Source organism: Melopsittacus undulatus, chromosome 4 (assembly GCF_012275295.1).
Source record: "Melopsittacus undulatus isolate bMelUnd1 chromosome 4, bMelUnd1.mat.Z, whole genome shotgun sequence".
NCBI classification, from domain to species: domain Eukaryota; kingdom Metazoa; phylum Chordata; class Aves; order Psittaciformes; family Psittaculidae; genus Melopsittacus; species Melopsittacus undulatus.
The window spans coordinates 82,608,768-82,667,472 of NC_047530.1; the positions used below are offsets into that span (position 1 = coordinate 82,608,768).

General features: G+C 45.6%; 1 protein-coding gene across 1 annotated transcript; it reads left to right on the forward strand.

The window, feature by feature from the left end:
- The first annotated feature begins 1,357 nt into the window (after positions 1–1,357).
- Positions 1,358–50,442, forward strand: SLC12A8 (solute carrier family 12 member 8). Its single transcript, XM_031053465.2, has 13 exons — positions 1,358–1,566; positions 2,354–2,500; positions 5,318–5,509; positions 7,738–7,969; positions 24,431–24,544; positions 31,842–31,929; positions 33,389–33,476; positions 36,606–36,752; positions 39,459–40,134; positions 40,943–41,040; positions 43,669–43,786; positions 45,946–46,006; positions 49,066–50,442. Exons 1-13 carry the CDS (start codon positions 1,498–1,500, stop codon positions 49,229–49,231), a joined length of 2,196 nt encoding a protein of 731 aa, XP_030909325.2. The 5' UTR covers positions 1,358–1,497; the 3' UTR covers positions 49,232–50,442.
- The last annotated feature ends 8,263 nt before the right edge of the window (positions 50,443–58,705 follow it).

Sequence of the window (58,705 nt, forward strand, 5' to 3'; positions counted from 1 at the left end):
AAAGTGGTTTCTGTATGTCTCTGTCCCTGAGCAATAGCAAAAGCACATTTTGGTTGGTCATCTTGTCTCTGTAGCTTGCAGACTTGAGGAATCAGAGATTTCTACATTATGCCCATGGTAAATTGTATGTCTGGTCTCAGGTAAGGTGTCCAGCCATTGGTACAAACCTTGTGTGATCATGGTTGGTTCTGGTAAGCATGGGGGCTCCACTGCCAGGAAACTACTGGCCCCAGGAGAGCCAATGATCCAGACAGTCCGCCCTCTCCACATCCATGGAGTGTGCCTTGTTCCCTGCTGGCTGTGGCGTCTTTGTCTTACCTAGGCATGATGTAGCCTAGGGATGGCCAGAAAGGCTCTGTTGGCAATTGGTGTGGGAGAGTGTGGGTAACTGGTTGGTGGCCATCACAAGAACATCTGGGGGAAGTTAAGACTTGCAGCCGGCTGGAGGGGGTAGGAGAACTTCATATAAAACCCACCCCAACAGGGAGAGAAACCATCAGTTTTGGGCAATGCAATGCTTGTGCAAGCTTTCCCTTTCTGTGAAGGTGTGCCAGTTTATCTTTGAAATCTAGCCTGTTGCTGGTTTCTTGGTACTTACATGGTGTTGAATTAAGCCTGACCCACTGCCAGAATCTGCCTATGGCAGGTATAAATCTGAAGTTGGACCACTGCAGAGAGGAGAACTGTACCTCCAAGAATGGGTAGGATGTGAGGAAAGACTCCTCCTGTACATTGGTGCAGGGGATGTAGCTGGGAGCATCAGAAATGCAGAGTGTGGGTCTATGGTGGTGGACACCTACAGCTACTCCAGTTCCGTCTCTGCATCATGCTGAGTGGGGCAGAGTGGGGTAAGTAGGTTGCTCATTGGGAGAGGTTACATTGGCAGGACTTTAGCCTGTAAAGGTACAGCTGAAGGGGATGTGATCAAGGCTGCAGAGAGACTGTTGGTGCTGGGAAGTAAATAGTCCACGTGTCCTGTGTCACTGGAGCACAGGGGCATGCAGTGAAATTACCAGGCACCAGAAACCAGTGAAACGGAAATGCATTTCCCAGACGCACACAATGGAGCTGTGGAGGTAGTGCTGCAGGATGCTGGGGACAACAGGGGTGTGGATGGATTCAGAAGAGGCCACCAAGGGCTGTTAAATGTAGGGCTGATGATGGAGCCTGTGCTGCAGGCAGTCCCTGGAAGGGTGCTGGGGAACTATTGCTTTCTGCTTGCTGGGGTGTCACTCTGCAGTTCAGCATTTGCTAAGAGCTGCTCTTGGCTCTGTCTGGGTAATTGCCTTGTGCTTCTGCAGACTAAGAAAGCAACAGTCATGTTTTCTGTCTTTTCTGCTTCCACAGTAAAGTGCAATAAACCCATGAATCTTCTACAGTGGTGGATCCAGCACTGCAAGAATTTGCCTGAGGAGAATAGCTGACCTTCTCCTTGGACCAGCTTCTCCTAGTCTCAGAGCTGTGAGTTGGGCAGGCCAAGGCAAAGCAAAGGATACAATGTTCAGCCTGAATGGTGCCAGAAGTGAGGGATATGTCCAAGAGTTGTTCCATGAGGAAGCACAGCAGGTATGTCAGAGAGCCATTTCCTTTCATAGCCCGTGTTTCTATCTCCATGGTCTCTGCACCTCTTGGTCACCTTTGTGGCTGGTGTTTACCAAAAGTAAGAAAACTGCCCTTTTGTTTGCTGTGTAAACCAGAGGTGTATTATGTAGAAAAGGAGAGAGGAGACTTGGTTCCAGAAGGCAGGAGGGAGCGGCTGCAATGGGAGAATTGTAGTTTTGCTGGAGTTTCAGGTCTCAGTTCCAGCAGCTCTGAAGTTCACTGTGTGCCCCTAGTGTACCATGTCTCCTCCAGACATGTCATGTCCTGATCTGAGATGACTGTGTGATGGGAAGACCACCTTAACCTACTCTGTCAGTCCCAGTTGGATCAGCCTCATTTGTCATCTCATCTAAGAGACTTCTCCAGTGAACTGAGGACCCATTTGTCTTGGTGGGGTGCTTGGCAGGGACATAGGGAGAAGCACCATGTATAGCTGTAGGCTCTGTAGAGGACCTCTTGAATGGTCTTTTTCGTTCATATAATATTATCAATGGGGTTAAATTTGTTGAAGCTGAGTAGGATTCTGTTGCTGCTTATCCTACAGGAATATAAATAGGGTATTACAGGGAACCCTCTCTTCCAGGTTTCCCAGCAGCTCTGCTGCCCCTTCACCTTAGAGGCAACTTGCAGCAAAGTAGTGCCTTAGCAGCTGTTGGTGGCCATCCCACTGCTGATGTCTGGCTCTGGCACCTCTTGTGCAGCCTGCCTACAAAATGCAAGAGGTAAAAACAAAGGCTTTGCTTTTCTCTAGGTATCTCAAACACAGACCAAGCCCTGGTGGAAGATCCAGCTCTTTGTGTGGGAGCCAGTGCTTTTTGGAACATGGGATGGCGTCTTCACCTCCTGCATGATCAACATTTTTGGAGTGGTTCTTTTCCTGAGGACAGGATGGCTTGTGGTGAGTGCTGACTTGGCTGAATGTATGAATAAGCATTTTCCTCCCCATCTCCTAACCTTGTAACTCCATCACCACCGAAGTGCTTTGGATTCTGTGCTGTTCACTGTAGGCATTGCTTACATCCCCTGGTGTTTTGTAGCATTTCAGGAAGTTCCACTAAAATGTAAAGCTGAAGTGATTTGTAAGTGGTTTCCTTTTTTAGCTTTAGGAAAGAAGAAAAACACAATTAGCAACCTTGACAATGAACAGGGGCACCCTTGTGTTGTATTGCTGAGACAAAATAGCTGCTTTTTGGGTGAAGTGTAGTGCTATAATTACAGCTACTCAGTCTCTTCCCAACACCACTGAAGCAGGTCTCTTCCAAACCTGTCAGTGTTGGAGTCCCTGATGGAGTGGAGACTCCTCAGTTGGTGAAACTGACATTGCTATCAAAGCGATTCCATTTACGCATCTCACTGAAGACCAGAGCCTGGAAGAGTGTCTCTGCTCCAACTCCTGATGCAAAATGTTGAAAGTTCCCCTAGGGACATGTGGGATTTGAGTTCCAGGCAGGGTTCATGTCACAGGCACGAGTTCGTGTGACAGACGTGGTGAACATCTTCTAAAAGGAGCAGGAAGACACTTGCACTCTGTATTGAAAATAGCTTTGCTGGAGGCTTTGAGGGGAGCTGCAGTCATGGTGGTGGTGAAGTTGGGGTGATTTTCCTAGCTCCCTTTTCCTCCTGATCTTACTTCCTCCATGCCTCCTTTGAAAGTGAGTTACTGCTGGAGCAAACACAGATACAAATAAAGCCAGTAAATAAAAGAAAAACTGAAACAGCTGGAAGACAGCATAAAAGGAAGGGAGGAGAAGCTGGGGTTGGCAGAGGGCTCCCCTGGCAGAGGACAGGCATAAGTGAAGCCATTCACAGAGTCAGACTTTTGCTATAAATTTCCAGACAAGGGCTGGTGAAGCTTTGCAGTTCCAGAGCACCCTAATCTGGTCGAAATATTCAGCAACTATTGTGACTCTGCACTAACCCCTTCCAGCACGCATGCATAAGTAAGCATCAGTGTTTAATGGGGGCTCTTTCTTCCCACTTTCTATTTGCTATTGTTGCTGTGAGTCCAGCTTTCCTCCCTGGTTTTTGTGTTAACCCTTTCTTCTGTGGAAAGCATGGAATTGCCCATTACCTAGCTGCTGCCATAGCCTGGTGACACCAGCAAATTTGGGAAGAGCCCAAGGCTGTGTATGTTTGTGTATATGTGCTTTGCTTTTTCATTTCCTTTTCTGACGCATGCCAGATTTATTAACCCTTTTAACCTGAGGGTAAGCTGTTGAAGAAAAAGAACAATTGCTCTTTTAAAGAGTAGTATTGGGTTGTAGCAGGCTGTGGTGCTGACCCAGCCAGCAGCTGCGTTTATAACAAACCTTGGCTCTGTTCCCTACTGACCAGATAACGCCCCTGTCAAAGGCAGCGGGATGCTGAACCAAAATAGGATCTTCTGATGATAGCAACATCCTGGATATGTTTTCTATTGTTTCACAAAAAAGAGAAAAGAGAAAAAACGCTGGGATTTCAACCCACCCCAAAGCTGGGAAGCAGCCTTTTAGTGCTGGTGATAAACAAACCCTGTCAAGGCTACCACAACCTCAGAAACGAGCACTGCTGGAGCAAGGTTGGAAAGGAGGATGAGGACATGGCCTGTAATATGAGTAAAGGCAGGGGAGGGGAGGCCAGGCGTTAATGAAGCGCTGGGCACCAGAGGAGATTTCTGTTGGTACAGTTGGAATGACTGTTCTGGGCTGAGGGGTTTGTCAGCAGGGGAAGGTGGGCTGCAGTGTGAGGGATGGAAAACCTCTGACTCTGGGAAATAAATTACAGCTGTGTGCAGGAGGGATGGAAGGTCCCGAGCTCCAAAGAGGTGCTTAAGTGCTTTTGGAGGCACTGAACGCGTTCTCTTCCTGAAAATCTGACCTAAATGGCAAACTGAACCCCCAAAATAAGGGCTATGCTGGTGCTTAAAGCTGCCAGCAGGGACCTGTGGCTGGGTTTGTTCAGAGGCTTTTGCTGTTCACTCCATGGTGAGCCCGTGTCTGGTGCAGCAGCTCCTGCTGGAGCCTTCCCTCTGCCCAAGCAGGAAGCACTGGGGTTTTATTCAGTGGGGCTGGATCCTCTGCAGGAAACTGCCCCGAGTACAGGGTGAGCAAGAGCCACCTGCCGCTCGGTGTATGTCCTGTAGATAAGGACCAGCGTGTGCTGGTTTGCGAGAGGGTTATTTATCTTCCACGCTGTGTTGCCTCTGGGCTGTTGTTCTTTGGTATCTCATTGTTTGGGAGGATCAGAGCTTTTGAAGGTAAGTGTTCCAAAAAATTAAAATGTGAGCTTGGTGCTGTTAATAAATCAGCTTCACAAACCACGGGGGTTCAATTTTTGAAACTACTTTTTGTCATGAAAGTGTTCTGATTTTTTCAAGCATGTCACTCTAAAGCATGCGAATAGGTGGTGATCCCCTGCCCATGGTGGCTGAATTGTTTGACCTGCTCTTTTTAGACCAGAGCACAAACCCACTGATTCGTGCAGGAGCCTGGTCATGGAGCAGGAGCTTATGCAAAGGTCAGGCAGCCCCAGGACAAGACAGATCTTCTTCAAAAGAGTGCCAATAGGAACTGTGAATTTGGCATTCTTTAGATAAGTGGGAGTGTGTGTGTGTGCGTGTGATCTTTTTACTCTGTATGACTCCAGAGTCAAAGACTAGAGGTGGGCAGGTCCTTTTTCTATCTCAACAGAGTTGATGTTAGTTGATCTTCATTTGATTTTTTCCCCCCCATTCCAGGGAAACACTGGCATTGTAATGGGCATGTTTCTGGTGTCCTTTGTCATCCTGGTTGCCCTGGTGACGGTCTTATCTGGAATTGGGGTGTGTGAGAAGTGCAGCGTTGGAAGTGGAGGGGTCTACTCCATGATTTCTACTGTCCTTGGAGGTCAAGTAGGGGGCACCATTGGCCTCCTTTATATTTTCGGGCAGGTAATTAAAATAAATTATTTAAAGAAGATTTGGAGACTTTGCAATGCAGGTATTGATCATGTGCTCTCCTGCTGCAGGAATCAGTGCTCCAAGTGAAATCTGAGTAATGCTCCACAGTGCTGGACAGCATGGGAGAGCACCTTGCGGTGCATCCAGCCCCACTGTGCTCCCCAAGAGCAAGCCTGCACATGGCAGTATGCAGCCTGGCATGGGTCACAGCAGCGGAGGAACTGGCTGTCTGAGCACGCAAACTGTGTGGAATATGCCCTCCCGTCCCAAATTACCTCCATTGCCAGGACATGCCCTTGCTGGTGGGAGACTGAAATTAAGCTGAGGTGGGAGAGGCCAGGGTGGCCACCTAAAGCACAGTGAGCAGCTGTGGGCTGGCAGGTTGGCCTTGACATGCTCCCCATGCCCTTAGGGACCAGTACACCTTGGCTGCTTCCCTGTGGGAGTCAGGAGCAGTGGAGCTGGTATGGGAGGAGGTCAGGGCAGCAGTAAGAGCCACAGCTAATTGACTTCTTGAGGTCCAAAAGTCACAGTCCTGGCTTTTCTGAAAGGCCCCAGGGAGCTGTCATGGGGGTGAAGCACTGAAATACACAAGTAGTAAACATAAAGAATGGAACGTAATCTCTTAAAACTGTGGTAACTTAACCCTCTCCCCCCATAAAGATGTTATGAACAGTATAAAATGTGATGAGCAGAAAAGCATTTTTATTGAGGCTTGTTTTTAACTGACTGGCTTACACCAATCTCCAAAACCCCCTAACAACGCCCAAGCCAAAACCAATCCCCTCTTCTCCTTTTGCTCCATGTTAAAAGAAAGGGTCCATAAAGCACAAACTGAACACAGTTACAAGCCAAGATATGGAAATGGGCCACACATGAGAATCCTTCCTGTCATATTTTCCGCTCTTGCTCTCCGAGCGGACCCTGTCTGTGAAAGCAATCAGGTTGCAGCCTGTCCTGAGGGTTGTAAAAGCTGTGCTGAGCAGTCCCAGCCCCTGCCTAGGCATCCCGTGTGGATGGGGGCTGCGAGTGGGAGCTGGCAGCTTGCTTGGAACACTTTGCCTGCTCCTGAAAGCTGATGCCTTTCCCTTCTCTTTGGCCTTGCTTTCTGCCCCAAAGTGCTTTGCACCAGCTGCAGGCTGCTTCCCCACTACAAGATGCACATGGAGCACTGTAACCTCAGACACAAGGCAAGTCCAGGCAGAAATGGGATATTCCCCATTCCTTGGTCTGACTGTGGCAATTGGGGAATGACTGGCCACATTTCCTGGGAGGTGAGTGGTGGTTCAGTGCCCTGGGGCTCCTGCAGGAATGAGCTCCTGCTGCAATAGCCAAGGTGAGCTGAGACCTGGTTGGGCTTTGCTGTCCTCCTGGGATGTGGAGCTGTGCTGTATACCTCTCACCTGTGGACAGGCATAATGGGGTTGCAGGACCCAAGGTCACACCACCCATGCCAGCGTGCAGCTGTGTGCCCCAAGCAGGCTTGCCAGGGATGCCATGCACTGAAAAGGGTTGTTGCTGAAATGTCAGCTAATGGGAGCTCTGGAGGGAAATGTCCTGGTATTTAGGATTGCTGCCCTGCAGTGGGGTTTGAGGCCTGACCCTGAGCTGCGCGTGTCCTGTCCTGCAGCAAGACAAACAAGCAGCTTTCCCTGGAGCTCAGGGGGCATGGCTTGCATAATGCAACATCCTCAAAAGTACAGGCTCCATTCCAGCAGTGAGATGGGGAGCCGGTGAAACATCAGACTTTATATCCAAATTAAACACTGAGTTAAAAATAACTCTGGGAGGCGATGAAGGGGGAAGCAAACTGCCATTCTTCAGGCAGGTGTTGGACTGGGACCCTTTCCTTCAGGGAAACAGAAGAAGGGAAGAGACTTAGAGATTGACTCATCCTTTTCTGCCTTGAAGAATCCAGTGTGGTTTCTCCTGGAACATTAATGGGGGGTAACTTTTAAAGCCAGTGGGAAGTTGGTGGGCTGCTGGCCCTAGTGTCCAGCCTTCTCTGTTAACCTGGGCAGAAGGTATGCTGCTCTAGCAGTGTGCTGTCTTACTGCAGTAAGGTTCAGTCCCTGTAGACCAGAATAACATTGAAGATTGTATTGTGACAGCACATGTCTATCTATCTGTCTGAACAGAGACCCCTCAGCCCAGCATGGGAGCTGTGGATGGGGATCCCTTGTTCTCCCACAGTGCATTCACAGAACTCTGTTCCTCAGTGTGTTGCAGGTGCCATGTACATCACTGGCTTTGCAGAGTCCATTGCAGATGTCCTGAGCCTCAGCAACATCTGGGCAGTGCGTGGGATCTCCCTGGCTGTCCTGCTGGGACTGCTGGGCATCAACCTGACTGGGGTGAAGTGGATCATTAGGCTCCAGCTCCTGCTGCTCTTCCTACTGGCTGTCTCAACACTAGACTTTGTCATCGGGTCCTTTACACACCTTGATCCAGGTAAAATGGAGGGGTCATCACATTGTCATCAGGGGGTGTTAGTCCCCCAGGTTTTCTCCTTTGGTGTCTTTGTGAAATTACACATCTGGGCAGAGGCAGAGTTCAGTGATTCCAGATGTTCCCCCTGTCCTTTGGTACTGAACTTTTAAAGGCAACTTGTAATTTTGCAAGGAGTAAGTATTTCAGGGCATGACTGAAGATGCTTTGTTAATTAGAGTGTTTAATCTCAAGAATTAAACTCCCAGTGAGTGCTGTTGTTACACTTGTATTGCACTCAGAGGTTTGCTAACAACAGAGACTGAATGGGTTTGCAGTCACCCTTTGTAGCCTGCTGCTAACTCTTGTGTTAAGCGTAGTGCTCATGAAAACAGAGGATTGTGACTTTGCATTAAGGAGATCTTCTCCCCAGAGATCCTTGAGGTTACTTAGACTGTGCTGGCCTGCACACCGCTGCATTCACTGCCCAGGACCATGCTGGGGAGCACAGGAGGGAGCTAGGTGGGCTGGGAAGGTGACTCCCAGGATTTCAAGGAGGTGCAGGTTTCCCCCCTTTAACCTTCCCCAGCCTGACTTCAGCCTGCGGTGGCAGCTTCAGCTTGGGCAAGGTGGAGACTCAGGGCTCCCACCTGCAGCCCTGCTTGCACCCCGAGACCCGTTCCCCTCCCTCCATTCTCATGCCCGAGAGGTGTTCACTGCAAAACACATCTCCAAGCGAGGTGACTTGAAGTAGAAGGGCCCATGAGTGCCCACAGTGGCCACTCCAGTAACAACGAAATGCAATTAGCTGAGTAAACGGAAGGTGTCACCTTTTTCTTGGCTTCCCCTGTGTCCATCAGCACCTTGGGGGGTTGTGAGCAACTTGCTAAAGTTGATTTAAAGGAAAGATTTTCAGTTTGGAGTTACAGTTGGGATTGAGGTGCTGAGCCGGTGGCAAGAGGGGGGTCATGTAGGTGTTCACAGCAGCAATGGCTCGGCTGTCTTACGCTCCTGTGTGCCGGTCCAGGGTGCGAGGCCAGTGGGGTGAGGACAGGCACTGCTGCACTCCTCTTGGAGAGAGCCTTGTGGAAAGGTGTTTGCATTTTACATTTAGCATGTGAGAAATGGAAGCTGGTGAAAGTCTCAGCAGACACTTGCAAAGGAGAATGAAGGGAGGACGGCTGAGCTCGGTGTGGTGTGTTTTGCGGAGAAAGCCACTGACCTGCTCCAAACAGCTGTGCTTCATAGGAAGTTGTTTTCTAAAGGAAACAGGGGAGTTTGCGTTTCAGTTGTGCTCAGAGGAGACCTTTAATGTGGACCTAGAAACCTTTCTATTAGTAGAGAGAAAATGAACACTCGGCATGAGACCTGATGGTAGAAGGGTGAATATGGGATCAGGAGGAGAGAAATAGAGTACAGATGTCATCAGGAAACATGCCCAAGTTGAGGTCGATGTAGTCATCTTTGATTTCCTCTGCTACTGAGCACCATGCCATTTTCTTCTGAGAGAAAATAGAGAAAAGACGTGAAACAAGGTGAATGAGCATTGCAGATGCTGCAGCTTAGCTGTGGCTGCTTAAAGAAACGAGGATTTCAAGTGCATGGAAGAACATCGGGCTGATGGTGGCCAGATCGTAGCCTCAAACAGCAGAACCCCAGAGCAGCCCTACTCGTATGGTAGGACCTGCAGCCATAAGGCTGTTTGGGTAGATCTGCGGATTTCTGTTTCTATAAACTGCCTCTGTGTGAGAGAACTGTTCCGAGTTGGTTACTCCCAAGTCCTGCATTTCCCCAGAAGGCCTCTGAGTGGTGTGTCAGCATCAACGGTGAGCGCTGGGCTCCAGGAAGCCTCTTCACTCTGCCTTGCATGCTTTCTGCAGGGCATGGATGGATGCTTGTCTCTTGGGTGTGATTGTACTCAGCAAAGCATCCCTCCTGCGAGGAGCCTGCGGTAGGTGCCGGTGAAGCTCCACCCTCGAGAGTCGGCTGATGGTAACATTGGGGTGCACTGCACCTGAGCCCAGCACCTGGGGAAGCATTTGAGACCCCTGTGGGGTGGGCAGTCGAGTGATCAGCTCTCTGCAGCCCTCATGTGTGTGCAGGTGCTTTGGGTTTGGTTCTTCAGCTGCAGCAGTGACAGATGTGAGGGGCAGTGTGCAGGGAGATGTCAGTTCCGAGGACAGACCTGTGAGCTAGAAAGATTTCAGCTGACATCTCCTCTGGGTTGCCTCCTTGTTTTATGACAGATTCATGGGGTTTCAGTTCACAGCCTCAGGTCTTGGTCTCTGAACCTGTAAACTGGGCCTCGTGCCGTCATCCTGACTTTCCTTCTCCTGCCATGGCAGCCTTTTCCCTCACTTACATTTCCAAGTGCTGTGCACATACCAAAGGACTGAGCATCTGCCAAGCAGCAGTTATTTGGATTTAAGTAATCTCTAGGAATGCCTGTCCATCTTGAAGGTCTTAAACGGCTGCCTTTGTGTGGTTGCACTGGGTGGAGTCCCCTGCTCTTCTCCCCATTCCCTCAGCTCACACCCAGGCACACACCAAATCGGATATTGTCCAAGCACTCACTCCCTTCCTGTGGTTTGCCTTTATTTTTAGTCTGAGGACAGAGCATGTTTACACAAAAGGGGGCTTCTCAGCAGGGCTTCCCGCTGCTTTCTCTCCTTGTTTTAATTTTCTTTCTCCCTATTGCTGTGGCTTGCTCCTGCTCTGAGAACCAGCCGGGCTTCTGGAGCCCAGAGCTGGGGCTGGGGGAGCTGAGCGGCTCCAGCTACACTGGAGCTCCAGGAGTTCTGTGGTTCTGTCGACCCCAGTGAGACTGCAGGCAGGCCTGCCTGCTCCCTGCCAGGCTGTAGAGTCCCTCTGCCTGGCTCTGAGGGCTTTTGCTCTTTTCTGCAGGCAGTCTGCAGGGTGGGGTGGGACTGGCCGATTTTATGGAGTTAATCCTAAATCCTCCTCTTGGCTGCGGCCAGCGCTTTCCCTCAGGACAAGTCACGGTCCCAGGCTGGGATCTTGGCTAGGGGTGGGTAGTAGGGAGAGGCGCTCCTTGTGCTGTCTGGAAACCAGCTTCCTTGAGCCATCTTTGGCTACTCACCTTAAAATTCTGTCCCCCCTCCAGAAACGGAGACCCCCATGCTCCTTCCATGGGCCAGAAAACATCTGTATTCCCCTTCTCCTTAGGCACAGCTTCCTGATTTTACCAAATCTAACACAGGTGACTTGAAATCAGGCAGCACTTGACTTCCTAGCCCATAACCAAGACCCAGCACTTGCTCTAAAATTGCACAACAGCAATGCAGGGTTTTCTTGGCTTATGTGCATTTGCATTTTAATTCTGGACATCTGTACCAAAAAAATCAGCCTGAGTTATTTTGGAGGGAGCAGTGAACATGAAGGAGAGGATGCTCCTCTCTGTGACCAGCTCCTCAGAACAGTATGTGAAACTTTTCAGCCTCTTCACATCCTGAACATTAGAGTCACGGAAAAAGAAGATAAGCCCACTGTTAATGCCCACTCTTGTATTTTCCTAGCATATCTCTGCTAATTTTTGCGCAGGGTGACTCCCAAATACTCCCTTTCAATTAGGCGCCTGCTTTCCTGTTTGGCAGTGGCTCTCAGGTGCCCTGTTACAGCAGAGTGGCTGGGGGAGCACATGGAGGGGGGTGAATGCTGGGAGGAGGGCTGGTGTTAATTTGATGGTGCTTTGTTGGAGAGATGAAAGGAATCGAAACATGAGCAGAAGGGGCCCATCAACAGCCTCTTAAATGCCTGGTGGGAAAAAAGAAATAAATTATTTTGCTGGGAATTCAGTAATTGGGTCCCCTTGGGCTGGGACCCCCCTTGTCCTGCAACACATACCATGTGGCTGGGGCAAGCATGGAGCCTGGCTGCATGGGGCTGAGCCGCTTTCCTCCGGGCTGGGAAAATTGGGTAATTTGTTTCTCAGGGTTGCAGGGAGGTTTGAAAGGCACATTGCTGTCAGGATGCTTCTGCTTGGGATTATTTTCCATGCAAACCGCATCCTTCATGTCACCAGCTTGGGGTTTAGCTTCCTGAGGATGCTCACACAGAGCCCAGGAAACTTATCAATTTATCATCCTCACTTCTTCCTCTGAGGGTGAATCCTTTGGAGGATTCACTCTCCTTGGCAAGCCGGGGCAGCTGATGCTCTCCTGTAGGTACCCCTGCTGAGGAGCTGGGGGAGATGGGCTTCACCTGGGGCTGCTCTTGCAGACAGGGAACCTGCAGCTGGTAAAGTGGTATATGTACATAAACACTGGTGATGTAAAGATCCCTCCAACAGTGCCTTGGGGGCTTTGATAGATTGAATTAATTAAACGTATTCCCACACATTTAACATTAAACTGATCAAAGCATCCTAATCAGGGGCTTTTGCTTGGCTCTGGGTTGTTTTATTTTATTTTTGGGCACAAGGGGTGTGCCCCAATTTCATAGGAGAGGGTGCAGGAAGGATGTGTGTGTCAGAAGATGATCTGTAGCTAATCCCAGAGGCTTTATCCAGGCTGATTGCTGGCTTCCTGGCCTGAGACACATCTGGAAACTGGCATTAAATTCCGAGTAGAAATCACCGAGTGAGCGGCAGTATAAAAAAATCCCACTTTGCTACCGATCAAGGTAGACACGGTGGTGAATAAAAGCAGAGGGCTGCTAATGCAGTCTTTATTTATTAAAAAACACAGGATTGCTTTCCCCAGGTTTTTCCAATTATAGTGCATTGAATGGCCCTGACATCACTCTTGAGCCAGGGCCAGCCTATTCAACAGTCTGGCGAAGACATTTATTAACTGGTTACCTGCCAATTGTCTGGGCTAGGAGCTGCGGGACAGATGTGTTTTGAAAAGTGATAACATTGTTAGGGGCCTTATTTAGATAGTGAGAGGAAAGCTGCACCACTCTGCCCAGGCACTCTGAAGTAGGCATTTAAAGTGGTTTATTAAAAAATAAATAATAATTAAGTTGAGCTATAACTTTCCCTTGTGGTTCCACTCTGCTGCCCTGTTCATAGGCAGGTTTTCATGGTGTTTCCTCTTTGGAGGACAGCTGTTGTTGGACTTTGTTGAGGAGCAGTGGTCTTGCCTGTTGGCAGATGCTCAGGGTGTCAGTACAGCTGCTGCTCATCAGGGCCTGGGTCTGGCATCCCTGTGCCCAGCTCCACTGAGGCCAGGCAGGATGTCTGAGCGCACTGCCCTGAAGCATCTCCCAGGAGGTGAGTAAGGAGGAGGGGAGGACAGCTCAGGGCCTGCAGGTTCCTGCCCTCTTGCAGTTCCTGAGCTGTGCTATGGATGCCATTTGCATTTAACCTGCCCTTAAAAGTGTGCAGTGATAGATTCTCCACTATGTCCTTGGGGATTCTGCTGTAGTTGCTCTATCTCAGTCTAACCTCTCCTTCTTGCAGCCAAAGCCTTTGGGCCTCCTGAACACTTGGGGACCAGCTGATATCTTTCTGCATTAAACCACCTTGCTTGGAAGACTTCTTGTGCTCCTCCTCAGTCTTCTCCAGGCTGTGCTGTCTCACCAGCCACATGGGGCACAGGAGTGAGCTGCCCTCAGCCACATGCTGCTGAGGATGAGGAGGGTCCTGGCCCCATGTGACACCCTGAAGCATGCTACTGCACAGTGCCATCAGGGGTGAGCCAGGCTGGGTCCATCCCTGGAGCAGGAGAGGGTTTGCTGAGGTTGTCACAGGTTTAAACTTGCTCAGTAGGTAACACTGCTCCTCATTTATACAGAAGATTTTGTACCTTTAATTTCTTTGCTGTTTCCCTGTGAGGCAATGCTAAACTCCTCTTCCTAGAGCCTGTAAATAAACCCTGAAATTCCTCGCTCACTTCATCCCCTGCTAGATGCTACCTTCACATGAGCTTTCCCCACCTGCTCCACCCATAAAACCTCCTGTGTAGGGCCTCTGTTCAGCAGCAACTTGTTTAATGCTCGAGACCTAATAAAACCAGCTGTCTTGAAGAAGATATATATAATCCCATAATCTCTCCATCTCTCCCTGTTGCTGTGTTTAAATGGGATAGCTTTATTTAATTGCATTGATTTTTTTTTCTCTCTTTTGTTTTTTTTGGTGCCACTACATAAGTCTTTTCAAATGATGGCGATATTTTACCTCCTCTTTTTTCATTCCACTGGTGTTTAATTCTAGTCACAGTTCAGCTGTGCCCTGAATCATCTTTCCTTATGTAGGGATTTAGTTTATGAAGATAATTTCTAGGTATTAGATTCTTTCTCCAGCCAATTCGCTTCTAGTTTGCATTCCTCTCCTAGGCTAAAAACTTTGAGACATGGGTCCTTATCTACTGCTCATCCTCTTCTCTGCTGACTTGTGTTAACAATTTTTGGCCTCTTTTGGCTGTGGGTAAGAGATTTTTAGCCTCATTGTACCTTCATTGACCTGAATGATGGCCCAGTGGTTCTTGCTGGTTTTCTTTTCTGCTCCAAGGGAAATGCATTCACTGAAAAATGTGATTTTGGTAGGGAAAATGTATTCTCTGATTTCAGCTGAATTCAAGTAATAATTTCAAACAACAACAGCAACAAAGGAATTCTTTCAAGTCACAACATTTCACTCAACCTTTCCAAAATCAAACACTGGTTTTCAGCTTGATTTGCAGTCTGAGACTAGACTTAAAGTTGTAGCTTTATGTGTTATATAGAGGATAATGAAAACCTCCCAGAAGTAAAATCAAACTATTGCTTTAAACACAGAATCAAAAGATTAACACACAGAGTAGTTTTCTTTTGAAATACCATTGTCATCTGGGTAATATATCCATAACTCGGAAGTACGGGATGCTCTAGTCACATATGGCAGAAGACTCTGTAGAACATGACGGGATCTGTTGCATTATGTTACATTTTGGTTAACTGATTTCTTTTGAAAGGCGGGATTTGATCCACATGGACTGGACTTTGTCCCAATCAGTACACGGCGTAGCCTGAGTTAGAAAGGAGGTCACCCCAATGTGTCCAAAGGATGTGTGTCATTGCTGCTGCCATTTAACTGCCATTCATCTTCCTCCAATTGTTGTGACTTGACTCAGCCTAAATTCTGGTTAATCAGGGCTGGGGTTTTCATCAGACAAGTCTGCAGAGCCTCCCACAACCAGGGACTCTGGGCATGACTTCCAAGAAATACCACTCTGTAATTAATAATATCCCATTGATGCAAACTGTATTCCTATAAAAGGATGAAGCAAGAGATGTTTTACTTCTCATCCTCTTTGTAGCGAATAAACCGTTTCTGCTGGCTGGTTTGAAGACTGCCGAACAAACCAGGTAGTGGATGTGACATCAGAAAATGAAAGAGTAATGGAAGGATTTTATATATTATGGCAAGCCTGGTACTTAGATAATATAAAACATAAGTAGACTTTATAAAGTTGAAATACCCATGTTAAAATCTTTCTTTTTTTTCTCCTGACCAAAATCTCAGATTATCTACCTGCAGAAAAGATAAATATTTTGGCTTTTTTTTTCTCCCAAGAATAATTAAACCCCACCAACCTGCAGAGACAGAGTAAGTGCCAAACAGCTCCACGAGCTAATTCCACAGGCACATTCCTAAGTTTTCCTTTACTTAAGCAGTGCTGAGGCACTGGGCTTCCATGATGAGGAGCTGCCTGTGTCGGCATTTTCGGGCTCTGCATATGTCCGTTGTTTTTCCACTTCTCCATCCTGTCAAGAAGCTGAGGTGGAGATAACACATGCACATGGGGAGATGGGCAGAAATTAGTATTTCCTCCCAGCAAGTCTGGTCCCACAGCAGATGTGATGTGGCTGAGGAGAGCTCGGGGTGAGCATAGGCTCCTTCATGATCTGAGAGGTTATGGTATCCTGCAAGTGAAAATTGCCCCATTAGCTGAATATGAATGTCAGAGACATTCATACAAGCAGCTCCCTTTGTTTATTCTGCCTTTTGTGCTATTTTTAGCTGTTGGCCAGCATCCTTTATTGCAGGTCCATTGGCTTTAGGAAGAGGAGGGTGCTTGTGACCTGATAGCTCTTGTGGTTGGAGTGCTCCATGAGGAAAATCAGGGATGGACTGTGAATGCATTTACTGAGGGTGCATTTACCAGACAGGGAGGATGTGAATACTTGGGTTTGTCACACATGCAAAGGCCTGATGGTTGCTGAGTGGGGTTTTTGCAGGTTTTTTTGCAGGTTTCTTCAAAGAGATCACCCCCCCCCCCCCCCCCCCCCCCCGAGCTTCTGCTCTAGGCTTTCCTGCTCACTTGGGGTTTTCAGTGAACAAATCCCATGCTCCTCCATGCCTTCTGAAACATGGCAGACCATTGCACTGGCTGGTGTTAAACCTCTTCCCAAGTCAGTCTGCAGGGTGCACTGCCAAAACCCTGAGCAATTGGAGAAGAGGATGCCAGCTGCCTTCAGAGGCTTTGGAGAAGAGCAAGACAGGAAAGCAGTGAGTCCGTCCCCTCGACAGTGTCTGTCAGTGTGACACGCTTGATAATGTGTCAGCTCAGCTAGACATATTTATGCATGGGGTGATTCCCTGCCCTACAGCAAGGCTGCTGGCAGCCACTGGTGCAATGCCTGTCTCCATGTCAGTGCTCTAACCATGATCTAAATAACTCTGTTTTCTTCGGCACCACTGGTGGCTGGGACAGGCAGGTGCAGTAGAGGGTGGTTTTTTGGGAGAGAGTTAATGGTGGGATCCCTTGGAGCCCATGGCAGCAGGAAGCTGTATTGTGTGTTGACTTTAAACAAGAGGTTTGGGAGATCAGCTCTGGAGCAGAAAACAGGGACTTGGGAGGAACAAACACTCGCTGCTTCAGAAGGGCGGCGATTTCCTTTTGGGTAAACACGTCATTAATCTCAGGGAGCACATTCTTTTCCATCAAAAGATAAGGGATTTGAGTTGCCTTTCACAGGGCTTGGCCTTTTTAGATTGTTTTAACTGTGGCTTTCACTCCTTCAATTACAGACTTTACATAATCTCTCATTTTGGGTTTGCCAGGCTTATGGGTGCAGAGAATGTCTTGGGCAAGGGAACTTCTTTTCTTCTTTCTTTAAAATTGCTCGGATCCCTTTCTTGCTACCCCCTTACCATTTTTTTCCCCACTAAAACCTGTCTGTTTTTTTTCTACTTGCAGCTCTGATGAATTTGAAATGTGTGCTGTTTGTCCTCATTTATGAAACCATCTCACTAGGGCTAGTGATACAATAGGAGCTTATTTGTTTGCCATAAGTGGAAAAAGAGCAATGGTCTCCTCTTCCTGCCCCAGGCTGCGTGTTGCTGCTCAGCTTTGGTTTGGCATTTTTGAGGATACCACTTGCTGTGGCCAGCAAGCCATGGTGAGGTGCTGGCCAAGACACCAGCACTTAAATGTTCAGCTGGCACCATCCTGCCATGTGTAAAAACAGCAGCAGACGAGCTGCTGCTTTCACTCCTGCTGTCTGTGGCTTAGGGTCTCTGATTGCTCTGTGCTGTTTTGATTGTAAATGTATTTATCTGGGATTTAGGGGTGAAACTACAGAGTTCCTGTTCTTACCTCCTCTTCTTTCCAGTATTTTGTGTTTAGGGCTGCCCACTATGGCATGGGTCAGAGTAGGGTAGAGCAGAAGGTGGGGAGCTCCTGCATTTCCCATCTATCAGTGCCCTGACAGCTTAAGCAGATGCTCTGCCATCTTTCTGCACTGATCCATCAGTGTGGCCACGTTCTATCACTGTAATTGCCTTTCTGTCACTGCATAATCATTGACCTGCATGCATCTAACACAGACATTCTTCTCTGAGTTTTCCTTTGCCTAGTTTAAGACTCCCAAAGCAGAAATACTGAGGCTGTGGGAGCTGTCAGTAGGTAGGATGTGGCCAGGAGGACTGAGGCAAACCCAAGGAATAAAGTCATTTGTGACATACAGAGAGTGAATCTGTAAAGTCAGGTATCAAAAGTCTTGTGTTTGCTCTTCTCTATCTGGGCTGGGCTGCACATACCCCATCTCCAGCTATGGAGCTGTGCTGCTGCCCAAAAGTCCAGCATGGAGGAGATAGGCTCCTGGCTCATAGGAAATGCGTGCTGATCTGTTCTGACTCACATGGCACATGTGTTGCATGGGAGCTGCAGGAAAGGACAACTGGGTTTGGTGAATGTGGTCCCCTTGGTAAATGAGTCCAGTGGTGAGTGTCATGATACAGACATTGATCTCTCCATTCTCCTCCATCTCTGCTCCCCTGTAGCTCTTCTCTTTTCTTTCTGTTTCTTCCCAGTCTTCCAGCCAAAACTTGTATATCCAAAGGTGAAACAGGAGATGTCCTGGGGGCAAAGGTCATGTTTATTCTCTGGCCTGCCAGTGCAGCTCTGCCTCTTAACGTGCTTTATTTTCATGACTCACCAGTTCCCTGTCTCTGAGAAGACTGGGACTTTCTGGTGAAAGCCTGTTCACTCATTTCACAGCAAGCTGAGCAGTGGACTGGTAGCACAGAAAACCCACCACACTGTCTTCTGTCCACCTCCAACCCTGCTTCTCTTCACTCTTTTCCTTCCCAACCTTTCCACGTTTTTCACAGATCTCTGCCTCCACTTGCCTTATACGAGGCTGGTGGCAGTGAGGCAGCACCTGGGAATAGCAGTGGTAGTGTTGGACTTGCCTGGGAAAAAATGCTGGTGGGACCTCAGGAGCTCCATCTGGGAGGGTGTAAAGGCCTGGCTGCAGAAGTGGCCTGGCCTTGGAAGTGCGTTGGAAATGTGATTGTTAATGTCAGTGTTAAACAAGCCCAACATAGGAAGCCAAACGTGTGCATGGAGGGATGCAGAGGCACGGGGCTTGTGACTGTGCTGCTTTGATTGATTTTTTTATTCTATTGGGAAAGGAGATTCAAGGGTTATTCATGACCCTGGTGCTCTTTTCACACCTCTTTGATGATGCCAATTTGCTGGAGAGGTGCTCTGGTTTTGGTGGCTTTCGCTGGCTGTGTTTCATGATATTGCTGGGCTGTGGTTGTGGTCAGCTGGACCCACATCGTTCTCTGGCATTTGTGAGTACCCCCTTCTGCAGAGGCATCTGGAGCATAGCTGTGTTGGTGCAGAGCAGCATTCAGAGCTGTTACGTCAGAAGACCCTGCGCTGCTTGTTACCTCAAATTAGATACCAGCATTTGCATAGTGTGTGGGGAACACAAAAAGATCGTGGGGTTTGTACAATATTCATGTCTTTGCTTCCAGATGTTCACAGGAGGAAGTGAAACTTTATCTTACTGTAGAGGTGTGTGTTTGGGTGAGGTAGCAGTGGGACCAGGCTGTGAGGGCCATTCCAGTTTCCTCTACACTGTTGTGTCCAGGTATCTCTAGCACCTGCACCAGGACCCCGCTCTGAATATGCTCTTGGACTGGTGTCCAAATGAGATGACTGGATTTTGGAGCTTGTGCCAGGGGGGTTTAGAGGTGGAAGAAGAAGTGGTAAAGAGAGAGATAATTATGCCAGCAATATATAATTGCTCTTTGGCTCTCTATGTCTTACATCACACAGGATTTTGAAAATGCTGGGGTCAGACCTGGGAAATGTGCTGCAAAACAAACACTTCCAGCTGTTCCTCTGAAAGCAAGTCTCAGCAAGTACCTTCTAGGCAGGAATGTGTGGCCTTACTTATTTAGGAAAAGGAAAAAATCTCACCATTTTAAGCCTTCAGCATTCACCTTCATAATTAAAATCTCTAATCACAAGCAGAGTGCAATACGTGACCATCTTCAGGGAGCTGTTTCTTAAGGTGCTTTTCCATTTTTGCATTATTTAGCCCCTGCTTCAGTGCCAGGGTTTACTTAACCTTAAGCTTGTGAACAGGCTTATTGAATTTGGCCAAGACTTGACTAATCTGTAATGAGCTCCAGGTTGCCTGGAACTTGGCAGCACCATCATCCTCTGTGCTGTTGCATAATGGCCTGACCCCGCATAACCACGACTTCGCCTCCTGCCCCTTCTTCAACCTCCTTGAGCCTGTTCTGAAACCCTGGTGGCTCCATGGAGGGGCCACCCTGCTAAGGGCTGTCCTGAGTGCTGAAAACCTCCTCAGCTGCTTTCATCCTCTTCCATGGGGCGAGACGTGGCAGAAAGTGCAGGAAAACCTCAAAGATGGAAACCAGCTGGGGTGAATGGGGAATGCACTGGTGGCAACCAGGTGAAGGCAATTACCTCCTCCCAAGCACCTGTGGTGGCTGGGGAATGTGAGAATCCTGGACACCCTCCTCCTCCTCTCCCTCCGCCTGCATCAGGCTGATCTGCAGCCCTTTGGTGACCCCTGTGCTTGTGAATGGAGGATGCTCATCCTGGAAGCTCTTCCATTTGAAACTTGCTAGGTGTTTTTTATTGTTAATTTCATCATTTTAATAAGGGCAACTGGAAGGACTTATTTTGTCAGAGATCACAGGAATAATTTAGATGTTGCTCTAAGTCAATTTTTCCCCCTCTTGTTTATTTACTTCAGCTCCACCACTTGAGAAACCCATTATTTGTCTACTCTTTATTGAGTATCCAATGATGAAAATAAATTGATACCATCTTTACTGTGCATTTCCCACAAGGTTGGTATGGCACAGAGAAGAAACTGGTTTATTTTCCTTCTAGCATGAACCTGGGAAGACTGTTCTATAGCCCTTCAACTCCAGCCCTCTGCAAGCCAGCCAAGAGCAGGATCATTAAAGGCAGGATTTAGAGGCTGTGGGCTTGCATATATATTAAATGGGAGCAAAGTTTGTCAGACAAACCCTTTGTAATGAGCGAGGAGGAAGGCATCTGGCCTGGATCTCAGGTACCCAGCAGTAAGCTGGAGGAAAAGATCCTCTTACAAAAAAATAAGAAGAATTAAAAAAATTAATAAAGTGATCTTGCCTTGTTTGGAGATCAGAGTGCCAAATATAGACCCTATCACATTTCCTTCCCTCCTCCTTCCGAAGCTCGTCCTTTTGAAGTGCACTTTCAATGGGATGTGGATAATTGACTCTGTGAACAACTGGCCGACTGCTCTGTTGGTTTAACCAATTGGTCTCAGTTGCTGATTCCTGTTTTGTTTTGGATGATTTTCAGCTCAATTGCCCCGTCAGCTACAATTAGTCCCACTAATACGACAGCTGGAAGGTCACAGATGAGTCGCTCTGGTCACAGGCATGGGGGCAGCCAGGAGATACTTACAGCATGGTGTTCTCGGCTCCATGGCTGTGTGCCGATAGCTTGCTTAAATCAATGGCAGTTGCAAATCCTGGTGTAAAACGGATCAAAAGGGATGGAGATTTGTTTCTCACACAGGTAGGGTGACTGACTGAGGAATAAGGTTGCAACAGCTTTTGGATGGTTGCAAGTAACTTTTGGATGAATTTCTCCTTAATGAGACAAGAAAACTCCTGGTTCTGTATAAAAGGGAAATGTGGAGTGCCTGGGCTTCCTCTCACACACCAGAGCAGCAAGGAAAGGAAGCAGAAGTGGGATAGACTCGTAGGTACATCCTGTGGCTCTTTCAACAAATCCACACTGTTGTTTTCTGTGGTTCCCGTGACATCTGCTATTGTTTCAGGCTTTGTTTCTTCCATGCACAATTTACGTTTGGGGGACTAAAGTGGGAAAGGCAGCAGCAGACAAATGGATGGAGGACAAGGGATCATTTGGCTTCTTAAGATCAAAAGGGGATAGATGCATGGAGGTGCAGGTTAGATGTTGGACTCTTGGGCTTCACATTCTCTTTGGCCATGGTATGGCCAAAATGATATCACAGAAAATGTAGTCTGATTGTATACTTGGCCTTTTGTATAAGAAAGGAGACTTGAGGTACCCAAAGTGCCTGGGTCAGCCCATTGTTGAATTTATGTAGTCCCAAAAGCCAGTTGGAAGACCAGAGTTGGAGATCACTCGTGAAGCAAGACGGTGTGTCTGACGAGGTTCAGCAAGGGTCTGGTTTGGTTATTTGGCACTTCCTTTAACTGCTGGCGTGATGGAAAACATGCAGATTCAATGTGCAGGGACCCCCACCTGGGAAGGCCTCACAGCAGTCTCACCAAGGGAGTCAGACTTCCAGATGACCTCACACAAGCTGCAGAAGGTGGTGTGAAAAGGGTGATTTGCGGTCTGATGGAGACAAAGTCCTACAGCCTGTCAGAAACTATCAGCTATGCCAATGCAGGATGGGACTGTTTCCAGTAGGTGAAAAGATGGTGTCAAAAAATGCAAGTAGCTTATGGATCAGGCAAGAAACAACATCATGAACTTCAGAGAGGGTGATTTGGGTTAGACAGTAGGGGAAACTGAAATGAGAGAGATGGGGAAAATATGAGAGTAAATCATCAAGAGAGGCTAGAGTCCACTCCATAGGAGACTTAAGAATTGTTGGGGCAAACGTTCGTCAAGAGTGACATAGATATGTTTGTTCTGGCTGCTACTGAGCACAGGTTGGAGAAGATCCGCAGATCTCCTTGGAGTGAGATGAGTATTTTTCCCACTCCTTTTGTTTCATTAATGAAACATTAGCCTTTCTATAAGGAGCACATACTTTCTGAAAAAACTCTTGGCCAGGGACCAAACTTCTTCTCAAGCAGCTTGGTGGGAGCTTTGCAGGCAGCCCATGTGCCGTGCCACTGTATGCATGAATTCCAGTTGAAGGAGCTCGGGTCTGGTCTAATGGGAGCATACAGCCTACACAAATCTCCCCTATATTTCTCCAGAAGCTGTGCTTTCTGTGGACATCTGTGAGGACCAGAGATCAGTGTGTTGTGCTGAGCTTATTCCCTTTAAATCTCATATGGGACTTGTTTCTAATGAAGGTAGCTGGTGCTTTTATAAAGCCTAGCAGCAGGTGACCTCTTCTATCAGTGTGTTTCCATCCATGTTTGGGCAACACAATGAATGCAGATGTAGTAGGAAACTTTTGATTATCTATAGGTTTTTTTTCTGTGGCAACTTCAAAGCTCTGTGGTTAGTTATATTCTGAGACTTTAAATGGATATGTCTTGTGTTCAGAGCTCTGATTTAGTTTTCCGGTTTAATCTATTGTCCAAACATCATTAATGTTGTCTTTGAGGCATGGGACAGCTTTGATGGAGTCTTTTTTTAATTTGTGACCATCACCCTCTGCAGCCATAAACAACATCCTGCCTGCTAATGAGAAAATTCAAGTTATTGCAGTCACATGTCTTGTGGAAATAGACTGGAGAGGCAGGAGAGAAAAATGAACTGACTTTGCTCACCTTCCACCCCCAGTTGGCACGAATATTTGGATGACTGACAGGCAGGAGATGCTTCCACAGATTGAGATGCACCATTAAAAAGCAGGGTCATCTGTTGAAAATGAAATAATTATTTTCATAGACGTATCATGAATTCCTTAATTCCTGCTTTTATGAGTTACCTTTTCTGCCTATAAGCATCTATAGCCATTCCTGACTAATGCCCAGTTAGCATGTCAGGTGTTGGGCTCAGCTACTCCTAACAAATGAAGGTTTGTGGAAGAATCTGGCTTGCCTTTTAAATGTGAAGTGAGGGGTCAGGATCCTCCATTACATACCCAGTAAACCAGTTTCAAGATGTTGACAGCACACGTATTGCTTTCCCCATCTTCTGTAAAACTTTTTGTTTGGAAAGTGAAGCTTGTGTGTGCGTGTGACCTTGGAAACACCTGGCAGAAGTTGGTCCAAGGTCTTGGCATTTATTCCTTGTTGCACAATGACAAAAGTTGGCCAAAGATTTGGGAGGGGGGCAGCTGGTCGTGATGCACAGCCCCATGTTGAGTAGAGTCCTGGTTTGGGGATAATAATGCAGCAACAAGAGAGCAGTATCAGGAGAGTAAGTGCACAATGTGGCAGTGGGAAGTTTTAGAGCACCTTATTCCTTCTTCATTGGGAAACCCATCTTGTTGGGGAGAGCCTGCCCTACAACAAACTGGCTCTGGCCTCATTGACAACCAGTGTATAAGCTGGGTGTGTTGGCAGCAGCTTCACAGCATGGGCCCATCTCAGGTCTTGTCTGTACAGGAGCTTGACTGGCAGAAACACAGGATTGGGATATGGTGTGAGGGCTCGCCCAGGAATGCAGTTGTCTTATGGCTGCATAATTTTGCTCTGTTTGGAAAGAGGATTAAAGTGGCATGAATAAATGAGTATAAATACTAGCTGATCACCACAATAGACAGGTTTTACAAGAAGCTGTCCTGCTTGCTTGCAGCCAGGACTTGGTGTGATCCATGTTCCGGCTTGGTGAGAGCTGCCCAGCCTGATGGTGCCTCTTGAAGTGCTGGCCTGCACTGCTGCACCTTTCCATGGCATTTGCACCCTTGTAACCACACTGACTTCTTGTCTGCCTTCTCCCTCCACCAAATAAGTCTACATTCATCCTCTCAATCTGTCCCAGGAAACAGCCGCTGGTGTTACATATGTGTAGAGGGTGGGTGGCTGCCAAGAGCAGGCTGGAGGATCTCCTGCACTCCCTGTGGTTTCTCCTCTCACCCTGTGTGTCTCTGCAGAACATGGCTTCGTTGGCTACTCTGAAGAGCTTATGTTCAACAACACACTGCCAGACTACAGCCAAGGGGAGTCCTTCTTCACCGTTTTTGGAGTGTTTTTCCCAGCTGCCACAGGTATGGTTGTTTTATCCTCCCCCTCTTTCCCTCCAGTCACACCCTGGAGATGAGCAGAAGCAAAGGCAAGGTGAGCAGGACAGTACTTGGCCATAGCAGACTCATGTGGTTGGTAAAAAATGCTCAGGCTTTCCTCCAGCACCTCAAATTTTACCCAGTCTTGTTCTGGTCACTTGAATGTGCTCTTCTGTCTCTCTGTGGTCAGAAACTGCTGGACAACACTATGGGTTGATGGAGTGGTATAAATCGTTCCCTGCCAAGGAAAAGGCTCGGGCATTGGTCTGACCCAATGCTATCAGGTCACAGGGTTATCCAGCCTTTGTAAAAAGACTGATTTATCTTATCAGATAAGCTTATGACTTGATTGCACTGGGAGGGTAGGAAGAACACAGGAGGGCTTTCCTTATCACAGGCAGATGGCCAGGCTGGGCTGATGCCATTGCTCACGGTACTGACCACCACTCTGCACACTGTCACAGATGCATCTTTGCATGGTAGCAGAGCTCACCTTTATCATCTTAATTGAATACCTTAATATTATTAATTCCCTTAAATTACTGGGAAGATCCATGTCCACTTTCCAAAGCTTCGACTCTCCAGTGGGAATAAAATAACTATTAACTGAAGTTACAATACCTTTTGTTGATGCTGTTTTTAAGCTATAAAAAGTACCGATTATAAGCAGTTTCCATAGCAATGAATCATTGGATTACAGAATGAATTTTCAGAGGATTAGCTCTAATTGACTCAGTGGAAGTTGTCCATAGAATTGTGGTACAGAGAGACAAAATAAAGGGTTTTGTGAAGCAGATGGGACTGGAGGAAGACTGATGGCAGAAGTTGTCGTCAGGTGCATCCAGTGCAGGACTTCAAATTTTCCTTTGAAATCCTCTCTCCCAGCTTATGAGGCTGGCTATTGCCTTGCTGTAGACATCCTCCTGGAAAACTTACCTGCTTGAACTATTGGCACCATGGAGAAGCTGCTTTGTTCTTTCTACCTGGCCCAAGCGAGGCCCCCAGCCAAAGAAAGAGACCTTTCTCATGAGCCCTGCCTGTGATGCAGGAAAGCATTTTTTTCCAGCTCCCTGGTTATAGAAGAGGAATAGTTACAACAAAGCTGTGCAGAAAATTGCAATGATTAGCCATGTTAAATGGTTCTTCATCACTGCTAATGCTTGGCTGTTAGGGAAGAATGCCAAAGCTAATAGATATAATTTATTTAAAGCCCTGGCCGCCTGTTGCTTTGTTAGTTAGCAGTAGTAATACCAGTAGTAATGTTAAACATTCTCTGAAAATAAAGTTTGGGCTAATGTGTAATTACTTTGGTTGCTGCACAGCTTTTTCATGTGTACTTTTTAATTGCTTGGTTATTTACAGGATTTAAGTTATTCCTTTGGCATAGCAGTGCCAGTGGTACCATATAACATTGCTATTGCTCTTGTTATTGCTGTTTGTAGCACTGTGGAGTTCAGGAGCCTCATAAAACACAGGGCTGTGTTCAGTGCTCTATCTGGAAGAACTTGTGGTGTGCTTAAGAAATATTTATGGTGAGCATCAAGGCTTCTGTGCTGCAGATCACAACTGGGGAGCCCAGTGAAATTTCAGCAGCTCTGGGAATAAAGCTCACAACTCCCAGGACTGGGACAGTGGCTGAGGGCTGATTCCCCCATGTCCCACCTGACCCATGCTGGCTTAATTTGCCTTCTTCTCCACTATGGGGGTGTGATGCTAGGGCTGAAGAGGGGACTCTGAGTTTCTCAATGTCCCATATACTGAAGCAGAGCTGCTTCCCACTGCATTCCAGGTGCTGCTTGGGTGCAGCTTGAGCCCGCCAGCAGGACAGGCGGTCCACAAGATTGAAGATGACACTTCAGGGATGCATTTGGCAGCAGAATTAATAGCAGGCTGGAGAGATGCGATAGGATTGCCAGTGCCTCTGGTGCAGGGCAAGCAGTGTGATGCAGATTGTGAGTAAGCGGCTGTGTCAGACTCCAGCAACTCCACATGAAAGGGAGTGGCAGGGACATGTGAACATCACTCCCAGGTTATCACCTCAAGCCTGTGTTCCTGCTCCTGCCCAGCATCATCCCCAAGTGGTACCTATCTCTGCTGGAATCCCCACAGTGACCCAGCTGGAGCACTGGAAGTGAAATCCTTTGTGTTAACAGAAATCTGGGGAGGGTTTCAGCAAAACAATGTTTAGTTTTGAGGGGTTACTTCAAGACAGTTTGAAACATTTCTTTGACCCCCAAAAAAACATTCTGTTTATCTTTAATAAATAAATGTTCTGTTTGCTCTTCTTAATTTTTAGCATATGCTAGTTTACAATCTAAGATAATGTTTTGATAACAAAGGTTTTTTAAAAAAGTGTTTAGGAAATTGTGAAACAAGATGTTTGGGCCTTTTTGGTATGAAATGTTCCTCTTTGAAGTGAAACTGTTTTGATCTCTTTGGGATAAGCTCTTTCCTCTCTCTGAAATGGTTATCTGAATGCAACTGATGTAAGTTTGGTCTCTGGGATGTACTGAAAAGTGGGTTTAAGTTGCCCTTTTCCACCAGAAATAGCAGTGAAAGGGAAACTACGGAAATACTGTCTAGTAGCTGTAAAACCAAAGAGTGGCAGCCACTTCAGGAAAAGGTAACAGGACCTGAGGGAGACCCTTGACAGACTGAATGGGCAGGAGGAGCAGCTGAGTGTGCTTCAGCTGCAGGGGATGGGATGGTCGTGCCAGCCTTTCAAAGACCGGTAGCAACATGCAACTTCTTATGAGCATCCTTCTTGGACTGCTTTGCTCCAGGTCAGGTTGCTTTCTCTGTTTCTCTGTATTTTATTGATACAATTCTAGTAGTGCAAGTGAAGTTATCCCAGTTTTATGGTTGAGCAGTAGTAAGCAGAGGTTGGTCTGTTTGCTTCCTGGGTAATAGCTGTTTAAGCCATTTCAGCTGCATATGCAGTGTAGCTGGCTTTATTCCATCAAGTTTGTAATTTAATAATCAAGAAGTAGCTGAGCATTCCAAAACATACCTCTAGAGCTGGTTTAAATGGGAGTGAATGGGCATGGAAGACTTGTATTTGCTGTCTTCAATCAGAAAGACTAACTTTTTGATGTGAACATAAGCCCTATAGAGATTCTGTGCATTAACCAGATGTTTTCCTTTGTCTTTGTAGACACCTTCTTGATGCACATACTTTGCTGCTGCACTGTGATATGCAAACACCCAGCCGCTTGTCTAGCCAGGGCTTTGCACGGGGAAGGAGTCTTGGGAGCTGCCTGCCCATGTTCACCTCCTGGCAGCAGCCATGCAACTATCAATGCACTTTTAAAATGAAGTTACATGTTGTTTCTGTTGTGCAGAGAATGTTTTTCCACTAAATCCCTGAGGTTTCCTGTCTAATGAAAGGAGTGTGTTGTCATGTGATACAAGAAAGTAAGATGATGTTTGAAGTGGTGTTAGTGGAAAATATCAGTGTACTGAAACCAGTTCTGAAATAAACAGTATTTGGCATTTGCAAAATGACAGCAAATGGATTTAGAAGTTTTGGGCTAAGCTATTAGATGATGTAAACTGGCACAACTCCATTGAAGTCAATGGAAAGATGCCAGTTTACATCAGTGGAGAATGTGGCCCTTTAAAAAAGTCAGCTACAATTCTTATCTAAGATTTTCCATTCTTCATGTCTTGGGTGAATTAAAAAAAGAAAACAAACCCAAAACTTTTACATTTTATAGCAAATTCACTGGAAAATGCATTGGGTGTTTGTAGGTAGTCATATGTACAGTTGTAAACCATGGCTGGTGGAGTTAGAAGCCAGAGCTGGTGGTGATGGTTGTGCCTAATGTACAGTGTAGGTGGTCCCCTTGTGCAGATATCCAGCCCCTGGATGATGCCCAGGACTGGATTATGCTGGGAATAGCAGCAATGTAGAGACTGTCTCAGCTATAATTTCCTGGCTGAGTTGACGTTTTTTCATGCTTCCTTGTCCAGAAGCTTTGTCATTATCTGCTGCTGTCTGAGATAATAGACAGTGTGGAAAATCCAGCCTGCTATCTCATTGAAACAGAGAGGTGGATAATTTTCTCTGTGGACAACCTGCAGATATGACTGCTTGAGTTCAGAATAGATTGGCCATTTCCCTAGGGACAGGTCTGTATCTGGAGGAAGGAACGTCCCAACTTCTCTGTGTCACTGAATTTTACATGCAAGTGGAGGGTTTTTCTTCTGTTGAGTAGCTAGAGTCTCTGGAAAGGCTGTTTGTGGCTGCTCACAAGTCAGACCGGTTCTTTGGCAGTCGGTGGCAGAGGCTATGGGTGGTGAAGGTTGCTTGTTTTGTTTGAAAACTAACCAGGTTGTCCTTTCATTGCAAAGTGGGGTGGACAGTGTGCTGCTCACAAAAGACCTTGTCAGTACAGCTCTTTGGCAGCTCTCATCTTGTTCGGAGAATTACTTTTGGGGAGGTGGTGGACAGGTGGCTTTGGCATTGTCCATGCATCTGTACTATGAGATTGTCCATATTTTTGCACTGATCAGTTTAGAGATGAACTTGCAACACAGAGAAGATGGCTTTGGCCTGAGTGGCTGAGAAATCTGTGTTGGTTCCCTCTGTGGTGGCTTTGGCCTTTGGCAGTGGAAGCCATGAGACTCTGGTGATCTCTTGGAGATGCTGACAGAAGCTAATGGTGTGCACTGGCCTGGGTCTGACCCCTAGCTGCTGCCAAGCAGGAGGTCAGGCACTGGTGTCAAGATCCTGTTTATGTGGGCTCTGGCAGGTCATCTCCTGGCTGCTCCTGAGTACATGTGGGTCTGTGGAGGGAGGCAGTGAGGCAGCCTGGGCTGTGCAGTCATCGCTGTGCTGATGACTCACGTCTTTAGCTTTTTTCATATGCAGTCCAGCAAACCCCATTTTGGTGTTTCCCCAGTGCTTTGCTGAGGCAGGAGTTTGGATGAGGAAGAGGTGAGTCAAGCTCAAGCTGGAAGATTCAGAGGTGGTGCTAGATGTTTGGGAAACTTGACCAAGAGGCACATGAGATTAACAGCTGTCCTGACAGTAGTTTGCACCCTTTGAAAGAAAAATTCAGAGTATTCTTAACTTTCTGCTTTGCCCCTGAATTGCAAAGTAGCGTGCCACCTAAGAGTGCTTCTGAGAGACTTCATGTAGCATGATGTTTGTGGCCATTTCCACCAACTTCTGCCTTCCTGACTTTTCTCACCTCCAGCTAAGTTTATTGCGTAGCTGTTTAAAAGAAGCAGTGCTTGGAAGCTTTATCTGGGGGAAAGCATACCAATTGACAGGCTTTTAGCAGGGCTGTTCAGAAGTACATCCATACAATAATCTTCCAGGAGAAAATTAAGGACTCATTTTGATTTGCAATGTTTTCTATATGATGTCAAGGATTTAAATCTGCTCTGAATCTGGAAAACAGCTCTTCCAGGAGCTGAAGAATGCCAGGGGCCCATGGGGACCGGGGAGTGGCTGTTGGAGCTCTGGCTATGTGGTGGAGAGGAGGACAGAAGAAAGTATCTGCTGAATGGAATGATCAAGGGGGAAAAGAAAAGAAGATCAAGGAAAAATATTAATAATGAATAAATAAAGACCTGGATGCTTAGCCAATGTGTTTGGCAACATGTGAGTGCCTTGTGCTCATTAGCTTGATCTTCTTATGGCAGCACAGTGAGGAGAAGAAGTGTTAAAATTACCATCAAGCAGACAGGGAGATGGAGCTGTAAAGATGCACAGCAACACCTGGGACAGAGCAGGGAGATGAGCCCCTGTTCCTTGATTAGCAACCCAGCTGTTGCTCCCTATTGTCAGTCTATCAGTAGCGATGGTCTGTAGGGAAGGCATCCATCTGGCTGGGCTGGGTTTGCCCCCTTTATTCTGGGATTTATCCCATGGCTCCTTTCTACCCTTTGTCAAGGGAGAAAACCCTTCCAAGCAGCAATCAATGAGCTTTAAAATGCAGTGGGATGTTGCTGCTTTAGAGATGTTGTCACTCAGATGTGCCGCCTGGGAGCCCTCATCAGTCTTGTGCCCTCGGAAAATGAGGGATGACTGCTGGACTTGGCAGCTGAGTGGCAGAACGATGTGCGGTTGGTTCCCTGCTGCCATGGCTGGCAGATGCTGCAAGTGCTGTCATGCTGGCATCTTTCCTCTCATTGTTGTTCTGTGGTGATCTCACCCCAGCTCCCAGGGACCATCCCATGAGCACTGCTGGCTGCCACCTGGCCCATACGCCTTTATGAAGATGTTAGTCTGATATCTGAGGGGTGGGCAGAAGTTAATGTCTTAAAAAGACTATTCTGTCCTGACTTCAAATTGTCCGGATTCTCACCAAATCACAGATTTTTATTTTTATTTTACTTTATTTTATTTTATTTTATTTTATTGTTCATTTATAGCAGATATCTGAAGTCTTCTAGGAAAAGTTTTCAGATAATGTGACAAGAAAAGTTGTGTTTTCTTGGCAAATCTGGTATGACTCCTCCTTTAAGTATGGGCAAAGCCTCACAACCAGTTTGTACCTTAGGTTCCTAGCCTCAACATGCAGACTGTAATCCATTGCTTCATCCTGTCTCCCTTTTTTGCATCTTAGATGGCAATTCTTTAGTTTAAGGACCGTTCCTGATTGTACAATACCCTGTACTCTGGACTAAAATAACAGTTCAGTACTTTATTCTTAGTCCTACCACATGTTTTCTACATGCTGCTGAGACAATCACTCGTCCTCTCAGCGCTTCTTTTTCCTATCTGCAGAGGAGAGATAATGCCTACTTCCAAAGCAGATCCCTTGGCTGGAAGGTGCCAGCTACGTGCTGAGCACTGTTATTCCCTCTGCTAAATGCACATGTGATTGTCATTAAGCACAGACAGGACAGGCCATTTTGTAATGGTGGTTGTCCCCATGAATGCAGGGAACTGTGAAGGATCTGGTCTGGGGGGGTGGTACCACTTGCTGAATGCACTGCTGTGATGAACGGTAGCATTTATCTTTTCAACAATTGGACAGCACTGTCTTCTGTGAGGTTTGCACTAAGATAAAATGGGGTTTGTTCTGTTTCCCCCCCACCATTGTTCAAATTGGACAAAGGGTTCTTTGTAGATGTGATATTGGTGGCTTGCTTCAAAGACATGAACAGTTTATTCCCAAGCATCCATGGAAACCAATATTTGTGTGTTTGGCAGTGCAATGAAGTGATATTGTTACTGGTTAATCAGTTAACTGATTGATTAAATTATATTACATATTGTAATACCTATTATATATGCTATAACTTAGATTAAATTACATCTATACAGGTGTGATGGCTGGGTTCAATATGAGTGGAGATCTCCAGAAGCCTGCTACAAACATCCCCCTGGGGTCTCTGGCTGCTATTGGCACCTCGTAAGTCATTAACTGGGAAAAATTTACTCTTTGGAGACTGCCCTGGATGTGACCAATCTATTTGATATTCCCATCAGCCTTTTATTACTAAACCATCTGGAAAATTAAAGGCTGGCTGTCATTCAAACTATTATCCATTACAACCACCTACTCTGGGTGGGTTAGAGAAGAGGTTTGTTAATGCGGATGTAATCAGTCTTTCCTTTGCTGGGTGGGATCTGTGTTGGTGCTAGAGCAGTTGTGCTGCTGCAGCCTGGCTGTCCCAGAGCAGGATCAAAGTTCTCAAAGGCCTGGGGTGTGTGATTTTGTCACTTACTACTGTTGATTTTGAAGTGCTTTATTTTTCTATATAAATAGAAAATATTAAAAAAAAAATAAAAAATACTATTTTTAATGGGAAAATGGAGCCAAGACAGGTGAGATGACCCTACAAGGCCAGGGGAGTGCAGGAGCCCTTCATCCCCAAGCAGTTATCTCCCCAGGAAATTCTGCTTTCCAGGAGTAAAATAGTTACATATTAAAAAACCCCATAAACCTCAGTAGGTTTTCCTGACAGTTTTCGTTGCCACGTACACTGCTTTTGAAATTATTATTTTTAATCGTGTACCAAGGTTCAGACAGAAAGGATCTTCACAATGTAGAGGGATTCCTGACAAAATTGGTGCTTGTTTGAAGTGAGGGGATTCTGTAGGATACATAAGTATCACAGATGGATGGCCTGTGACCATTTACATCTGTGCTGTCTGGGCTTTGCAGACAGACGGGATTATCCCTTCACCTGAGTACTGGAAAGGCTAGGGATACCAGAAGAGGATCATGACCCGGGTTGTAGAGCAGGCTGGCTGTGGTGTTTAATGTTACTGCCAGATGAGGGGATCTCTGTACCTGCACAATCATAGAATGGTTTGGGTTGGAAAGGAGCTTTCAGGGTCATCTAGCCCAACCCCCCTGCAATGAACGGGAACATCTTCAACTAGATGGGGTTGCTCAGAGCCCTGTCCAGCCTGACCCTGAATGTCTCCAGGAATGGGGCATCTACTGCCTGTCTGGGCAACCTGTGCCAGTGTTTCACCACCCGCATCCTAAAAAAATTATTTCTTATGTCTAGTCCGAATCTACCCTCTTACAGTTTAAAAACATTACTCCTACAGGCCCTATCAAAAAAGTCTGACCCCAGGACTGGGTTATTCTCCCCTGCACACATCAATAGTGGAGGTAGCTTCCCCTCAGGGGTACTGTAAGCTCATGCTGCAACTGTTCCTGGTACATAGTAGTGGGTAAGACACATGGACTAGTGTTAAATTAATTCCTGAGGCTAAATAGTGCAGGAACAGGCCATGCAGAGTGATTGAAGACCCAGCCTCCTGATACTTGACTGTCTTCTGTCTCTCCTGATGAGCAGAAATACCAATGGTTTTATCTTACTGGGAAAAAAAGACTGTATTTTTATTGTTTGCAGGTGGTTTCTGTACATGGTCTTTGTTTTTTTGCTGGGAGCCATTTGTACCCGTCAGTCGCTTCGCTATGACTTCATGATAGCAGAGAAGGTAACTTCTTCAAATAACCCAGTGTAGTTTTATATAATGGTGCTTTCAAGTGGCCATCTGCCTCCCTGAACAATTGAACTTTCCAAAGCCTAAGGAATTTGAGTACACATCCCTCATAGAAATTCAAGGGATTTTCCCATTGCAAATCTCAGTGTACAATTATTTGTATAATTTTGCATTCACCAGCATGTCCACTAATGCTGAATCTTGGCATAATCACCCAGCAATAGCTTTAAGAGCTAAAATATGTTAATAGGGTCTAATGATAAATGCTGTATTTTATTCAGTGTTTCCTTTCTCTTTGGTGAAAGCTTAGATCAAATTGAAATCTCCAAAGAACCCTGCTGCCTATCTTTACTAAGTCAAGCGAAGCTTACATTTCCGCATCTAATGGGCTATAATTGCAGGGCCAGCAGTAGGATTATTAAACTTGAGACATTCCACATAGGTTTATATACATGAGGGAGGTTTGCAGTGTTACAAGCAATGAACCTTACCATTTCAGGCCTTGAGAAAGAGAGCAAAAGATTTTGCTGTGTGCTGTTGTCTTACCTTAGATGGGATATGGAAGGCCTAAGTTTCTGTTATGCAGCATTATCTGGAATCACGGGTTCACCATGTTTGACACTATTTCTTGTGATTCATTTAAAATGGAGATGTTTGTCATTCATTTAATTTGTAGCATGGTTTTAACCTAAAATGTAAATTTGAAAATCTGCCATTGTTTTCTTTCTAAGTAATTGTAGCTCTAGAAGTCCTCCAGCCCCCCAAATAAGCTCCATATTATTGGTGGGACTCCTGCTAAAGTAAAAAATCATCTCTGTTTCAGGGAAAAAAAAGAATTAGCCTACCTTCTTTAAGGCAATGTCTTTGTATGTTAATGACCTAGTAGGTGAAAAGTACAGTAACTAAAAGAATCAGCTTTAAATGAATCCACTGAAGAGACTGTTAAAGCTGTGGTTTAACTTCAGAACCCATGGGGTTGCGGAATGGATGAAAAATCTCACACTAAAGAATGTGAAGATATTAAATATAAAAAACATCCAACCCAAGCCCCCAAAGAGCAAATTCAGTTTCCTTTTTCCCTGAAATGGAACAAAACAGTGGTGCAATCCCAATATTCATGTTGCTTCTTTGAGTTTTTCCAAGCTGCTTTAGATTTTAATGACTTTGTTTGAAGAGAGAGAGGCGGGGAGAGATTATTACACATCCAAATGCTCCCTTTCTATCACTCACAGGTGAGCGAGAGCTTGGCTGCTTTTCTCCCTTACAATACTTGTTTGGCTTTTGAAACATAAAAATGAGATTCAGTAATTTCACTTCTAATGAGCTCCAAGTGCCAATTTCTTACAAAGTATTCACGCTCTCCATGCTCAAACCCCCCAGCAAATCCTTTCATCAGCCTCGGTGAAAAGGACTCTTCCCCTCTTCCCCTGATTTGAATGCCAAGTAGTACATTTAAATGCAAGCATTTTTTTTGGCAGCTAAAATAATATGTGGTATCTAGCACAACTGTTTGTGTCTTCCAAGTATTTCTCAAGGCAGGGCATGATTAAAGGAGAGGGAAGATTCCCCATCGAGTCTCTGTCTGTTGGTCTAGTGAAAACTGATAATTGCTTATCTTTGCCTCAAGTTTCTTCTGTCCCTCAAGATAAAGTTCACAAGGCCAAGAGGACTTCATGGGGAAAATAAATGTCGTGGTAGGAAGTTTGTGCTATTCTGGACCACAACATTAATTTTATGTGCCTTTACCAAAGAACAAGCATTTTATGGCTTTTTATCCGATCTCCTCTTTGCTGTGTGCAGATTGTATATATGAGGAAAAGGCAAATATAGCTTGAATCATCTTTAGCCATGTACATTTTTGTAATTCTTTCTAACACAGCATGTGCCACCTGACTTCAACAGGGGCAGAAGCTGGGAGGGGCCATGTTTGTTTAGACCTCATTTTCCATGAGAGGAGGGCTGGGAGCAAACAACATGTGCAATGCAGCGGACCTGCATTCAGTGATGTCCTCTGCCACAGATGTCTGTCTGGATCTCCAGCAGCTTGCTGCAGTGGAGTATAGGCAGGATGGGTCTGGACTGAAATTTGGGGGTATTATCCCTGCCTGGTGTTTCTGTTGGTGTTACTCCTCACAGCCTTGCCTTTCTCCGGCTGGCTGCTGGTTGTCAGACATGTATGGTCTTGCAGGACTTGGGGATAGCTCAGGCGACCCCAGACCTTAGTCTGCTTGGCTCTACCTGCTCATGTCCTTACACCATGGCACCAGGAGCACTTCCATTTCAAGGCTTTCTTGAACATTGTTCATATTGTGGGGTTTTGTGTATTTGGGTGGGGTTTTTTTAGATATGCTCCCTGTGTTTGCAGCACTGAGGACCTGTGCAGAGGGACCCCAGTCCTCATTCTGTGTGATAGTCCATGAGCTACCTTACTTTCCCTCCACGCCTATAGGAGATGCTCCCAATTTGAAAGGGGGCTCAATAGAAACCAATAATAAAATCAGCCTTGTTAGCACTGTGGCTTTAAAGATTTAAGTTTTGTGTTGGCCAAAGGAAATTCTTTTCTCATTGAAGACAGGAAAATAAGGTCATTGTATTATATCCTTCAGAACGTATTTTTTGAGATGCCATTTGTTTAAGTGGCAATTTTGATTTGGTTTTACTGTGGTTTCTTTCAGGATTGGTTTTCCCCTCTGGGACCCAGGGGTTTGTCTTCCTGTTTTGGATGGTTGGAAGCCTGGGCAGCTTTTCCTGTATGATGAGCTCTGTATATAAGTGATCTCTCCTGAAATAAACTCACTTCCAGTTACTTAAGGGGAATCTAATAGCTGCTGCTTTGATGCAATTGCTCCAAGTGGCAAAGAATTTCTTGGATATGAGCTTGTCAAATGGCTCTGTCAGTACAGGATGTTCAGTATTAAATTACTTTTATGGGATAATTTTCCTGTATTAATTGCTTGCACTTTATACCACGGACCAGATAAATTGCTGCTTTCCCAAGGCTCACTCTGTTCATTTAGCAATGTTATAAAATACATGTGATCTTTTAAAATACGTGCATTTAAGACTGCTCGGGGGTCTTTAAATAACAACATAATCAACTTCTCTTCTCTCTGCTTCCTCTAGGTATCCTTGGTGGGTTTCTTGTTTCTGCTAGGGTTGTACATCTCATCATTGGCCTCCTGTATGGGAGGGCTATATGGAGCCCCCAGGATCCTGCAGTGCATTGCCCAGGAGAATGTGATCCCCAGGCTTGCTTTCCTTGGACATGGGGTTAGTCACCCTTTCTCTGAGATTGCTGTCAAACCTTCATCTGAAGCAAAACTGCTGACTTGAGAAGCCAGGATGACTATGTGTTTATAGGGTGAGATGGGGGATGCATGCAATGCAAGGAGGGGAAGGCTTAGGTCCTGGTACCTTATGCATCTGCAGAAAAGCCAGGGAATGGATGGTTTTATTGTAAAACCAAGAGGCCAGCTGCCTGCAGTCCTTTCCCTGCCTGTCCCCTGTGCTGCACTGCCTCTGTCCCAAGCTCTCCCATGGGGCTCCCTTGCAGGAACAACCCTGCTTCACTTTCAACGTCTCATTCACTCACCTCTGTGCTCCAGCCCAGGGCTGTCTGTCCTACCTCTGTGCATGGATAGCCCTTCCTGGGCTGCTGTCAGTCCCCTCCCTCCTTCAGACCCACTTCTGTGAGATGTCCCCAGTATAACAGCTACTTATGAAATAGCTTTGCCCATGGGGATTTTTGCCAGTGCATTATTTATGCTGCTTCTGACCCTAACCTTGACTGAGGCAGGTTCCTAGCTCTTCTCTGCCCCCCTGTCTGGGGAAGAAGCCTGAAGATTTTGTCCAAGCATGTAATGAAATGGTTAGTAACTACCTCTATCATTTTTTCCCTTTTTCTTCTTCCATGCACATTTTCCTTGAGCTGTTCTTACCCTCTTTGGTAAGCTCATAGCTGAGTATGTGACTAGTTGTGGCGCTGTGGTTTCAGCCTGCATGCAGTGGAGAAGAGGACACTTCTTTGTAAGATAAGGTGCCTTTTGAACACTATAAAATAAAACCAAACAATAGATTTGAAAAGTTAAGTTAGAGGGCTGCTAAGCTTGAGATATGCTTTGAAACAGTCTTGTTTTGAATATGACAAGATGCTTTCCATGTCCTCACAAATAATCCTCATTCACGTGAGATGTTCTACTGAGATCAACCAAAGTACCAGTCACTAAGGACTCTGTGGTCTTGGACTGTACATTCAGCACAAACTACTTTTTATGTTCTTCCTTCTTCTAAAAAGAAAGTAATTCCATCGCTCTCAATAACCTGCAGTACCTTGCCGCTGTCTCTCAGTGGCTGGGAAACCTTACAATGTTTTACTCCTTCAGAGCAGCTTGCAAACCAGAAATAAAATATTTTACTATATTGGTATTTCTGAATGTTTTAATATAGTTAAATGTTTTATAATAATTTTCTATCTTTTTTATGTTTCTCAAAGTAATTTTCTAAAATTAAAGTCATAATAGAAGCAATAATAATAATAAATAGTAAAAATTGTAGGAGAAGCAGTAATGACAGCAAAAACTTCCAGTTCCTGAAGGCAGTTGTCAGGTGATCCCAGAACAGGCTGTTCTCCACTTGGCAACCCTTGTGAAATTCTCAGGGATTTAGTAAATCTGACTACAAAGTTTATTTCCTCTCTTTCTGTCTTTATGTCAGATTATCTGCTCTGAACTTTGTCCAGGCAGAGGGCCATGATGGGCAGGGCTCAAAAAGAGGTGAGAAATCAAAGGCAGATCACTCTTGCTCCTTCCTTCTTTCTGCCACATTGAAGGTTGTCTAGATTGGTTTATGGATAGTTAACAAGTTTAGTTTGCCTTTACCTATCTGTTCTACATCAGTTCTTTTCTGTGGTTCAAGAAAGCATTGTAATCATCAGGTGATGGGAAGGACAGGAGTGTTTTCTGTGCAGTTGAACCTAAGCTTAACTTAGAGCAGAAGAAAAAGGAGCAATTTCCATTTGAGTTTTGTGTTTATTAAAGAATCACATGAAGTAAGAGAAAACCTAAGATGTTTTGTAAGGTCCCTTGTAAGATGTTTTCAGCGAGGTCTTTATGCACAAGCTTCTTGGGCACTGAAATGTCAAGAGTGCTTGGCCCAACATAGGGCATGTTATACTTAGGTGAAGGCTCAAGTCTTTTCATCCCTGATGCCCTTTGCTTTGTTTCCCTTTTTCTTCTGCTTTCCCTGCCTTCACCCCACCCCAAGGAGGAGAACAGGCAGTGTTTCTTCTGCCTTCTGATGCATTCCCAGCATCACTGGGGGCTGACTCCTGCCTTCTAGCATCCTCAGCTGCCTAACCTCTCTGCTGCTTTCCTCCTGCCACTGGGCTGAATGCAACTCGGGTGGATGAAAAGAGGGAAACCCCAAGTGCAGAGGATCAGCAGACCATGAGTTTAGGTCAGCCTCATGTCAGGGCAGGGCCAGAAGCTGCTGATGTGAAGATGGCGCTGCTCAATAGAGGCAGAGCTTCTTTGAATGTGTCTGGCAGTCAAAGCCTTGTAGGTAGGCAATGATAGAGTCCTGAAGAGAAATTACAGACAAGCAGTTAACTCTCATTAATGCGTTTTATTGCCAGACGTCTCATAAGCCTCGCAAATCTTTCTGAAGGTTTATTGCTGCTTTAATGACATTATTTTACCATGGAGATACGGAGTGAGAGTGGATGAATTTTCCAAAGACAAAGCTTGACTAAGGCTCAGAGGTGAGGTGGAAGCTCAGCAGCTTTTGGCTTCCACTCTGTTCTTTTATTTATTAAGCTGGTGAGCCTCTGCTTGCACACACATGCATGAATTTCATGACTAAGGGAGTGCTGCAGACCACCCAGGTAACCACCCGTGGCAGCTAAGCAAGTGGGGAATCCTCAAAGCAAGGCTTATGGTTACTAGCTTTAAATGTAAGTTTGTTTTCTTTATGAACTAGAAAGGACCCAACAAGACTCCAGTGGCTGCGATTTGCTTGACGAGTCTCATCACCATGGCTTTTGTCTTCATTGGGCAAGTGAACGTTCTTGCTCCCATAGTCACCATCAACTTCATGTTGACATATATTGCTGTAGACTATTCCTATTTCTCAGTCTCCTTGAGCTACAACATTCAGCAGAAACCTGACAAGACCCAAGTGGAAAATGCTAGACCTGCTCACCCTTCACAGCCTTTAATTTTCAACAAGCCCTCTAGCCATGCAGCAGATGGAATAATTCAAAGCAGATCAAATGGCACCTTGCTGGAATTCTCAAAAGACATGGACCAGCTTTTTAAACCATTTTGTAGTGAGCCAGGTGCTTGCAAAAATGAAGCAGCCAAGAATTTAACCCAAAAGGTCAAACAAAAGAAGGCAAAGAAGCCAGCCAAGCAGACATTACAAGACAGCTTTCTGCTGGATCTCCATCATGATACTCCCTCAGCTCAGTACGGCTGGGATGAGACCATAGAGTCCCACAATGACACGTGTGAGGACCTGGCTAAGCAGGGCTGTCGGTATGATGCAGGTCCATGCTCATCATCCCCTGTGGATGCCCAGCGGACAACCAGGCTGCTGGAGCAGGGAGAGCAGCTCTGCAGTGAAGTGCCAGTGCTCTCCAGCCAGAGAGGAGCAGGTAAGGGCTGTAGCAGATAAGACATCTCTGTGTTCACAGGAGAACAGCTTATAACCTTAGCCCTCCTGATGCTTTTCTGAAGGCAGGTGTGAAACTAGCTTTATACAGGGCTGTCATTCAGTGATTCATAGCAGTAATATCATTTATTCCAGGTGAGGGTAGAGTTCATCGCAGTGCATCACAGAAGTTCCAATGCAATTTCCTATGGAAGATTAATCACAGGAAAGCAGGCAGGACTATATTTAGTGTAGAGTTGTTTACTCTGTGCTCATTATTATACATATGCATGCTTAACACTGCACATTAAAAGGTTTTGAGTATATCTTGGGACTTACTTCATCCTGGTGGGGGGTAGGAGGGAGCTGTGTGAGTCTAAAATTGAGGCTGTCAAAGTGCAGTGGATCCTGGTCCACAGGAGGAATCTGTAATTCAACATCCACAGCTAAGAGTCTGAATTTGCTTTGTTGGTGATCTGGGTGTTTGATAACTTTGCATTTGCTTCAAGTTTGTTATCTCAGTGCTGTAGAGGTTTATCAGCAAGTTTTCTGTCCTGTTTTATGGCTTTTATTTTCTAGCATTTCTTACTTCATTTTGGAGGTTTCAATTTTACTCTGTCATATCTAACTGTGCTCTCTTTATCTGGAATCTGATAATGAAAGTCAGAGAAAAAAAAACACATTTTAGGTCCATTCTAAGTTTTTTTGCTGTTTTTGTTTGGTTTTTTTGTTGGTTTTGGGTTTTTTTCATCTTTTTTCTTCTTTCTTTCTCTCCCCCCCCCCCCCCCCCCCCCCCCCCTTATCTTCTGTAGAATCATCTATAAAGCAACAAAATCCAGAGCTGGGAATTCAACAGTTACCAGAATCTTTGTACTCCAGATTCTGCAATCACTGGGTTTCCTTTGCTGGTGTAAGTAGTTGTCTTTTATTTTGAGCACTGATTTGTGATTGTAGAAAACAGAAGGAAATTCATCCCTTACTGCAGTGTAATACACTCTAGTACTTTAAAATGGCTTTTGATTCTAACATCCCAGATCACTTGGATTAAGTACTCAAGGTACCATGCATCTAGCAGTTCTAATTCAGAGAAGGTGAGATGGTGTATTAATTAGAACCACTGCAACAACAGTAAAAAAACCCAACCCACCCAACCCCAAAAGAACCACATTCCAAGACTGGCATCTTAGGACTTCAGAGATGCATGGCTGGCTGGGAAAAAAAACAGTGTTCCTTTTTTCACTGTGTGCCAGCCTGCTTTTTCTTGCTGTGGGATGGAGTGAGACATCAGCTTCAGTGCTGTGTTGTTTTTATTTATGAGCCAGTTTCTGCAGGCTCAGGGTGGGGTTTCATTAGTGCTGACCTCCTAATACCAGCAGCCCAGCTGTGAAATTCCATCTTTTGAGGGAGGAAAGTGTAGCATTCTTCCAGCATGTTACTTTAAAGAATAAATAACTTCTAAATAACTTCTGTCTCAAGCTGCTGTGGAGTTTAAGACATTTAAATTTAACTTGGAAAGATGGATTATTGGGCAGATGAGAGGAAAAGGGTCAGATATGCATAATGAATGAACCATATGGCCTTACTGCATGAATGGGGATTTCCTGGCAGTGTGTAAAATATAACAAACCCATTCAAATGACACACTGAACCCTTTAAGTTTAATTCTCAGATGGAGTTTTACACTTTCTTTTCAAATTTGCTGCTGCTTCCAGCAGCCAACTCCTGGTGAGGGGTCCCACTGGACTGCAGCACTGGAGTGGGATGGATGTAGAGGCTCCTCTCTAGCGATGACATCTTTAGAAGGCTGCACATGGATGCTGTCTCTGGCCTTGGTAACTAAGGGAGTTCCCAGGCATATGTCATTGAGGAGCGGTCAGCTCTCTGCCTTTGCAGGGGAACTTACTTATGGAGATGACTGACATGTTCATTAAAGCAGATTTGATTTTCTTTCAACTGGGAGGAGGTTGCATCAGAGCTGAGGAAGGATCAAAGGTGCAAAATGAAATCAAAGAAGCAAAAATCAGATGCATTTATTCATCCTGGCTCCTTTTCCCTCTGCTCTCTCTCTTGAAGTTTCACCAGTTGTGTCAATCTGGACTCATTCAGAATCACAGAATCCTAGAATAGTTAGGATTGGAAAGGACCTTAAGATCATCTAGTTCCAACCCCCTGCCATGGGCAGGGACACCTCACACTAAAGCATGTCACCCAAGGCTTTGTCCAACCTGGCCTTGAACATTGCCAGGGATGGAGCATTTACCCCTTCTTTGGGCAGCCCATTCCAGTGCCTCCCCACCCTCACAGTAAAGAACTTCTTCCTTATATCTAACCTGCGCACACTGCTGGCTCATGTTCAATTTCTCGTAGACAAACACCCCCAAGTCCTTCTCTGCAGGGCTCAGAGCTTTTTTAGCTCTTTCTTTGCATGCTGCCCTTTCCTCTTCCTAAGCTTGCCAATGAAGATGTTACCCCTGCCCCCATAATTATGCCCCTTCAGCCAAACCTACTACCTGAATTGGTAAGTGTCTGGATACTCCTCTTAGAGTAGTCCAAGCAGAGACTCTTACTGCCTCTAGGACTCAGGGTAGCTCAGTGAAAGCTACCTCCATGCTGCTGAAGATGACACTGTAAACCTGTGCTGTCTCTCCTTTTAACAGTGAGCCCAAATGAGGCTTCTTACCACACAAGAACCTCATTACCAAGAAACCTCAGCCATGCCATACCAAGTCTTTTCAGATAACACTGGATAGAAATGCTCTGCATGTGGCCAAAAGCCACACACTGTGGAGTGTTTTGCAGTCAGGAGATGACCTGGTTCCCCAGGGGTCCTGCTGCATCACCAGCCTCAGCCACCAATACCGAAGAACATCCAACTGCCCACATAGTTGCAGCTGGCATTGTTGTGCAAAGAGAGTCCCTGTTGTGTCCCATCCTGGGACATTACGAGGGAGATGCCTAAAAGGAAACACTCATAAGGATAATTCCATGTGGCAGCATCCTGGGTCCTGACTGTGTATGTCTCTTACACAACACTGCCAAGAAGTCCGAGAAAGATGGAGATGCAGAGATGCCATTCAAGTACTTGTCTTGTATGCATTTAAAACCAAGATTCAGCATTTCTGGAAAACCAAACCAAACAAAAACACAACAAACCCAGCATTTATTTATACTCTCATAAGAACTTGAAAGATCCAGCCCTGCCTCAGTTCTTAAAGAATTTCTGCTAGAGTGGCAATGCAAGCTCCTCTTGCCAGGTTGAGGAACAAAGTGCCCTCATGGCAGGGGGGTTGGAACTAGATGATCTTAAGGACCTCTCCAACCCTAACTATTCTATGATCTATGAAACTGCTGACCCAGTGTCAGGCTGTTTCTGAAGGTTCATGGTGATACCCAGGCACCTGTACTGCCAGCTCTCCTGTAGGGCCAGAGCAGGAGGTCAGAGGAGCCCCTGGGCTGTGCAGGAAAAGAACTGTCAGGCTATCATTACCACGTGAGCTTACAGACTCTGAGATAACCCCAAAGCATGTCTTCCCAATAGGTGATCGTGTCCCTCATCATAATGTTTGTGATTCAGTGGATCTACACCCTTGTCAGCCTGGGTGCAGCAGTTATTGTGTATTTCTACATTGGCCAAGTGAGCCCAGGACTCCCCCTTGGTGAGTATTATTTTTTCCTGTATTATTAAATCTGCTTAAAAATTCATTAAGCTTTAATTTAACTTAATGAGGGATTGAGACTCTGGTGTTTAATATGCAGGCGACATGGTGAATGATGAAGTTTTGTTTCTTTGCTAGTTTCAATAAATTTTTTCTCTATTTTTATATTGGATTCTAACTGTAACTAACATTGGCTTGATAGTTTGAACATTGTGCTTATTGCGTCATTATAATGTACTTGGAATGGCAAAACAAGATACTAATACTGAGATTTAACAAAGGTGGCAGATTGTAAATGTGTCAAAGCAATGAGAAAAATCTGCTGTAAATACGTTTTAATAAACTTAATCTAAACCCCCCTGAGAAAAAATGGGAATTATGACAAGTATCTCATTAAATCTCAGCATTCCTAACTGTAGAACAAGAGAGCCTTTTAATTCCAGAACTAAACAGGTTGACTATGTTGGGAATGTAATCTGGGAAAATACTTTAAGGCAGAGGGTATTAAAAAGGTCTGTTCATGTGATCGGCTTAAACAAGTTCAAAATTAAACAGTGAAGCACATTCAGAAGGAAGCTCATGAGAGCCTACAGCTCCTTAGCACAGCCATGGGAGGGGTTTGTGTTGGTCTGTGTCTCTGAAGGGTGAAGGTGATATGCACACAGTGTGCACATACTCATGTACTTATGCATACATACACATGTAGGTGCATGCATCTGTAAGTACCTGCATGTGTGGATGTGCAATTTTTTGTCCAAGACGAGAAAAGTCAAAAGAGCCTAAGTTCATGTGCCTTTTAGGCAGTGCAGAAATAGCTGCCCAGGTTTATTTAGGTGAAAGATTATTAGGCACCAGGTAAGTAGGCACTAGATTTCAGAAACCGAGATGATGAGAAACAAAAAACTAGTTGTCACTCAGTAACCATCAAAACACAGCTCAACCATTCTTCTCCTTCTACTCTTACGTGACTTATTTTCTATGTATTTATGTGGAATAGTAGTAAAGAGCTGAGATTATGGATAGTACTTGCTAATTTGTATCTTTTGAGATACAGCTAGTTTTTAACAGTGTTTTACAGGCCCACATATTAAACAAAACACAAATTACATTTTCAGACTTTGGACTTTGCCTTTGTGTATTCATAGTATTATATCTCTGTTATCTGCTTTTGAAATATGTACCAAAAATGACTTTAAAAAGAATTTCTCAGTCAGTATGTAGAGGATTTTGGAAGGTGATCTGAGAAATAGCAACATGATTAGATATTTTTTCTTGGTTTATTTTGTACATGCATTCCCATGCATGCAGTAAAACAATGCACAGCAAAGAAAAAGTAGAAATGAACCCTCAAAGTTCAGCCTGATGTTTATTTGGCTGTGAGTGAACGTTGCTTTGTGGTCACGTGGCATCCAACAGTCTGTGAGCATGTTCTCCAGAGGACTGAATGACCCTTCTGTCTGTAAAGGGTGGGAGACACTAGCTAGAGAGATGCTTTGGATTAAGGATTAGATGAAGACCTCTGGAGCAGAAATACTTTTCCTCTTCTCTTTCTCCTCAGCAGTCTAAGCCAGCAGGAGCTGCTGGGTCTCTAATCTCCTCCCTGTCCCTCAGCACAAACTTCTGCTGCTTTTAATGCCAGCTCTAGCACTTCCCTGCCCCTGCAGTGAGCCAATGCAGGAAAATAGCTACAATGGGATCAGAAGAAATCAGTGTTGATATAATAAGCTAAGATAGCTCTCCAAGGGGTCAAACACGAAGGAATGGATGGTGAGACCACAGCCACTCTGGCTGAGATCATCTGAATGGCTCCTCTCTTCTGCCTATCCCTGCAGTGTGAATGATATTTGCAGTCTGAGGAGGAAAAGGTACTGCAGTGGGTGTCCATGCTGTGTGTATGGCTTTATGGGAGTTTAACAAGCCATTGGTCTGGGAAGGGATAGCTGTTCTCCATGGGGAATTTGAGTTCATTTCTTGACAGTGGCTTAAAAGCCACAATATGTGGGAAGACTGCAAGAGTGTTCTTACCATCATGAAATCTTTGGATACTGAAGGCTTATAACAAGCATGTTGGTTTGAGATTTTATGCAAAAAAATCAGTGGTGTAATGCTATTACGAGAGAATTATCAATGTACTGACTTCTTGTGCCTTTTCTCTGTAGGAGCAGCAGCGAATTTCAGCTTCTTTGGCTGGATTAAGTCAGTTTTGATCACCTTGTGCAGGTCAGTACCAGTCACTTGGCAGTGAGAAAGGTGATGATTGTTGTTCCAGTGGCCCACTAATGTGCACAGAGAGGGGTAGAAGAATTGACTTGCCTATTACCTTAATCAGTCTGTCTGGCTCTGCTTGCATACTCATTCTCACTTAATGGTAAAAATTACTCCTTGCTTTCATAAGCCTTGCATATGGCTGGCCACATAAGTGAGTGAGAGTCTCCTCTGTCTTGTGTGTGGACACGTCCGCTGATGTCAGGTATCTTGGTGCCTGAAGGTTGGTGCCTGAGCACAGACCCTTTTGAGGTCTGTGCTCAACCTCTATGGCTCAGATTGAACAGGAAAATCTGGTAGGAAATGAGAAATGGGAGACTGCATCTCTTCCACCACCATTTCTTGAAAGTAAATTACTGTGGTAGTGGTGAAACATGCACTCACAGCAGCTGTGCTCAAGTTTCAGTGAGGGAATTTGGGAGGAAGTTGCAATAGCTACAGGGCAAAAACCGTAAACAAAATCTTCAGTGAAGGAACCATTCAGTATTGAGTTTTCATGGGACTGCAGTAGCATTGTCTTGGAGTTTTACTTCCCAGAACCTTAAGATTTTTGTTTGGTTGGATATTAACTAGATTTGTTAATCTGTTTTGATGCTATTAATTATTAATTCCATTATGTTTGTGTTTCCCATAGCAGGGCACGACCATCTCTGCCTCTGCAATGCAATGGAGTTTGAGGTTCTCAGTGTATTGGGTTGGGTTTTTTGTTGCAGTGTGTGATCACTGTAATTATCATCTTCATCATGGCTTGACTTTGCAAATGAAGATTTGGGAAGGGTTTTACCCATGCTTACTACAAGTGCGCTGATGGCTAAAAAGGCCAGTGAGGGATAGGCAAATCTGGTTGCAGAAAGCACAATGAAAGGTCTCCTTGGGTGGTATAGCTGGGGCACGATTCTTTCTACATTGCCTTTTCTCCTCAAGACTAAATTTGCCTGTGTTCTCAAAGGAGACAATGGCATTATGTATAGTGTGTCTCCAAGTCTCCCGATTGAGGGTCAGGGTGGACCACTGATGGTAATCAATATGGCCAAGGCTAAGGTGTTGTTTCAGGGAGTCCTTACATGTCTTCTTTGGGGCTCTTCTTTTGTGGCAACTGGTGGCAAGCTCACCTGCACCATAAGGAGATTATCACCATCCTCACATTACCATTGGCGAGTCAGAGCTTAAGTTCAGCAGTTCAGCTATCTGGGAAGCATTATTTCCTCAGATGCCACGATCAACAAAGAGATAGACAACAGAATAGCAAAGGACTATAGAGCCTTCAGAATTATACAATTATACACCATACAAGAGTCTGGTGCGATAAACGCCTGAAGAAAAGTACAAAGATTAGTGTCTATAGAGCCATTGTACTGCCTACTCTTTTATATGGGTCTGAATCATGGGTTATCTACCGCCATCACCTGCAACTCCTTGAACGCTTTCATCAGCGCTGCCTGCATACAATTCTAAACATCCATTGGCCTGACTATGTGTCAAACATTACTGTCCTTGAGCAGGCAGGGGTCACCACTATCGAGGCCATATTGCTGAATTGCAGCTGTGCTGGACAGGGCACGTCTCTAGGATGAAGGATCATCGCCTCCCTAAGATTGTGCTTTACAGTGAGCTTGCCACGGGTTCACTGTAATAAGAACTACACAAGATGAGATGCCAGTCATTGTATGTGCAAATTTAATGGCTCCTTTAAAATAAATGAAAGTCCAGGCACTTAAGTACATTGGCATATGCACGTTGGCACATGCCTGTCTTGCCAGCTTCTGCCTTTGCCCACAGTCTCTATAACATGGTCACATGGCTTTGGAAGCAGAGGTGGTTTGGGAGAAAAGCTGGGGCTGGTGGGACCTCTCTTAGGTCTCTATGGCAGGTCATTTTAGCTTGGTGCACCTCCTGATTGTCTGTTGGCATGCCTCAGCCCTGTCTCCTGCCCGTTTTGAGAGGTTCCCCACAGAAGGCTGGTTGAGATGTGAGGCTTCGTGGACAATTACTGTGTATGGAAAAGACAAACTGTTCCTTTTGGAGAGGCAGCCCTGCTTCTTGTGGGTAGAGGTGCAGTTGTCGCAGGGCGATTTATCTTATGGGTTACCAGACTGACACAGTCCTCAGAGCTTCATTCAGTGCAATCAATGAGGAACGATCCTGGCAAGGGGGGCTGAGTGGGGAGCTGGTGAGTGCCCAAGGCAGAAACGGACCCTATTTGTCTCTCCCCAAGTGCAATCTCTGGGTCATCCAGCCAGCTTGTTTGCCTTATCTTAATGCTCCTGCTCATGCTGGTACAAAGACAATTTTGGCTCTGTTTGGGAGTCAGGTGTGTCATTTTGAAGCTCACCTTTGCTACACTGCAAGAAAGTGCATTGCAGTAATTTACAGGTTTTTGTTCTGATCTTTTTTCTTGAAATCCAGGCAAAGTATTTTAATGAATTGGAGGTAAAGGAATCCCATTAGATTGCAAGAGAATTGGAGGCAACCAAGGATCCTTGACACCTCTAAGGCTCTTAGGTGCTCAGTGAGGTCTGAATTGGTGCTACTAGCTCTTACAGTTTTGATTTGCAGATGTGGAATAAGGTTTTCTTAAAATCAGCCTCTGGGACAAAGAAATTGACGGAAGATCTCCTCTTTCATTTAAAAGAGTTACAAAAATAATTGTACATTAAAGCCTAGGAAACTCTAAGAAGGGTCTTTTTCATTGATCCTATGATTCTATGATGAGAAATATTTCATGTTCCTTCTTCTGCACAGTGTGGAAAGTGTTTGCCATAGCCAGCATCCAAAGAGGAAACTTACTTGTTAAGAAAAATATATGTCTTCCAGTGTTTGCTGGGGGAAGGGAGTATATTTTTGTGTGCCTTCTAAGAAGAAGGTTTTCAGAGTATCTCTATGCCTCCCAAGGGCATTGGGAAGGACTTAGTCTCTTCTCAAAGTGCCCTGCCTTGTTTGCACAGTGGAGAGCACGACCGCTAATGGATGTCAAACAAGGGGTGATGTAGACGCTTCTGCTTCTCTGTTTGCAGAAGAAGGCCATCTCCCAAGGAGCAGATCGTGGTGACACCGTCCTTTGCAACAGTTGGCATGGAGACCACACAGCTCACCGAGGAGAATGCAGACTTCGCCTCACGGGACCGCTATCACCAGTCCTCACTTATCAGCAGAGAGGAGTTTGGGAATCGTTTCCATTAAAGGACACAGAAAAGAAATCAAGCCGTCACTTCAAAAAGCATTTGGAAATGACAGTGGCTGCCACAGTGCCATGTGAAATACTTGAATATATATGAAAAGGATGTGAAAGGTTATTCATATATTTGAGGCTCGTTTGTTTATGCAAACTACAGCCTTGCTGGGTTTCAAATCTTATCCAAAATGGGAAAAAAAATGCAAATGAAAGAGCCATTCCAGGGAAGTGATGAGTTACTGAGGACAATATAATCCTGTTAAAGAATTCAATTATAAGCGCTATTGAGCTCTAAAGATCATTGCTGCTGTAAAAGCGTGCAACACCCCATTTCAGATGTCCTCTGGGTGACCAAGGACGCTTTATGCCTGACAGTGGTGACCTCACCAGCAGGAGCCAGTGCCCCATACCCAGCTGTGTGCAATGGATGGATGCAGCCTTCCAGGTCAATTCACTTCTCTCAGCATGAATTTGCCTGCTTCTGATACAGTAATTTTCTACCTCAGCATTTCAATAACTAAGGCCTTAGAAAGTACTTTAAGGCATTAGACAATAGGCCGGAATCAGTGGCAAGTAATTACGAAATACATTCACAACTGGAATTGCACATTTAAATGCAGTAATGCAGTATAATGACCTCTACTGTAAAACTGTGAAATTATGTCTTAGCAGCTGTTCATAGTGATTTCCCACATCTTTTCAGATGTGATAGCTGGGACCTGACAGCGTAGCTGGGTCCAAATAGAGTACCTCTTGGCTGAAGGAGTAGACGGTTCAGAAGTGCCTTAACAAAATATGTTTAGCCTCATCTTTACTTAAAGCCTATCCCATAATGAGCTCCTACAAGGAGCCATTCCTCCTGCTGATGTGATTTGGGATTTGCAGAGATTCATATGGGGATTTCCTGTGCAGACCTGTGTGTGAGCAGTTGCTGTGGGGCAAGGTCTAATATGGACACCCCTATCACTGTCGCTTCTGCTTCCCAGGGAAAAACCCCTCTGTTGAGAGCTGTTCTGCCTGCAGGCAGCAGTCTTGGCAGGGACTTACAGAGGTGCAAGAGAGGGGTCTGGGTTGAGGCATGCCACAGCACCACAAATCAGTTCTGATGCTACCAGGAGGGGGAAATCTCCGCCTTTCCCTTTGTTTCATCTCTAATTGTTTCAGCCTTTAGATTATTTAGATTATTAGTTTATTTATTTCTCTTTCTGTGCAATAAAAGCTCAAGACACAAGGAACTTCTGTCTGTGCTTGCTGTGGTTGCATTTGACGCCTTTGAGCACCATTCCACTTGCCAGCACTTGGCACCCTGGTGTTACCAGCCATGGGGGACTCTCTCCTTCCCATCTTGTGGTCTGTCCAGTTGCAGCTTTGACTCTTCCAGTTTTCTTACAGAGGGAGGCAAAGGAGACTTTCTGCTGTGATGAAGAGAGCAATCCTGGTGCACTGAAGAAAGTGAACTAATTTTTTTAAGGTTGCAGGTCTTTACTGAGTGTTTCTGACCTTAATTATCTCAGTAGAGGCAAGAGGGAAGTTATGCTATATGGCCAGCTGAGCCATTTCAAGTCAGTCATTCTGTGTTGGAAACACTTCTTCCAGGGTTCTTTCTTTCCATTGCCTTTTGCCTTTGGTTTCCAAAGAATCTGGATCTGTTGTGGGGATGTGGCTTCATGCTAAAGCTTCCCCTGGGTTCCCTGGAGCCAGTGGCTCCATCATCTTCCCTGTGCTTGTAGCATCCTCAACCTTGGCAGCTACTGCTGTCATGCAAACTTCAAACATGCCTTGGTGCTGATCCACTGCTGGCAAGCTTCACTGTGCTGTTTTATCCCCTGTTACAGTGTGATACCCAACCGTAGTGCCATTACTGTAAAATCTTGTCTTTCATAAAGTCCTGTCACATTAAAATATTGTGGGGTGCCTTCCCTCCTAAGGCTAGGATTGCCCAGCCCCACATTTCTGTATAGCTTGCACAAAAGAAAGCCACAGAGCATGGAATGGAGTGATTAATGGGCAGAAATTCCTAGGTTAACTTCTTTATTAGCTCCTAAATAATTTAGTTCCCTTCTTAAAGTAAGGAGCAAACAAGAGATGTAGAGAAGGAGGATGGGGAAGATTCCCTTGGCCGTGTAGCCAACAGGGGAGCTGTGCTGGTTGAAGCCAGATGACTTGGTGGTGGGGAGTGTGGGACTGTTTGTCTCTCCAATGTCATGGTCCATGATCATTCCCAAAACTGGGATGTGATGGGCCAGAAATACAAGCAGCTTCTCTCCTGGTCTAGAAGTATTGGGAAGGTGCCCCACAGCTTTGCTTTCCATCAAGTAAGTCTGCAGCAGCTGTCCCCTTCCCCTGCCACCACTGTCCTGCCCCCTTAGCTCCAGCAGCCCTTTGCATCTAAACATCCTCTGGAATTATTTTGGTTGTGATTGTTCACCTGTGAAATCTCTTCTGGCTGCTGGAGGAAGGCACCATGCTGTGCAGGGCCCCAGTGAGAGGCTGTCCAGATGGTTCTGGGGTGCAGGATGGTCCATGCCTCCATATTTCTGTAAAAAGGCAGTCACAGGGCTGGCAGTGTGGGATGGCAATAGCTGCTATTGGGACCTGGCAGTGGAGGAGATGCTCTGCAGAGATCATAGTTCTGGGGAGTTCTGATCTTCGTGCTTCATGTGCTGCTGCTGGAGAAACTCTGTCACCTCCTCTACTGGCATCACCAACACAGCAGGAAACAGCTCCCCTCACCACCTGGTATGTATGGGCACCTGGCCCTTTCCTCCGCTTTTATCTGCAAGGGAGGAATGCATTGCATAGGGCTGGTTTCATTCTGCTATTATAGGTTATGAGTAGAGTAGCTTTCCTGTTTAATGCTTGGAAAGGGACATGCTGATCTTTCTGGAAGTGTTAGATCTGATGTAGTTAACAGCAAGAGGGGAGGGAATCACAGAATCCCAAGGGTTGGGAGGGACCTCGAAAGATCATCTAGTCCAACCCCTCTGCAAGAGCAGGGTAACCTAGAGTACATCACACAGGAACTTGTCCAGGCGGGCCTTGAATATCTCCAACGTAGGAGACTCAAGGGAAGCCTTGTTTTAGCACCAGTAACTCCACAGACTGGGTAAGATTGGAGACTTGATAAGTTAAAGCCAATATGGGTATTCATGGCTTTGCACATCAAGGCTTTCCAGCAAGAAAGAGCAGTTGCATTGCTGAAGATTGGGGTGTCATGTCAAAAATGTCAGTTGTTTCTTTAGCACTCTAAATAAATGGGTGAAATTAGGGGTAGAAATCTATCAGCTTCACACTTAGTCATTGAAGGGAAAAAATATAGGTGGGGATTGCTGCTGTGAGTGGGAACATGCTGCTTTCACCCCTCTGTGAGCTAGGCTGTGACTGCAGATGCTGAGGCTTTCATGAAGCTTCAGGTTCCCCAAAGATGGGTTTGGGACCTAGCTTTGAGTATTGTATGTCAAGTATAGGTTGCAGTTTGGTTAATGTCATTATGAAAAGGCCCCCTTATCTCCTAAGCCATGTAAGTTTTGTTATCATCTGTAATGATTTTACTTTCAGTTGGAAATTTGATTTTTTTTTTGTTATGTGAGAAATGAAAAAGTTTTGCAATGGTTCAGGATGTGAAAACATTAATTTTTGAGAGAGATGTGGATGTAACACCTCAGTTTTGTTCCTTTTCTGTGTTAACAACACTGTAGATCAGTGGCTGTAGTTTTGATGGCTTCCTTTGCAGAGCCCACACACACAGAAGGCAGGGAAGGATTAATATTTTATTGTATGCCTTGCAGTATTGCTTGAAAGCTCATGTTGTGTTTGTGATCCTGCAGCACAAACAGGTCCAGAAATCAGAACCTTCTGAGTCAGAAACTTGTAGCAGAAATAATTGTTGTGGTTTAAGCCCAGGACAATAGTCAAAACTAAAAATGAGCAGGAGGAAAGTGAAGTTTTATTGTGATATTGGCTGTGAGAGAGCTCCTCAGTTGATGTAAATTGTCATCCTTCCCCTAGGTCTGCCTGTGTGTCTTGACTCTACTAGCTCAAACCCATCTTTTTTTCCTTCCCTCTTGGCTTTTTCTTAATCTTTGAGTTTCCTTGGATGGTCTTTGTTGTGTACACTGCCCCAAAAAATCACACACCTGCCCTGATCATTTGTTCACAGCAGGTAGTCATGACCACAGTGCTGAAGTGGCAAAGAATGCTGACAAAATATGAAATTATGCTTCTGTTCGTGGCAGAATTCAGACACAGGGCTCTCTGTGCCACACGAGCTGGTACACTCTCACCCGTGCACCTCTGGTTCAGACAAGTAGAGTTTCTTAAACAGCATCATACTTGCACCTGCAAGGCTAGAAGAGATTTGCTGAATCAGAGGAGTCAGCCAAGGACTGACGTTTAGGTTAGTGGGAACTTGAAGTTTTTTGAATTATTGCCATTGCATGGTGAACTTTAGAAAAAGCAATTACTGGGATAAAAGAGAGAAAATTTTGTAGGCAACCGATAAATTTGGTAAGTTCATACAAAAGTGGTATATAGTGGACTTACTTACATTCTGCAGTAGTGGGTTGCTGAGACCTAGATTTGGTGTAGCATCATTTAAACCTCAGTTGAGGTGAAACCTCAGCAGTAATAGCCCTAAAAGGTCTGGATGAGAGGCAATAGCAGCAAACTGCAGGCTAGAAATAAATAGCTTTAAAACCCATATGGCACAAGAGGGGCTTGTTTCCTTTCTGCCTTCTCCTCATGGCTTTTTTTCATGTAATTTTCATGAACAAATCCCCCAACACCTGGGATTTGCCCCCTCATGTGAGAGTGAATGGAAGCATGGGTGCACTCACAGAAACAGCGGTCAAGGAGTGAACCTGTAACTTTATCTGATCCAAGTGTTGCTTGTAAACTTTGGCAGGGGCTTCTTTCTGGATTTTAAGGGTGCTGCTGTGCAGTATTTTGCTTAGCTCTAGAATGGCTGGGTTTTTCTTGATTTGCTCCAAACCAGAACTGGGTGAAAAGAGTCCTAAAAAAAAAAATAAATCTCAAATTTAGAATTGCTTTTTCCCAGCTAGGTTTAGATGGCTGATTTTTATTTTCTTTTTTTTTCCCAGAAAATACAGGATTTATTTCCAGTGACAGGATTCAAAACATGACATGATTTTAATTTATTGTGTATTTTGCTATGAGTGATGAGATCACAAGACCTATATCCATCCTGATCTCCAAATGTCAAATATCTGGAACAAACTGCTTCCAACAAGGCAAGCAGCTCTTGTAAAGATAAATCAATAAAAAAACACCCCCCAAAAAAATTGTCAAGATGAATGGTCAGGTACTAAGTGTCTTTTGGCTGATTGGGATCCATTAGTGGATGGCTTACAGCACTGGGAGGAGATGGGGAAGGTAATTAATTATGTAGGAACTATCTGTCCACTTCGGAAACTCAGGACTTTTAATAACAAATTCTAGGAGTAGAAAATACTCACTTTGTACCTTAATTCATCATCAGCTTAAAACTTGTCTGAGGTTTATGAGCCCGATCCAAGTTTTGGACGGATCTGGGCTGAGTTTCAAGGAGCTGCAGGAGTTTAGCGACATTGGCCGGGGCAGCGAAAGGCTCCTATAGAACCAGAGGGAAGGGACCGGTCAATGTAATCCTGACAAAGTGCTACAGAGATGCCTCTTCTGTACAGACTCCTGTGGGTTTGGTGATTTCAGCCCAAAACAATGCAGAGCTGGGCAAGCCTAGTCACATTTCTGGCTTCTCAATGGGGAAAATGGAAATTGGGGTGAAATAAAAAAACACTGTTTTTCCTCCCCCAAAACGAGGTTGGGCTTCAATTAGTCAGTGTGCAATATCAATCTTGTTTTATACAGTTATGTTAGAGGCTTCCTATGCTGAGGAGGGTTTTGTTTGTTTGCTTGCTTTTAACTCCTTTGTGTGTCGAATGTGCTAGTTGCTTTCAGGTGGAAGAGTTAAATGCATTTTGTACATAATTCAGGAAGACATTTGAGGTCACAGCCTCTATCAGGAGGATGCTGGCTTTGCCTGGCCCATCCGACTCCTCAGGCACGGTTTCATGCATTTAAATCTCCCATTAGTTTTGTGCTCTCAGAGAGGGAGGGGAGCAGCCCTCCGCCCAGACCTGCCCTGTAACCAGTATTAGCAGGATGTGGCAGTGAAGCGTGCAGTCATGCCACAGGGATAAACAACTCCAGCACCACATGGGGAAAAGCCAAGTGCCGGTGGCCTTCACTGAGTGCCTGTGCTCCACATAGCCACCTTCATCCTGTGATGGTTTCCCCCACATTTTCATGTGGCTGCTGGAGCTGGAGCTCAAATGTACCAGTTGTAAATTGACTTCTTCAGTGCAGCAATATTCCTTATGAAGTGGTGAAGGTAGGAATAAAATAACATGGCAGGAAAAAAACACAGTACCTTTACATTTACAGGCACTAAACCTTGGCAAATTAGCCACCTCGGTGGGGAAGGGATTGCATCTGGGAAGTCCAAATCTGGTGTTGGTGTTTCCTTTCAAGGTGCTTGTGAATAATGTGTTTCTCATTAATGGAATCATGGTAGAGAGGTGAGATTTTTTTTTTTTCTGATGGTAGGTACTGGTCTAAGTGCATGGGTTCACACTGTGGGGCTTTTGCTGGAGCTGATGAAGGCATGTGCGTCAGAGGCTGCAATGGGCAATCCCCAGCCCCACTGGCCAGCCCAGTGGTATGTCTTCCCACCTGAATTATGGTGGGATGCATTTGGTTCAAGGGCAGCACAGGGGCCTTTGATTAGTATTTCCCACTGCTGGCTATGTGTATGGGCATGTGGTCCTCGTGGTCACTCCTGTTGTGGTCACAAATGCGTTGTTTGATTCAGAAATGCAGTGTTACAGCTGCTCTGGCAGGTTTAATGGCAATATGGGAGAGGGTGTTAGTTCCTCTTCCCCCAGAGGGGGTTAATCTGGGTCTTTACTGCTTTTATAGCCAGCAGCATGGTATATGGTGGGTCATGCAACAGGTGCAGCACAGGGACATGGAGAGATGGAGCCATTTAATATGGACACTGATTGTTCTTTCAGCAGTGTTTGTTTTGTACTTGCCTGCTTCTGTTATTGCTCTCAATGTACCTATTGAGTAAAACAGTAGAAATAATTTGTTGACACTTTTTTTTTTGAAAAGCATTCAATACTGTGCTTCCTTCTGGCTGGATTTACAGCTTGGGAGGATGCAGTAAGAGTGGAGAGCTGCTATGTGGCTCAGGTGTTGGGGGAATCTCTTGGGAAAGGGGAACAGGGAGGGATGAGACTTCTAGGCTTGGTGTTAGACCCTCAGGCTTGAGAGTGAGTGGACACGAGAGCATCCATTTCATGTCAGGGCTGGGTTTGGTTTTGATTTGCCCCATGAAGCCCTGCTGGGGTTTCTCTGCCCCTGCTGCCTCACCTGTCTCACACAGGTAAAGGGTGTAGGAAAGAGTCGGGTTTGCTTGCTGGCAAGACTTTTGTTCTAAGGGCTAACAAAACTTTCTGAGGAATTATAGTTTTTGCTGGCAAAACTTATTATCTTAGGAATCAGTAACATGGAGTCCTGCATTTCATGTATAATGACATCCCCAAGCTGCTGCTCTATACATCCTGTGCCATCTCCTCAAGTATCACAATACTTGACAGCTCTTCAGCTGAGCTTCAACTCAGTCCCGTGGCATGTTACTTGGTTGTGTATTGGTCTCACCACTTTATCAATGAGGAAGCTTTTTTTTTTTTTCATGCAACCTATTCCATACAGAATGGATAAGTACATTGACATAGGCTGAAGGAGCCTGAAGATGTCCTGCATGGATCACACATCTTGGTGGTAACTGCTTGTGCCTTCTGGGCCACTTGGGTCACCCCATTTGTCAGGACTGGGATGCTTACTTGTGCAATTAAAGTGTCATTGGGCTCTGTTGGTGCTTCATGTCTTGAACTGACACTAGCTTGACTTGTTCCTTGAGTTTAAGCAAATCTGAAGCACGAAGATGCCAAAAAGTTACAGGAAGTAGAACAGAAAATGGGTGGATAGAGGAATGCCTCAAAGGGAGGAAAGACCTTTTCCAGGGCGTTCATATGTTTATGAAAGCATCAGAGTGAAGCTTTCCAAGTGTGCTTCATGGCAAAGCTGTGCAGGATGGTGCAGAAAGTACCTGCATGTTGAGAGAAAAGCATAGGTCCAGGGGATACCAGGTCTTGTGTCTGGGTAAAGCCGAAGTTATTAATATGCTGGTGTGGGCTCATCAGTGCCACCTTTTGGGTGGAAAGAGGCTTTGAGGAGAGTCTGTGTTTATCGGCCATGGACGCTGCGTTTGAAGGGACAAACGGGGAGTGGATCTGCAGACTGGCTTTTGTCTTTGGCTGCAGCTATCTGGATGTAGTGTAGCATCACTTGTCACACCCCTCTGACAGGTCAGATTCTTCTTTGCTTGTGGAAGTGAAGTCTAACTGTGAAACATCTCAAGGGAAAAGCAAAGGGCCCAGGAGAGCCTCAGGAGAGGATGGGTTTATGTTCCCTGAGGAGGGAGACCTCGGCCAAGACCCTAAACCTGGCACATTGTGATGCCAGCAGCCTCAGCGAGGCCCGACCTGCTGCTCCGTGGTGTGGTCTCTTGCAGAATCAGGAGCATGAAATTATGAGAGGGAATTTCAGAACAATGAAGGGAAATCCTTTGCCTCCCATACAGCCCAGCCTGGGAAATTCACCACAGCAAGAATCTGCAGCTTCAAACGTAGCTGCTGGCATTTAAAAGAGAGCAGGTTAGCTTTGTGACCAATGACAGATTTTAAGTAATTTGGCAAGGACTTGGTATCGATGGGAATTCAGCTTGGGACTATCTAATGCTCACCACACTTATCTGGAAAGAAACTTCTCAATCGTGTGGAGCACTGCACATCCAGTCAGGTTTTCATCTGCTTTAGAAACTGTATTGGTTGCGGACAGAGACGTGACACAGGACGCAATTGCTCGCTCGCTGGCTTCGTTCCCCCGTAGCTCAAAAACGATTGCAGGAGCATAACGGAGCCCATTTCCCCGCAGCCCTGTGCAGGACCCGGCCAGGCAGTGTGAGGGACGCCCTTCTTGCAGCCGAGTTGGGTTGTTTCCGTCGGCATCCCCTGACCTCCAGCGCCCCTGGGGCCTGGAAAAAGAACAGGGCAGAGCTGCCCTGGAGAGCAAAACGCCTTAGTGCGGCAGCGGGGCGATGCGCGGGGAGCCGCCGTGCGGGAGCGGGGAGCCGCAGTCCGGCTGGGCCGCTGCTCGGGGAGCAGGATTTCCGCGCTGTCGGCATTTAAACTGGGTAGCGATAACGCTGCGCGCTAGGGCAGCTCCTGGGCGGCTTGTGGGGGGAGAGGACCAGGGAAAATAAAGTAAAAGTAAAAATAATGTAACTAATGGTAACGCTGCTGCTGCTGCTCGCAGCCCGGTGAGGGAGCGGGCGGCCCGACGGCTGCGCGGGGCGGGAA

Bases quoted from the DNA above. Each gene is read 5' to 3' on its own strand.
- SLC12A8 (XM_031053465.2), top strand. From the start codon at position 1,498: ATGTTCAGCCTGAATGGTGCCAGAAGTGAGGGATATGTCCAAGAGTTG. The intron at 1,567-2,353 runs GTATGTCAGAGA...GCTTTTCTCTAG, and splicing joins TCCATGAGGAAGCACAGCAG to GTATCTCAAACACAGACCAA. The intron at 7,970-24,430 runs GTAAAATGGAGG...GTGTCTCTGCAG, and splicing joins CTTTACACACCTTGATCCAG to AACATGGCTTCGTTGGCTAC.